The sequence below is a fragment of the Ceratotherium simum genome, chromosome 33, assembly GCF_057802395.1.
Source record: "Ceratotherium simum simum isolate JZ-2026a chromosome 33, ASM5780239v1, whole genome shotgun sequence".
NCBI lineage: Eukaryota > Metazoa > Chordata > Mammalia > Perissodactyla > Rhinocerotidae > Ceratotherium > Ceratotherium simum.
In genome coordinates, this window is record NC_141932.1 from 2343850 (window position 1) to 2404797 (window position 60948).

General features: G+C 43.1%; 2 protein-coding genes across 2 annotated transcripts; both read left to right on the forward strand.

Annotated features, from left to right (window-relative positions):
- Window positions 1–28595: 28595 nt before the first annotated feature.
- LOC101401696 (uncharacterized) lies at window positions 28596–41116 on the forward strand. The gene is made up of 4 exons (XM_004439116.3): window positions 28596–28892; window positions 29465–29503; window positions 31571–31697; window positions 37113–41116. The coding sequence occupies exons 1-4, from the start codon at window positions 28860–28862 to the stop codon at window positions 38687–38689; spliced, it is 1776 nt and encodes a 591-aa protein (XP_004439173.3). The 5' UTR covers window positions 28596–28859; the 3' UTR covers window positions 38690–41116.
- Window positions 41117–49848: 8732 nt separating this feature from the next.
- On the forward strand, window positions 49849–60581 carry ZNF550 (zinc finger protein 550). The gene is made up of 4 exons (XM_014794406.2): window positions 49849–50092; window positions 52487–52613; window positions 54868–54963; window positions 58836–60581. The coding sequence occupies exons 1-4, from the start codon at window positions 50066–50068 to the stop codon at window positions 59849–59851; spliced, it is 1266 nt and encodes a 421-aa protein (XP_014649892.2). The 5' UTR covers window positions 49849–50065; the 3' UTR covers window positions 59852–60581.
- Window positions 60582–60948: the final 367 nt, after the last annotated feature.

Below are 60948 nucleotides of genomic sequence, written 5' to 3' on the forward strand. Positions count from 1 at the left end.
TAACATCCATGGCCATCTTCCGCCACGTTATATGGGATGCGGCCACAGAATGGCTTGACAAGCGGTGCATCGGTGCGCACCTGGGATCTGAACCTGGGCCGCCAGCAGCAGAGCACGTGCACTTAACCACTACGCCACAGGGCCAGCCCCACCAAGTTATTTTTCTTCCTGACAAATTTGTAAGCCTAGGTAAAATAAAAATATTATATTTAATGCTGATAACTCTAAAGACATGTCTGTTTTAATTAAACCAATGAACTTATACTAGCTTTTATATATTAAAGATTATCTTAGATCATGTGAACTTCAAAGAAGATTTGGGTTTGTTTTTATATTCCTGAGAACTTTAGCATGCCCAATCCTTACAAGCACTTGACCTTCAACCCAATTAAATGCAGCTCTTTTACAAACTAGTTTTGGGAATACCATCGATGGAGCTCAGGGCAGGCTGCCCCAAGATGCGCCACTCTGGTATGCAGATTATTTCAAGCTGAAGACAACAAAGGCTCAGAAGGCTCAGGAAGAACATTGGAACTTCCCCCAAACTGCCTGAAAGAATTTAACATAGAAGGCCTGTTCCAGGTAGGAGCCACTGCTATATGATAGCTGTAGTATAAGTGCGATAAGAATAGGCACCAACAAGCCCATCTTATTGATATTCTGTCTCTTGGGCTACATTCTCTATAGGTGGCCCAGTGAAGAGTTCCCTGACAAACATTTACATTTCTATCTTCATGTAAATTGTCCTCTTCCCCTCTGAAATCCCAAAGCACTACCCCCCCACCCTCCTCACCTTTAGCTGAATATACTTAAGTGAGCAGCTTAGTCAGAATGGCTGAGTTGCTCAGTTCTCTTGCTGAGTTTCTCCCATGTATACTGTTATTAAACTTTGTTTTATTTTCTCCTGCTAACCTGCCTTTTTAGTTATTTGGCCAGCCATGAGAACTTTAAATGAAAGGGCGGGGGGATTCTCCCTCTTCCACAACACCAACCAGAGGCAGAAAAACGTAACACATCTTCAAAGACATACACACACAATCATATAGATGGGTGCAGAGACCTTTTAGTTACTAATACCTGTGAAGAGGACACCTAAGATTTTTCATTAGCCCAATTTCTAAACACCTCTTCTCTTTTTTTTCCTTCTGATGAGAAACTTCTCCCTAAAGTTTGCATTTCAAAGAATGACTCTTAGTTCCTAAAGTAATTATTATTTAAATTTACCTCCTTTTTTTGTTAGGTAATTGAATTGCAGTTTCCTAACAAATTGCAGGACAATCCTGTAGCTAATGTCCTGATCTTTTACAATATAATAGGGGAGGTTTTGAGATTGGCAAAAAGGATCAACACATCTATCCACTTATTCTTGGAATGTTTCTTTCTCTCTGGATACATAGTTTCATTTTAACTTAGGGGAGGAGGCCTCAAAAAAGTCCCTATACAGAGAATTGGCAAATCGCGAGTACTCAGGTGAAGGATGGGGTGGGGCGAAGTAGGAGTCACAGTCATAGTCTTATGGATTCTATTGTTTTTTGTTTTAGGTACTTTTTAATCTCTTTCATTTTCCATTAGCCTTTTGTGAAGAGCCTTTCAATGAAGCTATTTTGGAATCTTGAAGCAGGCGTATCCATGGAAGGTGTGAGAAAGCCTCAGAATCCCTAGCAAGGCTGACAGAAGGTATTTCTCTCCTGAAGTCAGTCAGTAAAGACTGCAAGAGGTAGTTGCTCCTTCAAATGAGAAGACAATAATGCGAGACTTCAAGGAACATGAAAATCAAGGACACAAGACACCACCAAAGGAACACAATAATTTTCCAGTAACTGACCCCAAAGGCATGGAGATCTGTGATTTACCCAATAAAAAATTCAAAATAGCTGTTTTAAGGAAGCTCAATTGAGCTATAAGAAAATACTGAAAGAGGGCAGGTGACGTCAGCGTCATGGCAGAGTGAGCTTTCCCGTGAACTCTTCCCCCAATAAGATACAACAAGAGGAACAGTAACAGACCAACAATGGAATCCCAGACAGTGAAAAGCTAGATCAGAAAGATCCACACTGCCACACATCTGAGAGTGGAACATGCTGGGCCCCAGGAGGAAGTGGGGAGAGGTAAGGAGAACTCCTCTCCCTCCCCATCTGATCAGCGATCTCGGGCCCCACAGCTCCCAGAGAGGGGGGAGGGGCGGCGGGGGGAGGGGCGGCCCTCTGCCGGGAAACTGTACCTCTTCAGGCTCTCTCAGCCAGTGGGAAACTCCCGCACAGAGGACTCAGAAGAGCCACAGGGCTACCATCAACATCTGAGCACCCCAGAGAGCAGATAACAAGGGGCGAATGAGAAGCCCCCCATGCCAGGGACCCAGAGGGCAAAAGAGAGAGGCCCCTCCTCCCCACAAAACGGACCCTGCAGCTCAGCCGACCAGACCAGACCAAGCGATCCGCGGCAGACCAGATCAAGAGATCCGACCCGCGGATCGCAGCAGAAAAACCGAGGATCGCATTGGAAAAATTGTGGCAGAGTGCAGGGGGCTTAGATTACACAGCCCTTTACCACCACACAGTGGCGGTGGGTGGAAATTGCAACCAGAGATTTCCAGCATGAGGAAAAACAAAGCCAACACAGGAACCACAATGCAAAGATATATGAAATCACCAGACCAGAAGGAAAATAAGAAGCACCCAGAAACCAACCCTGAAGACACAGAAATCCATAATCTAAACGACAGAGATTTCAAAATAGCTATCATAAAAACACTAAACGAAATACGAGACAACACAGACAAACAATTCAATGAGATTAGGAGTTTCTTCACAAAAGAGATTGAAATCATAAAGAAAAACCAATCAGTGCTGATGGAAATGAAGAACACAATGGAGGAGATAAAGGAGAATCTGGAATCTTTAAAGAACAGAGCTGACAATATGGAGGAAATAATTAGCATTTTAGAGGATAGGAATACAGATATGCTCCAGATGGAAGAGTAGAGAGAACTAAGACTAAAAAGAAATGAAGAAAGTCTCTGAGAAATATCTGACTCTATTAGGAAATGTAACATAAGAATTATAGGTATTCCTGAGGGAGAAGAGAGGGAAAGAGGAACAGAGAGCCTATTCAAGGAAATAATAGTTGAGAATTTCCCAAATCTGGGGAAGGAGCAGGAAATACCAGTAAGCGAAGCCAACAGGTCACCTAAATATATTAACAGACAAAGGCCCTCTCCACGACACCTAGTGGTAAGGCTAACCAGAGTCAATGACAAGGAAACAATATTAAGGGCAGCTAGACAAAAACAAAAAATAACATACAAAGGAACTCCCATCAGGCTCTCAGCAGATTTCTCAACAGAAACTTTACAGGCTAGGAGAGACTGGAATGATATATTCAAAATACTGAAAGACAAAAACTTTCAGCCAAGAATACTCTATCCAGCAAAAATATCCTTCAAATATGATGGAGAAATAGTAACTCTCCCAGATAAACAAAAGCTAAGGGAGTTCATGGCCATGAGACCCCCACTACAAGAAATACTCAAGAAGGCCCTCAGGCCTGAAAAAAAGAAGAGAAAGGGAATACAAAGCTTGGAGCAAGGAGAAAAATAGGTAGATAAACTCAGAAAAATAGTAGATCTTTACCGGAATAGGTTAGCAACCACTTAAATACAAAAATCAAAGATCAAAGGAAGGAATTCACCAAAAATAAATTTAACCTCATAACTGTAAACACACAGCCACAACACAAGATAGAATAAGGTATAACAAGAAAAACTTAGAAGGGGAAGAGGAAAGTGATTGAATTGACTTAGTATAAGGAAATAGGAGGCCATCAGATAATGGACTATCTCATACACAAGATTTTTTACACAAACCTCAAGGTAACCACTAAACAAATAATCAAAACAAAACCACATATGATAAACAAAGAGAAAACTAGAAGAGTCATAAGACAGAACAACCAAACTGAATTGGCAGTCCAAAACAAATGGGACAAGAAACAAAGGAAACGCAAAAGAACCAGAAAATAAGTGACAAAACAGCAACATTAAGCCCTCATATATCAATAATTACCCTAAATGTAAATGGATTGAGCTCTCCAATCAAAAGATACAGAGTGGCAGGATGGATTAAAAAGCAAGACCCAACAATATGCTGCCTCCAAGAAACACATCTCAGCACTAAAGAAAAGCACAGGCTCAGAGTGAAAGGATGGAAGACAATACTCCAAGCTAATGGCAAACAAAAGAAAGCAGGTGTTGCCATACTCATATCAGACAAAGTAGACTTCAAGATAAAACAGGTTAAGAAAGACAAAGAAGGGAAATATGTAATGATAAAAGGGACACTCCACCAAGAAGACATATCACTTATAAATATATACGCACCCAACACAGGAGCACCAATGTACATAAAGCAACTATTAACAAACCTAAAAGGAGACATTAACAACAACACAATAATATTAGGGGATCTTAATACCCCACTTACATCAATGGATAGATCATCCAGACAAAAAATCAATAAAGAAATAGTAGACTTAAATGAAAAACTGGACGAGATGGACCTAGTATACATATACAGAGCACTCCATCCAAAAACAGCTGACTACACATTCTTCTCAAGGGCGCATGGAACATTCTCAAGGATAGACCATATGGTGGGAAACAAAGCAAGCCTCAATAAATTTAAGAAGATTGAAATCATAACAAGCATCTTTTCAGACCATAATGCTATGAAACTGGAAATGAACCATGAAAAAAAAACTGGGAAAGTGACAAAAATGTGGAGATCAAACAACATGCTACTGAACAACCGATGGATCATTCATGAAATTAAAGGAGAAATCAAAAACTATCTGGAAACAAACGAAAATGAAAATATGCCATACCAAACCATATGGGATGCAGCAAAAGCGGTCCTGAGAGGGAAACTCATAGTGATACAAGCCCACCTTAACAAACAAGAAAAAGCCCAAATAGGCAACCTTAAATTACACCTAACAGAACTAGAAAAAGAAGAACAAACAAAGCCCAAAGTCAGCAGAAGGGGAGAAATAATAAAAATCAGAGCAGAAATAAATGAAATTGAGACCAAAAAAACAGTAGAAAAGATTAATTAAACAAAGAGTTGGTTCTTTGAGAAGATAAACAAAATTGACAAACCCTTAGCCAGGCTTACTAAGAAAAAAAGAGAAAAGGCTCAAGTAAATAAAATTAGAAATGAAAGAGGAGAAATTACAACGGATACCATGGAAATACAGAGGACTATAAGAGAATACTATGAGAAATTATATGCCAACAAATTGGACAATCTAGAAGAAATGGATAAATTCTTAGACTCATACAACCTCCCAAAACTGAACCAAGAAGAAATGGAGAATCTGAATAGACCAATCACAAGTAAAGAGATTGAAATAGTAATCAAAAATCTCCCAAAAATAAAAGTCCAGGACCAGATGGCTTCTCAGGTGAATTTTATCAAACATTCAAAGAAGATTTAATACCTATCCTTCTCAAACTATTCCAAAAAATAGAGGAAGATGGAACACTTCCTAAATCATTCTATGAGGCCAACATCACCCTGATACCAAAGACAGATGAAGACAATACAAAGAAAGAAAATTACAGACCAATATCGCTGATGAACATAGATGCAAAAATCCTCAACAAAATATTGGCAAACCGAATACAGCAATACATTAAAAAGATCATACACCATGATCAAGTGGGACTTATACCAGGGACGCAGGGATGGTTCAACATCCGCAAATCAATCAACGTGATACATCACATCAACAAAACAAAGAATAAAAACCACATGGTCATCTCAATAGACACAGAGAAGGCATCTGACAAGATACAACATCCATTATCTCAACATCCATTGTTGAGATAAAAACTCTCAACAAAATGGGAATAGAAGGAAAGTACCTCAACATAATAAAGGCTATTTATGACAAACCCACAGCCAACATCGTAGTCAATGGGGACAGACTGAAAGCCATTCCTCTGAGAACAGGAACGAGGCAGGGCTGCCCACTCTCACCACTCCTGTTCAACATAGTACTGGAGGTTTTGGCCAGAGCAATTAGGCAAGAAAAAGGAATAAAAGGAATCCAAATAGGTAACGAAGAAGTGAAACTCTCACTATTTGCAGATGACATGATTGTATATATAGAAAACCCAAAAGACTCTGTTGGAAAACTATTAGAAACAATCAACAACCACAGCAAAGTTGCAGGGTACAAAATCAATCTACAAAAATCAGTTGCATTTCTGTATGCTAATAATGAACTAACAGAAAGAGAGATCAAAAAGATAATACCATTTACAATTGCATCAAAAAGAATAAAATACCTAGGAATAAATCTTACCAAGGAGGTGAAGGACCTATACAACGAGAACTACAAGACATTATTGAAAGGAATCCATGATGACGTAAAGAAATGGAAAGATTTCCCATGCACGTGGATTGGAAGAATAAACATAGTTAAAATGTCTATATTACCTAAAGCAATCTACAGATTCAATGCAATCCCAATCAGAATCCCAATGACATTCTTCACAGAAATAGAAAAAAGAATACTAAAATTTATATGGGGCAACAAAAGACCCCGAATAGCTAAAGAGATCCTAAGAAAAAAGAACAAAGCAGGAGGCATCACAATCCCTGACTTCAAAACATACTACAAAGCAATAGTAATCAAAACAGCATGGTACTGGTACAAAAACAGACACACAGATCAATGGAACAGAAGTGAAAGCCCGGAAATAAAACCACACATATACGGACAGCTAATTTTTGACAAAGGTGCTAAGAACATACAATGGAGAAAGGAAAGTCTCTTCAATAAATGGTGTTGGGAAAACTGGACAGCCACACACAAAAGAATGAAAGTGGACCAGCTGCTATCGCCATTCACAAAAATTAATTCAAAATGGATCAAAGACCTGAAGGTGAGACCTGAAACTATAAAACTCATAGAAGAAAATATAGGCAACACACTATTTGACATTGGTTTTAAAGGAATCTTTTCGGATGACATGCCTACGCAGACTAGGGAAACTAAAGAACAAATAAACAAGTGGGACTTTATCAGATTAAAGAGCTTCTATAAGACAAACGAAACCAGAATCAAGATGAACAGACAACCCACCAGCTGGGAGAGAATATTTGCAAAACATACATCTGACAAGGGGTTGATCTCCATAATATCACACAACTGAACAACAAAAAAACAAACAACTCGATCAAAAAATGGGCACAGGAAATGAACAGACACTTCTCCAAAGAATATATACAGATGGCCAATAGGCACAAGAAAAGATGTTCAACATCGTTAATCATCAGAGAAATGCAAACAACACTAAGATATCACCTCACGCCCGTTAGAATGGCTATAATCACCAAGACAAAAAACAGCAAGTGTTGGAGAGGATGTGGAGAAACAGGAACCCTCATACACAGCTGGTGGGAATGCAAACTGGTGCAGCCTCTATGGAAAACGGTATGGAGATTCCTCAAAGAATTAAAAATAAAGATGCCCTATGACCCAGCCATCCCACTACTGGGAATCTATCCAACAAACCTGAAATCAACAATCCAAAGAGGCTTATGCACCCCTATGTTCATTGCAGCATTATTCACCATAGCCAAGAAGTGGAAGCAACCTAAGTGTCCCTCGACTGATGATTGGATTAAGAAAATGTGATATATATATATATATATATATATATATATATATATATATATATATATATATACATACAATGGAATACTACTCAGCCATAAAAAAAGACAAAATCGTCCCATTTGCAACAACATGGATGGACCTGGAGGGTATTATGTTAAGTGAAATAAGCCAGAAAGAGAAAGACAAACACTGTATGATCTCACTCATATGTGGAATATAAACCAACACATGGACAGAGAAAACTGTACTGTGGTTACCAGGAGCAATGGGGGTGGGGGTCAGCACAAGGGGTGAAGGGAGTCATATATATGGTGATGGACAAACAGAAATGTACAATCCAAAATTTCACAATGTTAAAAACCATTAAAACATCAATAAAGAAATAAAAATAAATTAAAAAAAGAAAACACTGAAAGACAATTCAACAAAATCAGGAAAACAATACATGAACAAAATGAGAAGTTTAACAAAGAGATGGAAATCCTAAAGAAAGAACCAAACATAAATTCTAGAGCTGAAAAATACAATTAACAAAGTGAAAAATGTAATTGAAACCACCACCAGCAGAATGGGTAAAGCAGAAGTAGGAAAAAGAGAACCCTTATGCACTGTTGGTGGGAAAGGAAATTGGTACAGCCACTATGGAAAACAATATGGAAGTTCCTTAAAAAAATTAAGATAGAACTACCGTAGGATTCAGCAATCCCTTTTCTGGGTATATATCCAAAGGAAATAAAATTAGGAGCTCAAAGAAATGTCTGCACTGTTTTTTTCATTGTAGCATTATTCACAATAGCCAAGAACCTAAGTGTCTGTCTACAGATGAATGGATAAAGAAGATGTGAGATACATATGTATATAATGGAAAACCATTCAGCCATGAGAAAGGAGGAAACCTTGCCATTTGCAACAACATGCACCTTGAGGGCATTATGCTAAGTGAAATAAGTCGGACACAGAAAGAGAAATACTGGGTGATCTCACTTATATGCGGAATCTAAAAGTGCTGAACTCATAGAGACAGAGAGGAGAACAGTGGTTGCCAGGGGTTGAGGAATGGGGAAATGGGGAGATATTGAATGGGGAAATGGGGAGATATTAATCAAAAAGTACAAACTCCCAGTTATAAGGTGAATAATTTGTGGGGATCTAATGTACAGCATGGTGACTCTAGTTAACAACACTGTATTGTATACTTGGATGTTGCTGAGAGAGGAGATCTTAAATGTTCTCACCACACACACACACACAAAAGGTAATTATGTGAGGTGATGGAGATGTTAACTAACCCCATTTTGGTCATTCTTTTACAATATACACGTGTAGCAAATCATCACGTTATGCGTCTTAAACTTACACACTGTTATATGTCAATTAAATCTCAATGAAGTTGGAAAAAAAGGTGAGGGAAGTAAAATGAGAGGGAAGAGCAGGAGTAGGAGGGAGGGAACCTGGTTAGAGAGTATAGAAACTCTCTCTTTCCTTTACCTGCATCTTTTCTGTAAGCTTAAAGTTGCATCACAATAAAAAGTTAGAAATATCAATCCATACATATGGTCACTTTAGCTAAAAGAAATATCATATAAAAATTTCAACAGAGGTTTAAACATAATTTAATATAATTGGACCTCATCATGAAGAAAACCCCTAGGAAAAGACTGTGCAACAATCAATAGCATCTACCAAAACCTACACCAGTATTATACCCACTGCTCCAATATTAGAATAGTTTCCTTGTGTGCAGCAACAAAAGACAGATTCTCATACTTTCTGTTATTGCACAAAGGGCACGATCTGCTCACTGCGAGACAAAAGCCAATCATCAAGAGGCAACATGGTGGAAAAGAAAGGGCAGTTTATTATAGCTTGCTAGCAAGGGGCAAGATGGCCGACTAATGTCTCAAAGAACCATCTTACAAAACAAAGACTACAGGCCAGTTATATAGAGGGGTGGCCTCTGAGTGGGGGAGGCATCTGGTCTCAGGGTGGGGGCATCCATCTGTTCTTAGTTCCTGGCAGTCTTTTGTTTTACTTGATATGCATCAGAGACTGGAGCAACGCCCTCTACCCTGATCTTTCAGTTGTCATTGATGATGGTTATCAGCATAGACTCTCTGTCTGGGGGTCATCACATCACATTCCTAAGTAACTCAAAAGAACAAAGTTATCAATTTATAGCAGCTGGGAGGGGCCATAAAGTCCAGAGTTAGTCAGAGGTCATTCCAAGACACAATATGGTTTCCCCTCTACAATATGGCTTCCCTTATGTCAACCTCGTATTGAGCCGGTATCATTTCCACTACTCTTCATTACTCTCCTCCAGTTGTAGTCCTATCTATTGCATTAATGCAGGAAAAACACGAACATTGAAATATTTTTGTGTGTGTGTGAGGAAGATCAGCCCTGAGCTAACATCCGTGCCAATCCTCCTCTTTTTGCTGAGGAAGACCGGCTCTGAGCTAACATCTATTGCCAATCCTCCTCTTTTTCCCCAAAGCCCCAGTAGATAGTTGTATGTCATAGTTGCACATCCTTCTAGTTCCTGTATGTGGGACGCCGCCTCAGCATGGCCAGATAAGCGGTGCGTCGGTGCTCGCCCAGGATCCAAACCCGGGCTGCCAGTAGCAGACCGCGCGCACTTAACTGCTAAGCCACAAGGCTGGCCCCGAACATTGAAAGATTTAAAAGGAAGAATCAAACATGCCCCTTTACCTCTTTAAAATATTTGCTGCAGTATCATCTTCCCCATGAGTCCTGCTATGAATATTCTACTTAATGTTGCAACCCCTCCTTGTCCGTTGAACTTTTCATTATCCATGCTCTGCTCTTTTTTTCTATTTTCTGTAGAACATAACACCCTCTAATAAACTAAAGAATTTAATAAGTTGGTGTTATTTAATGCTGTCTGTTTCTCTCCATTAGAAGTTAGTTTCCCTGTTTTGTACAATGATGATCCAGTGTAGCTACCAAAGTGCCCAACCATTGTAAGAACTTCAATAAATATCTTGGAGAACACTTAATGAGATGACATCACAGATTTCTGTTCACTTGAACCACCCAGCTGTTCTTTCTATCTCTACTTGTTTGCTGCTCTACTTTCACTGTCAGTACACTCGGTGAACTCAGGAATGGAAGGGCATCATATTCTGAGACAAACTTTCAAAGTGATTAATAACCCCAGATAACGAGATGCTCATTGCATTCTCTCACTTAGTAGATCCCAGTGCTTTCTGGCCAGCTCAGTGTCCCATGAGATTTATTTTTTTAAGTGTTTCACAGGTAAATTGTTCCCCAGATATTTCTGCAATTTCCAGTAGAAAACTTGATAATTCAATATTAATTGCTTTCAGTAATTTATACAATCTGCAAATGTTTTGCAAAGATCATTCCAACTCCCTATGCAGATATTGTCACTGAAATTACAGGTGACATGATAATCACTTCCCAACAAGGAGATGACATCATGGTGTCCCAAACCTTTATCTCAGGTTGAGAGGCCCCTTTCCACACCTGCACAGACATGCCTGGGAACCCAGAACCCTGACTGCAAATGTTACCTGGTAAGTGTCTATTTCTTTTAGATAACTGTCAGAGTCATAGGAGAATTATATCCCAGAAAATCCAGTAAAACACACAAACATAAATCTCTCTCTCTCTGTCTCATATGTTTTCTGGGATTGGAACACAAGTATGTTTTTGTATATAGTGAGAAATGACACTTCCTGAGAACATCAGATGCATACCGCCCCTCTGCCCACCTGCTTCAGGGCTGCCTGCCATCTCTCCTCTTTTTTCTCACAGTTACAGCTTCTCTGAAATCTTCCTTCATTTTTCTCTGACGAAAGATGCTGAACCTCATAGCATCCACTCTAAAGACTCCACACTGCAGACATGTGCCTGGCAAGTCGATAATGACGCTGAGCTTCCAGCTCTGAGTAGTCACCTGAGGTCTGAGTGATAGGCGCTGGCATGTGCATTTGGTTTTGCTCTATTTTCTGTGAGCCTGTTGTGCTAAAGGGTGTCTGTAGTGATATGGGTCTAAAACCTCTGTTATCAGTAGAAGAGCGTTAACATCTATCTTCCGTTTAGAGAATTGAAAGTCTAATCATTCTCCATTTAGGGAAATGAAATGCTTATTTAAAGAACATTATGCCTCATGATTGTTGGGTTTGGAACAAGGAATAATCAGAGACTTTCCTCTTAAGATGTAATGTAACCACCAGATGTTAAAATGGCCTTGCTATTCGCATTCTGTGATTCAGCTCTTGCTCTCTCTACTCTCTAAGATGTGTGTTTATCAATCTAAAAGATAAGAATAAAAACAATAAAATTCTGATTGGAGAACTTGTTTGATGGAGAGGTTCACATCCCTCTTTCTAAGAGCAGGAGTCACTTCATTTAGACCCTCCCTTTGTTGCCCTAAACCCTATGACTAGGGAAATGTCATGATCCTTTACTGCCTGTGTATTTCTAAAGTTTTAAGAGCTGCAATGATCGCTAACGACAGCAATTTCTGGATTTACAGGATCCTGATGCAGGCTTTCTATTTAAACAAATTTTATTAATTCGCTGCATACCGTGTCTTCTTACCTAAGTATTTTGGATTTAAATGAATTTTATGATATCTCTTACAAAGGATTCCTGTCTCTTTCCCTTTCTAGTAGTTTACTTCAGTGTCCTAATGCTTTTACATATTTTTTATTCCATTAGTTATCCCCAAAATCTCTTTTCAATCTTAAGTGGTGCTTTTAAAATTATAAAATTTTACATTTAAATTTAAAAACTATAAATTTCACTGTGAACTTTTAAACAAATCAATGTATGTATAAATTTAAGGCCGACATTCACTCTGACACTGCATACTCTGCCCCTCTCCACCCTCTCACCACAGACAGGTAACCCTGCTTCACTTGGTGAGGATCCTTCTAGGCCACTTTACATGCAGTCACTAAGATCTCTCACCTTCCACATTCTCTTAGGAAACATACCAATCCATGTCCAAGGGCTGTGAGTGGACCTCACTAGTGAGATATTTTCTCCCCCTTCCTACCCCTGGATTTTCAGTCGCCAAGAGTGAGGCGTCTCCCCCACACTTAAATACAAACTGTTCTCTTTGGTTCAGTTACTGAAATATGATTGAAATATATTTTACAAAGGGTTTATTTTACTTAATCCTAAATAGCACAATCATTCTGGAAAACAAGATTAGAAAAGATATTATATAAAATTTTATGTATTCAGCACTCCAACTGGTTTTCAAAAAATTTTAAATTTTCAGATATTTTGTACTCTTCGTGATATGGTCTGTCAGCTGTGGCTACAATAAGGGACACAGGAGAGGCCCAAGAAATAAAGTGTATTATACCCATGGGTCCTAGAGAGACAGAGTCAGCCAAGGCACGAGGGGGCCATTGGAGGTGAGCACTAAGAGAGTGGGCTCAACCAAGCAGGTGGGGAAGAGAGAGAGATTAAAAGAGAGAGAGAGAATCAGTGGCAATGCCATTACTGAGGGTCAGGGTGGAGTACACAAGCAAAGGGTGAAAGGGGATTTCACTGGAACTTTTGAAGGTCACTAGGTCACAGTCAGAGGAGGGCAAGAAGGGGCACTTGTGGCAGGGGCCAGCCTACACACTGCTGCACCTGGTCACCTGGCTGGGATGTTCACACCTTGTTTGTGGAAATGTTGAGGCAGCAGAAAAATATGAAGTTTAAAATTTTACAATATAGCAGGCCAGTTTTTTAAAACTCCTAAAATTAAATCATACTTGACCATTGTTTTCGATAGGAAAGTAAGATGATGCAGTTTTTCTGTTAGAGGAAACTGACCTTAAAATGAAATTGCAGAAACAGTATGTATATATATGAAACATTCAACGTCATCTTTAACATAATTGGGCTTTCTCTGATGTTTATGAGAAAATTATATTTTATAAGGTATGATTTCTAATAGTTGCCTGTTCATATGCATTTCCAAAAGAAGCACTGAGACTGTAATTGCCTCTTGTTATTCCACATCTTTAGGTGTTTTCTTTGAGTTTTATTTTTCTATTTGTTTTAGGAATCTTTCAGTAAAAGATAGCATAAAAGTGAAAAAACTTTAATTTTTATAAATACAAATGTACTAAAAATGTTTTAAGTCCTCAGGTTTGGTACATGCTTAATAATACTTTTTCAGGCAAAATTATGATAATATACTGCAATACTTTTAGCTAAGAGATTAGACATTTCTTATGTTTAGATCTAGTATTTATTTATTGTCTCTAAGGTTAAAGCTGGAAACACACCTCTAATGTCTTCACTAAATCTCCAAATATTTTAATATCGTATATTAAATAAGCCATTTCTCCAAACTAATTCATCATTAACTTTTATCATATATAAATTTCTATAAACTCATCCTATAAATACCTGCAAACACAGGTAATTTTCAAGCTCCCCTGTTCTACTCCATTTTTTTTTTCCAGTAGCAACCTGTAGTCATTATTATACTTTATAACTTTAAGGCAAGTTCTTTTCACTAAACTGATTTTTTTAAAATGTGTGTAGTTTTGATATTAGTAGAGGAACTTCAGGAATTTTCACTGGAATTTTATCTAATAACATACTTCTTAGTGTGAACTGAATTATTATTAGACAAATTTCCATCTAGGACAACTGTTTTCTCTGCTGTTACTTAAAATGAATCCTATGATTTCAATACACTTTTTGGTTTTCATACAATGTTTCTCCCATATTACTTAATTTTATTGTTGTTCTAAAAAATTTCACTTGTCTTTCACTAATGTATTTTTGCTTATACATTTAAGGACCTATTGCCTATATAAAGGAACAATTTCGACTCTCTTTATTAGTGACTATTCTAAATTATATTATTGATCCTAATAACAATTCCTTTATTTCTCAAGTGTATGCCCAACTTCAGTTTTCGATCATGGAAACTGAAATACGTCTCACAGCTATTATTCCTGCCAAATTGAAATGACCACACCAGGAAGATGGTGACTCAACAAGGTGCTGTCCAGAGTGCTGGTTTCGTGTCTTCACATATGAAAATGTCCTCATACTTCATCATCCAATCCTAACATATCAGTGCATCTGGAAGGACTTGTTCTCATGAGGAAGTCTCATCTAAAATGTTGTTGGATGTATTCTTTTATGACTTAATTTTGTATCTCTGTATCTTTTCCTATGATAGAAAATGTTTTTAGGTGAAGTCCACAGGTCTCGTACAAAACAGACCAGTTTTGTGTGCCCACACAAAGATTTCTCAGTGTGAAATACAGTCTGTACCGCTATTGCAGGAGACATGGTTTATATTAATCCTTTATCAGTTTTCAGAATAATGAGCTGTATCCTGAACATCTTCCAGCATTAATCTTTGCAGTTATTTTCTATCACTTATACCATAAGCGTTTAGCTTATGTTTGTCAATCCTTGGGTGTAACTATCATACCAAAATTGTGCAGTGGCAACTTCTTCAGGTGGAATCCTGTGACCTCTTGAAGTAACCTCAGCATTCTGACAGTTTCCTTGATTCCCTTATTTGACAAGATGTTTCAAATTGATACTGGGAAGTTCCTGCCCTAGACTTAGAATAAGATTTCTTTTCCCCCCAAGACACTGTGCTCTCTCCTACTGAGAAACTGTATTAAGAGTCCATAAACTGGGTGCTGGAATTAGGCATTTTTGTAGAGTTGTCCATCATTTCTATATCTTTTTCAGTGGAAAGAGAAATGAAATACACATAAGTTTAAAATCAAATACCATATGAGTGAGTATTGAGTGTTCCTCTCAAATGTAGGTTTTAGACTGGTATTCAAATTCTTTGGTTTTATATTTGAGTTTATTTTGTCTTAATAGAAAGACTCTTTCCAATTTATATTAACATAATTGTTTCCAAAATATCATACCAATACATTATAGCAAAATATAGGCAAAATTGAAGATTTCTTTGCAGGTAGTTTTGCCTTCATATATCTCCTTTAGGAGATATATGTCAAAATTTTGTATTTTCAACTCACTTGAAGTATTTCCATCACATATAGACACCACCAACTGGATATTCAATCAGTTTTTTTTAACTTTTGAATGTAGTGTTTTTAAACCATTTACTTTGCTTTAATATTGTTTAATAATTATATGAAATATGTACATTTGTACAAATAAAACACTATAACAGGAGTTTTTCCTTAAAAGTCTAGCTTTAAATTCTGCCCCATCCCATGTTTATCGTGTGCCTATATTTTCATTCCTCCATTACTTGGGAAAACTCTAGGATACTCTACACGCAGTCTTGTACCTGGCTTCTCATTGCAGAATGCATCCAGTTCATAACTGTAGATCAGTGTAGAGATCCTCCTTACTCACTTTATAGGCTTAGACAACTCTGTTGTACAGATGGGCCATAATGCAGCCACCAAGCTCCTGTAAATAGAATAGACATTTCAATTGTTTCCAAGTACAACCTTCAGGAAGAGCCTCTGCACCCAAAAGCACACATACTGAATGCTCATTTAAATTGAGAAAGTATGTGTTAAGCTTAGAACAGGAGGTTACAGGACATGATGGTGATGGCAGCATACTCCTTTTTGCTTGTTGAACTGACCATTCCTCTGACCTCAACTAAAATCAATGTCCCATAGATATTGATGCAATGGCTTCTGCCAAGTGGGAAATGGAGATTATCTTAGTCATTCAGATGGGAGTGGGAATCTTTGGAAACTGCTCCCTCTTTTGTCTTTATAACTTCACTTTGCTCACTGGACACAAGGTGACATGCACAGACATGATTCTCAGTCAAATGGTCTTAGCCAACTCCTTGGTGCTTTTCTCCAGAGGGATCCCTCATATGGTAGCAGCTTTTGGATCAAAATATTTCCTGAATGAGGCTGGATGCAAATTTTTTTTCTATGTGCACAGAGTGGCCAGAGGGGTTTGCCTCAGCACTACCTCCCTCCTCAGTGGCTTCCAAGCCATTAGGCTTTGCCCCAATTTCTCTAGGTGGATGGAGCTCAGAATGAGATCCCCGAAGTACATTGGCTTCTGTTGTCTCCTCTGCTGGATCTTGCATCTTTTGGTAAATACCTTTACTCCTTTCAGAATTACTGGTCCAATGCACAGTGAAAACTTTAGTGTGCAAGCAAATTATGGATACTGTTCCTCTCTGAAGCCAGACCGATTTATAAAGTTTCTAGTTGTAGTCATATTCTCCACAGTAGACCTCATATTTGTGGGTCTCATGGTCTGGGCTAGTGGCTCCATGGTCCTTGTCTTGCACAGGCACAAGCAGAGAGTCCAACACATTCGCAGCCACAGCCATTCTCCCAGAGCTTCCCCCGAGGCCAAAGCCACACGCACCATCTTGATCCTTGTGAGCTCCTTTTTCTCCACTTACTCACTGTCCTCTTTTTTGTCTCTTTGGATGACTCTATTTGTTATTCCAGGCCAGTGGCTGCTGGATATTTCTATATTCTTGTCTTTATGTTTCCCAACATTCAGCCCCTTTCTGCTCATTTGCAGTGATACTCGTGTCACTGCTAAAACAGTTCTGTTTCATCTGCCAGGCAGGGAAAACACTTTTTGCTAATTTGGTTGAGACCAAATGACTTTATTCTCTGCAGGAAATTCAATCAATCTTTTGCTCATCTGCTAATATTAGGTGACTGGTAATTTTTAGATTCTTGATAGGAAAGTATCATTCTATGTTGACTGGAACAATTAGGTCCTGGAATTCATATTCCTGTAAGATGTCTACCATGAATATTATGTATGTTATTTATACAAATATTACTCAAACTAACTGTTTTAGCTTCATTAATAAAAAAGTTCAAGAATTTTGAAATAATAGAAGAAAATTTTTAAGTTTGGGGATTTGGACAAACTCACTCTGTGGTTGTTTGGTGTGTATATATATATAGTGGTAAATTATATGTGGCATGAAATTTGTCATTTATATCATTTTCAAGTATACAATTCAGTGGCCTTAAATATATTTGCAATGTTTTGCATCTACCACCACTATTGGTTTATAAAACCTTTAAAAAATCAAACAGATAATGTGTACCCATTAAGCAATAATTCCCCATTCTCCCCTCCATCCAATCCCTGATAATCTTTAATCTACTTCCAGTCTCTATGAGCTTGCCTATTCTAGATATCTCTTGTAAGTGGAATCATACAATGTTTAGCCTTTCGTGTCTGGCTTTAATCACTTAGCATAATGTTTTCAAGGTTCATCCATGTTGTGGCATGTAGCAGGACTTTATTCCTTTTTATGACTTTATAATATTCCCTTGTACAAATGTACCACATTTTTTAATCCATTCATGTGTTGATGGGCACTTGGGTTGTTTCCACCTTTTGGCTATTGTGAATAATGCTGCTATGAGCATTGGTGTGTATGAGTATGTGTTTGAGTCCCTGTTTTCAATTCTTTCAGGTGTATACCCAAGAGTGGAATTGCTAGGCCAATGGCATTTCTATGTTATGTTTTTGAGGAGTTGCTAAACTGTTTTTCACACTGTTAAACTGTTTTTCACATTGCAGCATTTTACATTCACATCAGCAATGTACGAGCGTTCCAATTTTTCCACAACTTCATCAATACTTTTGTTTTTTTTCCCCATAGTCATTCTGGTAGATGTAGATTGGTATTTCATTGTGGTTTTGAATAGAATTCCCCTAGTGATCAATGGTGTTGACATCTTAAGTAATTCACCCCTGCTGTTTTCCATGATCCTTTTCCTCATCTATTTTCTCCTCTCTTCTGAGCTCCCATCAGTGGACAATCATGGATGATACTTACTCCATTGAAAGGAAACTCTCTGCCTCCACTACCTCCTCAAAGCTTTATCTATTCCATTTCCTGAGGCTTCCTGGCTCCTGTTCACCATTCTCCATCCCAGTCAGGCTTGCAGCCCACATGTCAAATTCCTTCCTCTGCAGTCTCTCCTCCATTCCCAAGTGAAGTCAGGGAAACACATCTTTCTTCTAATGAGTAAACTGCACATAGCAAAATAGTTCTCCAATGGAAGTAGACACCTCCTATTAGAAATAGAGGTAATGGGGGCCAGCCCAGTGACATAGCCAGTAAGTGCACGGGCTCTGCTGTGCTGGTCAGGGGTTCGCAGTTTCAGATCCTGGGTGCGCACCGACACACTGGTTGTCAAGCCATGCTGTAGCAGTGTCCCATATAAAGTAGAGGAAGTTGGGCATGGATGTTAGCCCAGGGCCGATGTTCCTCAGCAAAAAGAGGATTGGCAATGGATGTTAGCTCAGGGCTAATCTTCCTCACAAAAAAATAAATAAATAAGTAGAGGTAATGTTGGGTACCAGCCCGGTGGCATAGTGGTTAAGTTCAACCACTGCACTTTGGCAGCTAGGGTTCATCAGTCTGGATCCCCAGTGTGGACCTACACCGCTCATCAAGCCTGCTGTGGCAGCAACCCACAGACAAAATAGAGGAAGACTGACACAGATGTTATCTTAGGGACAATCTTCCTCACCAAGAAAAAAAAAATAGAGATAATGTATAACATGGCTTGAGCCCATCATTTTGAGATTTTCTTCCCTGCTTATTCAACTCACAAGATAATTTTCATAACTCAAGTTAAGTCTTTTTCTAGAAGGGGCTCAAACTTCAAATAAAATTTATTCTGACCTTTAAACAGGTTGAAAGTTTCATGCTGTACTCTGTGGATTTTGTGTAGTCAGAGCTCAGAGCTGAGGCGGTGGCTGGAATTCTTGTGTGGACCTGACAGAAAGTGGGATATGGGCATTGAAGAAGCCTCAAAAATCTGCATGGGGTCACCAGGGTGTTTGGCAGGAAAGTAAGCTGTACATGTGCAAGGTGAGACTTTGCAAGGATGGACAGAGAACTGTTGCTGGGGTGGAGAAGTGGCAGGAGGTTGCGTAGGCTGCACAGTGCAGATAATATTAGAATCCTGACCAGCCAGAGGGGAGACATCTCCCTGAACACCCTGGGTGGTCACTGGAGACCCTAGAAAGGCCTCACCTTAGGAGTAACAGGGTGTCCTAATATTTATTTATTTCTTGTATCAGATAATCCTTTAATTTGAATAAAGCGCCGGCCTCTCCCTGCTCCCATTTTCCTAAGGGAACCTGGTTAATTTTTTTCCTCTGAGAACAGAGTTGCTCCAAGGCAGTGAAGCCATATGTGAACCGAGGGTGCATCTGATAGGGGACAATGCCAGCTGGGCACAGTGGGGGTGATACCAGTTCAAGGCAAGTTTGAGGGCCGGCCCCGTGGCACGTGCGCACGCTCCCCTGCTGGCGGCCCGGGTTTGGATCCCAGGCTCGCACCAACGCACCGCTTCTCCGGCCATGCTGAGGCTGCGTCTTACATACAGCAACTAGAAGGATGTGCAACTATGACATACACCTATCTACCGGGCTTTGGGGGAAAAAAAGGAGGATTGGCAATAGATGTTACCGCAGAGCTGGTCTTCCTCAGCAAAAAGAGGAGGATTAGCATGGATGTTAGCTCAGGGCTGATCTTCCTCACACACACACACACAAAAAGACAAGTTTGACATAAGGGATTATTTATTGTATAATAAATAGATATTTTTTTTAATTGTACATCATATTGTAGAAAAGAAACACTATTGTAACTTTGAATGACCTCTGATTAACTAACTCAGCTGGATATGCAGCCTCCAGGAGATCTAACTGCTCTGTAGATTTTACAATCCCTGCTTGTGCGTGTACCTCCCAGCAGCGATAAGACAATAACTTTGTTTTTTTGAGTTCCTTAGGAATGTGATGCCCCACCCCCAACAGAGAGTCTATGCTGATAGCCATCATCAATGAAAACTGAAAAATCTGGTGTGGCAACTCCCAGTCTGTAACACCCAAGGGTCAACATTCCTAACCCCCTCCCCTATAACCCACTGCTATATGACTGCTGTAAGATTTTGTGCCCCTTAAGATGGTTCTTTGAGACATTAGTTGGCCATCTTCCCCCTTGCTAGCAAGCTGTAATAACCTGTTCTTTCTTTTCCACCATCTTGCCTCTTGACGATTGGCTTTTGTCTCATGGAGAGCAGATCATGCCCATTGTGTGGTTAGAGAAATCTGGCAACCCAGATGGGATGTTAAGTCCTGTTCATGGCCAGCCAATCTTGGATGGGCGACCTGTTGGGTAAGTCCCTAGCAGCTGCTGAAGCTGTTTGTCTTGAGGATCTGCCCTTCCTCCTCTCCTGTGCCAACACTGGCTGCCTCCTAATGCTCCCTATGGTGGAAAGAGAAATGGCTACTTCTGGGGGGTCAACAGGCTCACATATGGAGTAGGGTAAGTCACCTCGGTGGTGCACCACCGAGAACTTTCCTTCCCCTCCATCTGGGGTCCCCTCTTTGAAAGGGGGTACCATCTTGTTAATAGGATGCCCTGCCAGAGTGGGAAAAGGTATAGGACTTCACCCGGAATCTGGGAACCAGTTTGTCTGTGTCTGTGTCTGTAAAGAGCTCCAGGATCAGATGTCTTTTGGGGTTGGGTGAGTGACCTCATTAAAATGCGCCTGTACCTAAAATTATCTAATAGCTCATCAGGATAGTGGGTTAGAGGCCCCACTGGTGAGATCTGGTTGCCAGGTTAAAGTCCCAAGGCTAGGATTGTGGGAGACAATATAAAAGTTACAGCCACTGGGGCACACAAAAGGATTCAGTTAGAGTCCCGAGCTCTGAGTTAGAGTCCCAGAGTATTGGATTTTGGTGTCCATTCATCTTTGTCTATGTCTGACTGTTTTATTTGTTAAAATTGGCTGTTTGAGGACCGAGTTTCTCGGTGATCGTAACAAACTCTCTTTTGAAATTACCTTGTTTGTTATGGCCCCCTTGGGAAAAGCCCCCTAAAATGGAGATAACTGTAAACAGCTGGCAAGATAACCCAGGACAATTTAAAATTACATTTTGGGCTCTTTTTGAGCCTCCAGACCAAAGAACATAGAAAAATCTTTAAAGCGTCAAGGGCTCCACCTTTTGACTGAAAGTTTCCAGAAGCTGTAAATGTTTGCAGAGAACAGCAGAATCTTACCAAGCTTGTTTTGTGTCCTGAGGGCTTGACTTAATAATCTTCAGGTTGGGGGGATCCCAAAATACGGTTGGATGAAAATATGGTTGCACCTCATTTTGCGGTCAGAGATAGTCGGACAGAAATGCAGGTTGCACTCCTGTTTGTGGCTAAGAATCCTACCAAACTGCCGTCAGCCTCAGGAGAATTACATCAGCCATTTGAAGAAAGCCTTGGCTGGGCCTTCATTGTAAGGGTCTTGATTTTAGGGATGCTTGAAATTTTTGCAATCTGATTCTAGGTTCAGCATAAATATGTTTTTGACCAGTGATGTCTAAATTCTGAAACAATTGGAAATGATAATTTGATCCCCACCTGAAACCCCTTAGGCTGCATTCTCCTGAATTGGGTGACTTTCAGCTACAAGTAAGCAGTACAAGCTACTGAGTACTAATTCATTTATTGATCCTTCTCCTCCCAGAGATGGTCACTATTTTTACTTGTCTCTGTTTTTTGGGTCATTTGTCATAAAGGAAAACCCATAGAGCAAGATGTAGGCATCTCCATAAGCCTGTCTTCTGGGCTGGCCTGCAGTAGACTTTGCCGAAGGGTCTGCCTATGGAGTATGCACATAAGGTGGAAGCTATTACTAAGGTCATCTTGGAAGCCAAAAGAACCACAACATTGGTGGGCACAGGTCGAGCAGTTAAGAGCCATTAGGGCGCTCACCACTTCAAGAAGTCTCCCATGAAAGGATCAGTTGGTCACGGAATGGGGTAGATGACACAGGTCCCCCATCAACTTCAAGAAAATGTCCGTGCAACAAGGAGGTACTCTGTAAAGCATACACAATCCCCAACCCCGTGGCACCTCCCCCCTAGGTATTAGTCTGGCTCTGAGAGACCCAAAGCATAGCTAAAGCTGTTAATGTGCATATAAGATGAGGTGTTTTTTTCCCTGTTTTTGTCTTATTCTATGTCTTGAGAGCTTGGCTTTGTGACCTCTTTTGTCATGAGGGGTCCCAGTTCATCGGGGGCTTTTGTCATCTCAACCTTTCTTGTTTGTTAGTGCACTACCACCTGCGCAGCAGAAGCCTTTGTTTTCTTGGGCAATTTTTTTGGAGTGAACTTTCTGGAACTTGTGAGGGCTAGTCGTTTTGCACTCTCTTTTGGGGATGCCTCTTGGGTCCATAGTTAAGCCATAAATGCTTGTAGATATTGGGACATTAAAAATTGACAAGGCAAATATCCCCCAGAAACTCCATCTTGGAGAAAACTTGAGTGGTTTCTCTGTGCATTTGTAATGTACTTGGACAGGTAGATCAACCTATATCGTCATTTCAGTTACAACCCAATTTTTGAGAAATTAAGAGCAATTGTCCTTAAAAATAAATCCTTGCAAAACTGGGAATGCAGCTCTAGAGGCAGTTCAGATTCCACTCAGCTCCTTTATCTCAAAAAGGATTATCATCTTGCCTCTCTGGGAATGGTTACCTGGCCCATCACTAATTTCTAGGACTGAAGGGAAAATAAAAAAGTAAAAAGGTCAGAAAAATGGCCATAAAAGCACCCTTGCCAAAAATTTAGCATCTTGAGTGTCTTCTTCAAAAATATTACTAAAAAAAAAGGCTTAAAACAAAATTTGGATTCATAACTAGTACCTGATTCATGGCAGTAACTTTAAAACAATAGATGTGGAGACTATGTGTATGTGTGTCTATATGTATGTTATATATGTGTGATATTTTACCTCTGGATGGTATAATTTCTAATTATCTCTATTGAATTGGCTAAAAGTCAGTGCTTATATAAATTATTTCCAAATATAATCTAAACTAACCCAAATGTCTTTGAGGTTAACCTGATATGAAATAATCTTTGTTAAATAAAAGCTTATTTAAGTTTGTTGGTTTGATTAAAATGTACATGTCCTCAGAGTTATCAGCATTGGATACGATGCAGACATGCAGGGTTTATTCTAGGTTTATTGATCAAGTAAGCTGATGTTATCTCTATTACAAAACTGGTTAACAGAATAATAACTTAAAATAATAGCTGATTTTGTCTAATGTCTCATGAAGTTTTATTGGGTAATCTAAACATAATTGTTGGGAACAAATAATTTAGATGTAAATGAGATAAGAGTTTAAACTTTTAGCAATAATTATATTTTTTGACATGTATTTGATAACTTCCAAAATCTCTTTGATAACAAAACTTTAAAATTTTGCTAGGTTAATTTAAGTGATAAAAATTCATTGAGTATTTAGATCATTTTCAAATAAGACAAAATATTAAACATTAATTACTAAATATAAATTTACCTGCTTTTGTCTTATTGCAGAAAAACTAAAAGGTGTTTTGTGTCTATTAGTAAACATGTGTTTTATTAAAAGATTGTACTATAAAGTAACAAGTTTCCAGAAATTATGAAAAGTGTTTATAAATTTGTCAAGCCACAGAATGCTAATGTAAAAGAAAGTTTATAACTGCTTACTTAGTTTTTACTTAGAAGTCAAAGTCTATAAGGGTTAAAATTCAAATTAACATGTGATTTATTAATTTATATATATAAATATATATATATTCAAATATATATATATTTGAATAAATTCAATTTAATATAAGTTACTAAAAATTAATAAGGGAAACATCTTTGTATTCAAGGAAAGTAAGATGTATATTTTTAGTGAAGAAGGTATAAATAATGGAAATATTTCGTTTGGTTGGTTAAGAAAGATAAATTTGTCCCAAAGTACTAGGAGGAAAAAAGAAAGGCATAGGACAAGTTCTGAATGTAAAAGAAAATTATAAAAGGTTTGTGGAAGAGGAATTCTGGAAAAAGAGTTTTATGCATGGTCAAGTTGGCTGAGATTAAAATAAATCCAATTAAGTAAATGAGTTTTAATGTCAAAAGCTGGTGCATAATTAGAATTTAGTTCTCTCTCTCTTAAAAGGATAATTTTCTTGAATTTCATTCTGCTCTTGGTAGAGAAATCATGAAAGGTTTTGTTTTATCAAAATAAATTTCCTGTATTATTTTTACCAGGTTTTTAATCTCAGGTGCTAAGGTTTTTCCTACAGCTATTTAATCCTGCATTCGCTTAAAAATCTTTAATTGTCACCATGGTTAAATGGATAACTAAGCATTGTTTCATAGGGACCTGTGATATTATGTGGGTAAATGTTATTGATATAGGTATTTTGAAATTGTGTAACATTACTAAAATTCTGATCTGTCCTGGTTATCTGTCATAATTCTAGTTATTATTTTAAAGTGTTGTATGTCACAAAATTAACCAAATTTATTTGTCAATTGCCATTTTGTGGTCTTGTTGTTTACAGACTGTTATTGCTTTGCTCTGATGCTTTTGAAAAATACATTTCATCTTCAGAGAAATTCATGGAAAGAACTCTGACATTTACTCTGGAGTGCAAGTTTCTGATAAACTTTCAGATCATGAAACTGAACTGGGTAAGAAATAACAGAACTCTAACAGAGAAACTGCTGACTTCATGAAACTGCTAACAGAAGATTAAGATCAAGAATTGATTACACAGGACTGAATGAACTGAAGAGGATGATTATAATTTTTATGACTTTTGTTTGAAATATTCCTGATTTTTTAAATGTTTTGTTTTCAGTTTTAAGGAAAACTTTCCCCTTTTCTCTCAAGCTAACTACAACTTATAGCAATTTGGTAAACTATACTTTTGTAAGCAGAATTAAAACATTTATCTTTTCTCTCTACCTGATCCCTCCAGAATTTGGAAACTCTTAGTAAGTGAATATTCTTATTTCATGGCAATATAGTTATTTGCATAAGTTCAATAAGAATCTGCTCTCCTTATAACAGGACACAATTGGAAACATTGGTTACATTACGAAGGCTTTGACTGGAATATTATATTTGAGAAAAACATACAGACTCAGATATAAAAAGAGCTTTTGAGAGACAAAGATTGGACTTTATGAAATAAAGCCAGGTGGAAATACTAGCCTGGTACCTTATGTACAGCATTCCAAGCAACACTTACTGGATAAGTAAGAGATGCCACTTACCTGGCAGGTGCAAGGAACCTCAAAACATTTTGGGGAACCTCGAAAAGAGAGGAATTCTCCCAAATCTGTAGGTATTGCAGGCAAAGTCTGATGACAAAGTCCTTGGCTTGGCTTTCCTGGACTAGAGGCCTTCAAAGTTCAATCTGAGATTCCTTATAAAAAGTTCCAGCCGGGCCGGTCCTGTGGCTTAGCGGTTAAGTGCGCATGCTCCACTACTGGCGGCCTGGGTTCGGATCCTGGGCGCACACTGACACACCGCTTCTCCGGCCATGCTGAGGCCGCATCCCACATACAGCAACTAGAAGGATGTGCAACTATGGCATACAACTATCTACTGTGGCTTTGGGGAAAAAAAAAAGGAGGAGGATTGGCAATAGATGTTAGCTTAGAGCCGGTCTTCCTCAGCAAAAAGAGGAGGATTAGCATGGATGTTAGCTCAGGGCTGATCTTCTTCACACACACACACACACACAAATAAATAAATTGTTAAAAAAAAAAAAGTTCCAGCAAAGCAAATTTAAAACAGCCTATATGATCAGTTGCTATTCTTGCTGTACTTAGGTAAATAATCAGGCCAAATTCATTGAAAACTAGACTTATTTTGCAAACCAGTTAGTCTTATTTTGACTACCTTTGGTAAAAATGAGGGTGATTTTAGAAAGATTATGTTTCAATAGAAACTATAATACACAATTGTGGATGTTAAATTCTGGTTCTGTTAATTGTCTTTGAGGTTTTTGTTATATCTGTTAACTGGACTGGATCCTGAATTCTTCTAGTCTCCTGAAATATCTGGCTTCAAATCTCCAAACTAACATTTTCAATTTTTTTCCCACCATTTTCACTTGGAATCACTGAGAACTGAAGCTGCCCTTTTCCCTAAAGCCTTGCAAACTGAAGCTGGAGGACTTGATATAAACTTAAGAGAGATTCACGTCTGTAGCTATGTAAGCCACTCAGAAAGGTACCTGAATACCCAATGACATTATCAGAGACATTTCAAATTGCAAAAGATGCTTTGACTCGGACATCTAGAAATCTTTTTGGCTGCCCCCCAGACCCAGAAACTGATTTATAATTTGCTCCCACCGTTAACTGTTTTCTTTTTGTCTTATTAATTACCTGGTTACTTGCTTCCACAATATAGGCCTAATTTTGGGAGCCCATCTGCATTACCATACTACTAACAGACTGGTTCAATAAGATGGAACAACAGGATGTCCCTAAAGATTGAGGGATTAAACAACAAAAGGGGGGAATTGATACCGGCTCAAGACAACCTTGACATAAGGAAAGCCATATTGTAAAAAAGAAACACTATTTTAACTTTGAATGACCTCTGACTAACTCACTCAGCCGGATATGCACCCTCCAGGAGATCTAACTGCTCTGTAGATTTTACAACCCTTGCTTGTGTATGTACATCCCTGCTGGGATAAGATGACAACTCTGCTCTTTCCAGTTCCTTAGGAATGTGATGACACCCGAACAGAGAATCTATGCTAATATCCACCATCAATGAAAACTGAAAGATCTGGTGTGGTGACTCCCAGTCTGTAACAACCAAGGGTCAACATTCCTAATCTCCCTCCCCTATAACCCACTGGCCTATATAACTGCTGTAAGATTTTGTGCCCCTTAAGACTGTTGTTTGAGACATTAGTTGGCCATCTTCCCCCTTGCTAGCAAGCTGTAATAAACTGTCCTTTCTTTTCCACCATCTTGCCTCTTGACGATTGGCTTTTGTTCCAGGCGAGCAGATCATGTCCTTTGCCCGGTAACAGGTATGGCAAGAGAAAGGAGCTGGAACTCCAGACCCCACGGTGCCTGGGGCAGACGCTGGTTCAGGTGGGGAGCAGGGGAGCACCAGGTCGGAGACTCCTAGAGTGCAGGCACCTCCGCGGAGGCAGTTAAGGGCACTCCCGTCGGGGCTGAGCCTCCACCCCTGGCCCCAGAATCCGAGTTTCCCCTTTTCACTCAATGGCCGGAATCCCGACTTTCACACGCGGCGCCCGCGGGTCTGGAAGAGTGGCGGGCCGCGAGCTGCCCTGGCGCATTCCCGGTAAGAGCGCGGGAGCTGCGGGCACGCGGAGGAGCCTCCAACCCCACGGAGGTTCCTATGTCTCAGGCTCCTCCCGGCAGGGCTTCCCCAGCCCTCTGGGCTCCCGGCGCCAAGTCCCCGCCGCCGTCCGGGGACGAAGGTCCTCACCCCCGCCCGGAGGTGGGGCGCAGACCCAGGCCGCCAGCGAAGAGTCCACACTGCCCTCCGGAGGCCGAGTCCCCACTTGACGCGCTCGGGGCAGAGTCTCAGCTTATCGCCTCCGAACGCAAATCCTGACCTTTCCAGGCGACCCCAGGAGGTGCTCACAACCCGCCGACCCTGATCTGGTCACGTCTTAAACCCGCCCTCGCGGGGATCAGAGAGCCGAGGGAGCGGCCCCGGGACTGTGGACGGGAAGCAGAACCACCACAGAAGGCGCTTCCGGTGCCCCCACCCACCCCGCGCCCGGGAAGCCCCCTCGCCGCCCGCGACCACCCCGGAGGGCGGAGGGTCCCCGTGTGGGGTTGAGCTTCCACGCGAGCCCCAGACCCCAGCGTGGACCGTCGCCGGCTCCCTCCCGCGCCCCTGCGGGGACAGTCTCGGTGCCCACTGGGCTGAACGCCGCCGCAGCCCCACGGCTCCAAAGCGACCCCCAGCACTCCGCGACCTGGTGCCCAGCGCCCTTCACTGTGGCCTGCGTCGCCGTGGGAACTACGTTACCCATAATGCCCGGGCAGCGCGCCCAAACGTGCAGTCAATGAAGGCCCGGAACGTTTCCGCGTTTGGACCATGGGTCGGGGCGGGAGTTCCGGCGTCGCCATGGTGGCAGTCGCTCTGACTGCTCTCGGGTCAGCCGTGGTCTGACAGCTCCAGGAGCGGGGAGTCGGGCTCGTGGTGACCACATCGAGAAGGCCCTAGGGGCGGGGTAGTCCCCACGGCACAGCGGCTGGTCTGAAGGTCGGCGGCGGCGGTGGATGACCGCCGTGCACGGGTCCCGGTTCTGTCGCCCGCCACTTAGGATCCCCGCTCCGCCCCCAGAGTCCGATGGCGGCGGCCGCGCGGAGGGAGCCGGCTCAGGTCAGTTCGTGCTCCGCGCCCTCCCGCCCTCAGCCCAGCCCAGCCCTAGAGCCCCGAGTGCGGGCGCCGCTCACGGGCCTGCAGCCCAGGCCCCGGTGTCCGGGACGGGGAGGCGCTCGTGGGAGGGGTCGCTATATCTGAAAACCAGTGTGATGAGGTGTAGGAGAGGGTTACAGGCAGAGGGACCATTTTGTGTAAAGTCGTGGAGGGGCGATTGATCCAGAAGCATTCGCGCCTGGAACGGCAAAGTGAGGCGTTTTACCTTCAACCTCTGGTAACCATGGAGGGTTGTGAATAGAAGATGCACATGATCTGAGTTCGACTTTCAGATTTTTCAAAGTTGCTCAGAGTTAGAACACACAGGAAAGGGAATGATAACACTGAGGCACAGGGAGGTTGAGTCCTTGTCGAAGGTCACAGCTGTTAAGAGTCAGCACTGAGGACTGAGGCTCAGAGATAATGTAGTCATCCCAGGTCACCTGGCTCCAGGGTTGGACAGGGGTACAGGGAGGCCTGAGCCCATGGAACCCTTCCCTGGTTACATCCCTCTAATGACCTCTCTCTTCCCACAGATTCCCATGACTACAGAAGCACTTGTGGACTGTACGCAGGTGAGTGACTGGAGGATATTCCAGGCCCTCAGTGGCGCTCACCCCACCCTTTGTCTCTGGGATTGTGTCCTGGGACTCTTCACCTGTCACTCTTCCAGTCCTTGGGCCTGGAGATCCTGAAGAAACCCCAAGCCCAGGGTGGTAAATCCAGGCTGGAGGTTGTATGGAGAGGTTCCTGTTGCTGACAGCCAATACAATGAGGTGTAAAAGGTTGCTTCAGACAGAGGTACCAGAACGTGCTAATGCTGGGAGATGAGACTGAGCTTGTTCAGGGAAGTGCAGTTCTCCTCTCTCCTGTCTCCTCAAAAAGAAAGGAGAACTGAGAACAGGTGGGAAGGTGTCAGGCCTGGAATGGCTCCAGGAGAAGTTGGGTGTCTCTTCTGGAGGTGATGGGAGAAATAGAAGGTTTGGAGCAGGGGTGGCAGTGATCTGACCCAGGTCTCATCAGGCTCTCTGTGGCTGCAGCATGGAGAACAGACTGGGGGTGTGGGGAGGCGATAGGAATAACAGGGAAGAGGTGACGGCAATACTTCAGGTGAGTGTTGGTGGTATACCAGTGTGGTGGTCCTAGAGGTGGGAGAACTGGTTGGATTCTGGATCAGTTTTTTAATTAGGGCTGCCCAGAATTTCAGATTTTGAGGATGAGGGAGAGAAAGGTAGGGGTCAGTGATGACCCCAAAGTTTTGGGGTTCAGCAGCTGGAAGGATGGAAACTCCATTAACCAGGATATTAAAGTTGGTAGTAAGATTAATTTTCATTGAGGATATCAATATTGTTTTGGGCTGTCTTAAGTCTGAGATGTTTCAGAGAACAATTAGTAGATGGCCACACAGGTCTGGAACTCTGAGGAGGAATTCAGTATGGACACATCCAAAAGTGGTCGCCAGTGTCTGCACTGGGGTGTAGCTGTGGGTCACAATTAGGAGGGGGTCATGGTCATCATGGTAATGGTATTAGCAGCGCAGCAATGGGGCAGTGGGGTTAGAGTTAGGGTCTCATCCTTGGGTACCTGGGAGGGGTGGTGGGCATCACGAACACAGCTGAGGGAGAGAAGTGGCTGTGGGGAGGTTGTAGGAGAGTAGATGATCTGTCAGGTGGCCAAGGCTTCCATGGGAAGTGTAGACATGAGAGGAATGCAGAGTAATTGAGACAAGATGACAGTTGAGGGCAGCACTAGTGTTTATTCACTGCTCTGTGGGCTCACCAGGATTTTGTTGTGATCTTGCTGTGTCTTGGGTGTTTCAGTCAGGCTGGCAGTTTAGCACAGGGACACAAGTGACCATTTGGGAGAGTCTCTGGGCCTGGGGTAGAGGACCTCTGGGGCTGGGCTTTGAATGATGATTAGACAGAGAGAGGAAGGCAGTGACTGGTGAGGGGACATCAAGTGAGCACAGGTGGAAGTAAGCCCTGGGTATCTGAGAACTGCAGGTGGTTCTCGGTGGCTGAGATTGAAGCAAGGAGGAGAATTGGGCAGGGAGGCCTGCAGGGCAGGGTTTGTCCCCTCTGGCAGTTCAGATCATCGGAGGTCTGAGTAGTACTGGATCCTGTTTGAATTGACCAGCACCATCTGGATGCCATGTGCTGAGTAACAGATGGGGAGGCCAGGGAGATGCCTGTGGTGTGGACAGGAGGGTAGAAGTGGTTGCTGGCCGAGACTGAGAGAGAGGTGTGGAAGAAAGAGTGCCGTGGAGAGAGAGTGTGAACTGAAGGACCTAGGGCCGTGACGTTGAGGACAGAAGGGTGAAGGGTGAGCCCACATTTGGTTGTGTCTGAGAGGCACAATCTGGGGGACTCCAGAGGAATTGCCTACAAGAGGCCATACGCCCTAGTGCCAGGCCCAGCGTTTAGATGGTTTCTCCCTGCCCACCTGCCTGTTGTTGCTGTGAGCAGGCAGGGTGGTCATGATGCCGTGAGGAGAGGGCAGGAATCTGTGGCACCAGGGCCTGATATTTCCTCTAAGGTGGGGTCATTGGAAGGAAGGTGAGCAGGGGCTGGATGTGTGGGTGGAGGAACTTGGGGACCTAGGAGAGAAGTTGATCATGGAATAATCTGTCCCCATCATGGCAGGGCTGTGTGACCTTTGAGGACGTGGCCATTGACTTCTCCCAGGAGGAGTGGGGGCTCCTAGATGAGTCTCAGAGACGCCTGTACCATGACACAATGCTGGAGAACTTTGCACTTATAGCCTCTCTGGGTAAGGCCCTTCACCCACCCCAGTGACCTGGTTCCTATCTGTCCTCTTTTCACCCAAAGGCAGCTCTCTCCTTTCCACAGCTGGACCATGGGCTCTGCTAACTTCCTCACTTTCTCTGCATGTGTGCTGTGGGTGCCAGCGCTGAGCTGTGTGCACTGCCTTGAGCAGCTGTAAGTCCTTTTGCCCCAAGGTGCACAGGGAAGGGTCTGAGCTTCAGGAGTCTGAAAGTCAGCCTGGTGCATCTTACCTTGTTTGCGCTCTCCTTGGCGGGGTGAAAGTATCCATGGCACTTTGTGTTCCAGGTTCTGATTGAGTCAGTCATGTTAATAATATTGATACTGGGTATTGGGGATGGGACCACAGCATTCAGGTTGTAGTCCATGAGGCACCCTTTAATTTTTCCAGATATCAGAACAGGCACAATTGGGCTGTAGAATGGAGAAGCAGTGAGGATAATCACCCCTTTATTTATTACATTTTATATAATAAGTTTTAATCCTTGAAGGCCCTGTTTTAACTTACATTGGGCCATATTAACTGTTTTAGCTAGGTGGCCTATAGGGTACTATTTTATTAAGCCAGTTTGTGTCAACGACTTAACGTAAATTTAAATTTATTATTCATCATGTTAGAGCATCTGTGCCCAGTATGGGATATTTTCAGGTAACGGATGCTATGACGTTGAGAAAGTTAGGAAAGGCTACAGTTCAAGTGAGGCATATATGTTTTTCTCTGTTTTATATTTAGTTACTTTCCTACGAGTATAGGGGTACAGTGTGTAAAAGTAGTGGGATCCCCAGATATAGTTTGAGCCCCACTAATGATTATGTTTATGAAGTTTGGCCATTGGTGCCTTTTAGTAAATGTTAAAGGTTATTTATTTTTTAATGTTTAAACCACTTTATTGAGGAATGATTGACATGTAAAAAGCTGTACATATTTCATATATACAACTCAGTGGATTTGGGGATAGGTATATACCCTTGAAACCATCATCACGCTCAAGGCCTAAATGTATCCATCACCTCCAAAGTTTCCTCCCATGTCTTTATTATTATTATTATTTTTTGTGTACATGTGATAAGAATACTTAACATAAGATTTACCCTTGTAGCAAACTTTAAGTATACATCACAGTATCGTTAGCTATAGACACTGCTGTATAGCAGATCTCCAGAACTTAGGATCTTGCTAATTGAAACTTTGTACCCTTCAACCATCTCTTTCCCTTTTCCCCTTTCCCCCAGCCTTGGGCAAACACCGTTCTACTCTTTGCTGCTATGAGTTTGACTATTTTAGATTCCACATATAAGTGAGATCATATGGTGTTTGTTTTTCTGTGTCTGGCTTGTTTCACTTAGCATATTGCCCTCAAGGTCCATCCATGTTGTCACAAATGGCAGGATTTCCTTCTTTCTCATGGCTGAGTAGTATTCCATTGTATGTATATATGACATTTTCTTTATCCATTCAGCTATCAGTGAACATTGAGGTTTTTCTGTATCTTGGCTTTATGATAATGCTGCAGTGGCCATGAGAGTGCTGGTATCTCTTGGAGAACTTGATTTAAATTTCTTTGGATAAATACCCCAAAATGGGATTGCTGGATCATATGGTAGTTCTATTTTTATTTTTGAGGAAGCTCCATACTGTTGTCCATAATGGCTGTACCAATTTACATTTCTACCAAAAGTGTACGAAGGTTCCTTTTTCTCCACATCCTTGCCTACATTTGTTATCCTTTGTTTTTTTTCTTTTAATAATAGCCATCCTAACAGGCCTGAGATGATATCTCATTTTGCTTTTGATTTGCATTTCCCTGATGATTAGTAATGTTGAGCACCTTTCCATATACCTGTTGGCCATTTGTATGTCTTTGGAGAAATGTCTATTCAGGTCCTTTGCCCATTTTTTAGTTGGATTATTTGTTTTTTTTGCTATTGAGTTGTACGAGTTCCTTATATATTTTGGCTGTTAACTCCTATCAGATAGATATACAGTTTGCAAATATTTTCTCCCATTCTGTAGCTTGTCTTTTCATTTTGTTGATTATTTCCTTTGCTGTAGAGAAGCTTTTAGTTTGATGTAGCCCCACTTGTTTATTTTTGCTTTTGTTGTCGTATCCAAAAATTCATTGCCAAGACCAATGTCAAGGAGCTTTTCCCCTAGGTTTTCTCTAGGAATTTTATGGTTTCAAGTCTTTTTTTTTTTTTTTTTTTTTTTTTAAAGATTTTATTTATTCATTTTTTCCCCCCAAAGCCCCAGCAGATAGCTGTATGTCGCAGGTTCACATCCTTCTAGTCGCTGTACGCGGAACTCGGCCTCGGGTTGGACGGAGATGTGGTGCCTCGGGGCGCGCCCGGGATCCGAACCTGGGCCGCCAGCATCAGAGCGCGCACACTTAACTGCCAAGCCACGGAGCCGGCCCGGTTTCAAGTCTTATATTTAAATTTTTAATCCACTTTGAGTTGATTTTTGTGTATGGTGTAAGATAAGGGTCAAATTTCATTCTTTTGTGTGTGGATGTCCAGTTTTCCCAGCACCGTTTATTGAACAGGCCACCATTTCCCATTTTGTATTCTTGGCCCCTTGTCAAACATTAATTGACCATATATTCATGGGTTTATTTCTGTGTTTTCTATTCTGTTCCATTGGTCTATGTGTCTGTTTTTATGCCAGTACCACACTGTTTGGACTACTGTAGCTTTGTAACATAATTTGAAATCAAGAAGCGTGATGCCTCTTGCTTTGTTCTTCTTGCTCAAGAATACCTTGGCTACTCAGGGTGTTTGGGGTTCCATATGAATTTTAGGATTATTTTTTATACTTCTGAGAAAAATGCCGTTGGAATTTTGAAAAGGATTGCATTGAATCTGTAGAACGCTTTGGGTAGTATGGACATTTTAAGAATATTAATTCTTCCAATCCATACACAGAGTATATCTTTCCATTTATTTGTGTCTTCTTTAATTTCTTTCATCAATGTTTTATAGTTTTCAGTGTACAGATCTTTCACCTCGTTGGTTAGATTTATTCCTATGTATTTTATTCTTTTTGATGCTATTGTAAAAGAGATTGTTTCTTTTTAAAGATTTTATTTTTTATTTATTTTTTCCCTCCAAAGCCCCAGTAGATAGTTGTATGTCATAGCTGCACATCCTTCTAGTTGCTGTATGTGGGACTCGGCCTCAGGATGGACGGAGAAGTGGTGCCTCAGTGCGCGCCCGGGATCCGAACCCGGGCCACCAGCATCGGAGCGCGCGCACTTAACCACCAAGCCACGGGGCCGGCCCAAAGAGATTGTTTCTTAATTTCTTTTTTGTATAGTTTGTTGTTAGTGTATAAAAATGCAACTGATTTTTGTATGTTGATTTTTGTATCCTGCAACTTCACTGAATTCATTAATTCTGACAAGTTTTGGTATAGTCATTAGAGTTTTCTGTATATAAGATTATGTTATCCACAAACAGAGATAATTTTACTTTTCCCTTTCTGGTTTGGATACCTTTTATGTCTTTTTCTTGCCGAACTACTCTGGTTGGGACTTTCAGTACTATGTTGAATAGAAGTGGGGAGAGTGGTCATCCTTGCATTGTTCCTGATCTTAGTGAAAAAGTTTTCAGCTTTCCCCATTGAGTATGATGTTGGCTGTGGGCTTGTCATATACAGCCTTTATTATATTGAGGTACGTTCCTTCTATATCTATTTGTTGAGAGTTTTTATCATGAAAGGACACTGAATTTTGTCACATGCTTTTTCTGTATCTATTGAGATGATCTTACAATTTTTATCCTTCATTCTTTTAATGTGGTGTATCACATTTATTGATTTGTGTTTGTTGAAATATCTTTGCATTCCAGTGATAAGTCACAGTTGGACATGGGGTATGATCCTTTTATTGTGCTGTTGAATTTGGTTTCATAATGTTTTGTTGAGAATTTTTGCATCTGTGTTCATCACGGATATTCACCTGTAATTTTCTTGTGTTAGGTAGTCTTCTTATCTGGCTTTGGTATGAGAGTAATGCTGCCTTGTAAAATGATTTTGGATGTGTTCCCTCCTTTTCAGTTTTTTGGAGGAGGATTGGTATTGAATGTTCCATAGAATTCACCAGTGAAGCCATCAAATCCTAGGATTTTCTTTTTGGGGAGGTTTTTGATTACTGATTCAAAGTCCTTACTCATTATTGGTCTGTTCAGATTTTCTGTTTCTTCATGATTAAGTCTTGGTAGGTTCATTGTTTCTAGGAATTTATTCATTTCTTCTAGGTTATCCAATTTGTTGGTGTGCAGTTGTTCATAGTAGTCTCTTAGGATCCTTATATTTCTGTGGTATCAGTTGTAATGTCCCCTCTTTCATTTATAATTTTATTTATTTGAGTCTTGTCTCTTTTTTTTGCTTAGTCTAACTAAAGGTTTGTCAATTTTATCTTTTAAAAAAAAATTCTTAGTTTTGATCTTTTCTGTTTTTCTAGTCTCTATTTTATTTATTTCTGCTTTGATCTTTATTATTTCCTTCCTTTTGCTAACATTGGGCTTAATTTGTTCTTCTTCTGGTTCCCTGAGGTGTGAAGGTAGGGTGTTTATTTAAGATTTTTCTTTTTTTCTTAATGTAGATATGTATCTGCTTTAACCTTCCCTCTTAGAACTGCTTTTGCTATATTGTGTTGGTATATTGTGTTTCCATTTTCATTTTTCTCAAGATAGTTTTTGATTTCCCTTTTTTTTTTTTCTTTTTTTGTGAGGAGATCAGCCCTGTGTTAACATCTGCCAATCCTCCTCTTTTTTTGCTGAGGAAGACTGGCCCTGGGCTAAGATCTGTGCCCATCTTCCTCCACTTTATATGGGACGCCGCCACAGCATGGCTAGCCAAGCAGTGCATCATTGCGTGCCTGGGATCCGAACCAGCGAACCCCGGGCCGCCACAGTGGAGCGCGTGCACTTAACTGCTTGCGCCACCGGGCCGGCCCCAGTTTTTGATTTCCCTTTTGAGTTCATCTTTGACTCACTGGTTGTTTAAGAATGTGTTGTTTAATTTCCACATATTTGTGAATTTTCCAGTTCTCCTGTTACTAATTTCTATTTTCATCACATTTTGGTCAGAAAAGATACTTGATATGATTTCAGTTTTCTTAAATATGTTAAGACTTGTTTTGTAGCCTACCGTATGATCTGTCCTTGAGAATTTTCCCTATGCCCTTGAGTAGAGTGTGTATTCTGCTGCTGTTTGATGGAATTTTCTGTATATGTCTGTTAGGTCCATTTGGTCTATAGTGTTGTTCAAGTCCACTGTCTCCCCAGCCATCAAGGTTTTTTAAGATATCAAAATATTATATTATACAGAAAGTTAAAAAAAACACAATTAATACTCTCACACCATAGTCATCATGATTCATCAGGACTTCTCTTCTTTCAGTTTGTTGGCATGGAACAGAGAATGAAGAGACACCTTTTGAGCAGAGTGTTTCTATAGAAGCTTTCTCACAGGTCAGGACTCCAAAAGCAGGTCCAGCCACCCAGAAGACTCACCCCTGTGAGAAGTGTGTCCCAATCTTGAAAGACATTTTGCACTTGGCTGATCTACTTGGGCAGAAACCATACTTGGTTGGGGCATGTGCAGACCTACACCAGCTTCAGAAGCGTTCCAGTGCAGAGAAAAGGGATGTGGATAGAGCATCATTTGTTAAGAGCTGTATATTCCATGTGTCAGGGAATCCCTTCGCCTGTAGGAAGATTAGAAAGGAGTTCCCGGTCATGCTGGGGCTGCTTCAGCACCAGGACATTCCCAACAGTGAGAAGTCAAACAAAATCACCAAGCATGAGGAGGCCTTTCATGGTGGAAAAAATCATTACAAGTTGCGTGAATGTGGGAAAACTTCCAGCCACAAACACAGTCTTGTTTATCACCCAAGAGTCTCCACTAGAAAAAGAGTTTATGAGTCTAGCAAATATGGGAAAGCCTTCTGCTGTAAGTACTCACTTGTTCAGCTCCAGAGACTCCACACTGGGGAAAGACCTTATGAGTGCAGTGAATGTGGGAAATCTTTTAGGCAAAGAGCCACCCTCATTATACACCAGAGAGTTCACACTGGAGAAAGGCCTTATAAGTGTGGTGAATGTGGGAAATCCTTTAGTCAATGCTCCAACCTTATTGAACACTGCAGAATTCACAGTGGAGAAAGGCCTTATAAGTGTGAAGAATGTAAGAAAGCCTTTGGGTGTAAATCCAATCTTGTTCGGCACCAGAGAACTCACACTGGAGAAAAGCCTTATGAGTGCAGCGAATGTGGGAAATTCTTTAGACAAAGCTTCACCCTTGTTCAACACCGGAGAATTCACACCACAGCAAGGCCTTATGTGTGTGTCCAGTGTGGGAAATCCTTTAGTCAAAGAGCCACTCTCATTAGACACCAGAGAGTTCATACTAGTGAAAGGCTTTATGAGTGCAGGGAATGTGGGAAAGCCTTTGGATCTAAATCCAAACTCGATCGGCACAACAGAAGTCACACAGGAGAAAGGCCTTATGAGTGCACTGAATGTGGGAAATCTTTCAGACAAAGCTACAGCCTTGTTGAACACCAGCGAATTCACAGTAGAACAAGGCCTTTTGAGTGTGGCCAGTGTGGGAAGTCCTTTAGCAGAAGAGCCATCTTCACTAAACACCAGAGAATTCACACTGGAGAAAGGCCTTATAAGTGTGGTGAATGTGGGAAATCCTTTAGTCGAAGCACCAGCCTTATTCAGCACTGCAGTATTCACACTGGAGCAAGGCCTTATGAGTGTGGCCAATGTGGGAAATCCTTTAGGCAAAAGTCTGTTCTCATTCAACACCAGGTAGTTCACACTGGAGAAAGGCCTTATGAATGCAGCAGATGTGGCAAATCCTTTAGCCAACGCTCCAGCCTCAATCTCCACCGAAAATTTCACACCATGGAGAAGCCCTATGAGCGCAGGAAATATGGGAAATCCTTCACTCCAACATCTAACAGTTAGCACCAGAAAGTCCACACTTTAGAAAGGCCTTAGACCTGAAGGAAATGTGCTGTCTCCTTGTTCACTGTAATGGCACTAGACAGCTTTTGTGAGGGAGCCACCTGCCTGAAGTTGAACCTCATACTTCCAAACATGCAGAGGGGTGAAATTCCCCATGAGTTCCAGACATGTGTGAAATTCCCCATGAGTTCCAGACATGTATGAGGCTTACAGGAGCTGCATTGCACACTGTAAACTCCCCAGGGCCCTTGCCAGAGTTACATCACTGCCAGTATCTCTGCTAGAAGCCATCTCACCTCTTCCACCTTGCACAGTGTTTCCTTGGTCACCCCAATGTGCTAAGGAAAAGCAGACTTCTGAGCTCTCTCTCCCAGTCCCTGGAGGAAATCTTGAGCAGTGTGTGCCCTTACAGTGATTTCCCTTTTCTGATTGGTTCAGAATGAATCTGACCTAGTTTGGGCCAAGAGTGGACTCTGCTGGAGGCTTGCAGGGAAGGCTTTTCTTCTTCATGGGTATTGTTGGTCACACATGACACTTGATTTTTCCAGCCTCCAAGTCATCATTGGGTAACTCTGCCTCACATTGCTCTGGTTTATGCTGTAATAAAATTCTTAATGTTTAATCTACCTTTAATCTTGGGGGTTACAGTCACTGTTTTGGGTGGGTGGAAAACAGAATTGGGCTCCATTTGTGTGAAGGGGTGGATGGCTTTTGTGGGCCCTCAACTTAATGTGTGCCTCAGCAGGGACAGTATGACAGAGAGTAGTTCTCATTCCAGTTTTGGCCTAATTTGCATTGCTTCCCAAGACCTAGGGACCAGTGCACTGCTTTGTGGTCCTAATTTGTGGCCTGGATGCCTCCATATATTGTGAGACCATAGGCCACCCTGAGGAGGGGTCACTTATTTTGGCAAGCTCCAGTGCCTTTGGGAATGGCATGAATTTCTTCTCTTGTTCCTGGAGAGTATCACATAATGCCCAGTACTGTTGAGGGGAAGCTTTTCACCAAGTTCTACAAAGGAGCCAAGCGTCCTGATGTCCATAATTCTGTAGGCTGGTGTCACTTGTCAGACTACAGGAACCAGGTGTGAACCATGATTGGTACTGAAATCCTGGGTGTGATTAATAGGCAGTGGAAGAGCCTGCAGCAAACCAGATGGAATGTGCCCCTTCTAAAAGTGCATCCAGTGACTATGGCTGTGAGGAGTCACAGGACCTCCAGAGCTGTGTATCTCCTGCAGCTGAAGTCATTGTTAGAGCAAGTAATCTAAAGGTTTTGTGAATTCTGGTTGTCTTTCCAGGCTGTTCACCTCAAGTCCATTGCTGTAAAGGGAGGGACATGAGGACAGAGAATGGAGGTCCTGTTGTCCAGGGATGTGGCTTTTGTGATCTAGCCAGTGGTCCTCTTGTCTCTTGTCCCAGATTGAAACAGCCTCCATTGCTCGCCAGTATTTCCTGCCCTAATTCAGGGCTGCCCTTCTCCAGGAATAAGGAGAACTAGAGTGGAGTAGGTGTAACAGTACAGTGGAGTGGGTTATTAAACCTTCTGGTTTCCAAAAAGAGTGGGAGATCCAGATTTTTTATTTTGAACTAGTTTTTAGAAACTTTATTGAGGCATAATTAACATGCAGTAACCTACACATATTTAAGGTATACAATTGGAAAAATTTTGTCATACATATAAAACCATCATAATCATAGTAATGAGCATATCCATGATTTTCCTCATACCCTTTATAATCTTGTCCTTCCTAGGCCTACAGGAGTCTAGTGATTTCCTTTCTTTAATAACAAATTAGTTTGCATTGTCTAGATTTTACATGAATCAAATCATGAAGTGTTTACTTTTTTCTGATATTTTTCACACTGCATAATTATTTTGAGATTCATCAATGTTGCTTATATGAAGAGATCACTCTTTTTATTGTTGAGTAGTGTTCTCTTTGCATATGCCACTTGTTTATCCCTTCATCTGTTAATGGGCAGCTGCATTGTTTCCAGTTTGTTGCTGTTAGAAATACAGCTGCAGTGAACATGGGCATCCAGTTCTTTCTATAGATATGTGTTTTATTTCTCTTGTGCCAATTCTTCAGAGTATATGAATGTTTCAATATTTAAGAAACTGCCAAACTGTGATCTAAATTGGTTGTACCCATCCGTGTTCCCACCAACAGTATATGAGAGCTCCTGTTCCTCCACATTCTGCCAGTACTTGCTGTTATTAATTTTAGCTGTTTTAATAGGGGTGTAATGGCATCTCACTGTGGTTTTAATTGCAGTTCTCTGATGTTTCATGACCTTGGGCATTTTTTGTGTGTTTGCCACTTGTATATTTTCTTTAATGACTGTTAATGCCATTTGCTTATTTTTCAATGGATGTTGGCTGATATTTCCCTTTTTATTAATAAATAAGAAGACGTATAACAAAGACATTTGTTGGAACTTCACTCATTCTTCAGCAGTGATGTGTCATCTTTGCTAAATGGAAGTATTGTTTTTGAATACTATATTTTCTCAATTTTTCTATGCTAGTCACAGTATAACTCCCACAGAGGCTGTATACTTTTAAGCATAATCTACATTCTCAACATATTCTCCATTACTTTCTTAAGTCTAGCCAGTCAGTAAAATAAACAAGCCCTGTTTCGTAGTGTTTGTCAGTTTCTCTAGTGTATATACTCCCATCCTGGCCAATTTTTTTTTTAAAAACATGATATCATTTATGTAAATAAAAAATACACATTTTGCAAAAATACAAAATTATAAATATCAAACAAAATTATAAATATCAATCAATTTATAATGTGTAGGGCTTGGGAGGGGAATAAGGAAAAAGGGAATAAAAAAATGAAAGGAGGCAGGTCCTTCTATGGATGAGTAAAGATCATGTGTCATGAATTGAAGAGTATGATTAACTCTCCCTTCTGTACCTGAAGTCCCCCAGAAAAATAGTGTTCTATTTTTGTTTTTAGGGTGATTCATACTCTAAGAAACACACTTATTTACTCCTGTCGGTTTCTTTTGTTTTGTTTTGTTTTTCTACTTTTTTTTTTAATTGCGGTAACATTGGTTTATAACATTGTATAAATTTCAGGTGTACATCATTATATTTCTATTTCTGCATAGATTACATCATGTTCCCATGTTCACCACCCAAATACTAATTACAATCCATCACCACACACGTGTGCCTAATGATCCCTTTCACCCTCCTCCCTCCCCTCTTCCCCTCTGGTAACCACCAATCCAATCTGTCTCTATGTGTGTGTTTGTTGTTGTTTTTATCTAGTACTTAATGAGTGAGATCATACGGATTTGATCTTCTCCCTCTGACTTATTTCACTTAGCATAGTACCCTTAATGTCCATCCATGTTGTCACAAATGGCTGGATATCATCGTTTCTTATGTATCCTGGCCAATTTTAAGTTGCCAAAATGATGTCCCTAAACACGGAGTTGGGAAGAGACGTGCAGTAGCACAGCATTGTATTCTGTTCTCACCACACTGATGCAGTGGTCACAGATAACCTCGGGAAGAGATGTAAGAGTAAGACAGAGGAAAATAATTTGGAAGTGACAACTTTTGAGTATTTACTACATTTACTTTAAAATTAGCTTTATGGAAGTATAATTGTTTTATAATAAATTGTGCATAAAGTGTACAATTTGTGTTTTGATACGTCCCTTAATCCCTTAATTAAATCCCTGATACCAAAAGTTTCCTCTGCCCTTTTCAATCCATTCTTCCTGACATAAAGTTGATAGGACATATTCTACCCTTTGTAATGGATATTTTCAAATATATGCATGAAAGGAATGTGTTTTGAAGCCCCATGACCTCATCCCCAGTCCTCCATCATCATTGGTCAATTCATGCCATTCTTGTTTCATCTATTACCACGCACATCACTGAATTGTTTTACTTATATTCCCAACATCTTGTCTTTCAATACCTAATCTCTTCAGAATGCATTTCCAAGATGTAAGGGCTCTCATAATCTTAATACCTTTTCCACACAAAATATTTGAGGTGTCATAAAATATATTGTCAGAGCTCAGGTTTTTTTAGTTTTCCCAAAAATGTGATTGTTCTTTAAGGCATCAGATCCAAAATGGATATATGACTTTTAGTCGATGTATCTGGTCAGTCTCTACTAATTTATAGATATCACTTCATTTTTTAATTCTTGGACCATTCATTTGTTGAAGTTGTTCTGTTGTTTGTCCATCAGAATTTGCCATGTTCTGGATTTGTTTTTTTTGCATCTGTCTGAAGCTGTTTCACATGCTTGACCACCCACATTTCCTGTACACTGGATATTAATGAGATGGATGACTGAGGTCTGCTCCTGGTGGATAAATGTGTGAGAGTGACACACCTGGAAACCCACACAGTGGGACAGTGTGTTTTGCTAGCACACTGTAACTCAGCCTGGAAACAAAAGCATTTCAGTTACCATATGTTGCAGGTGTCCCCAGTAGAGTGGGAGAGTGCGGTTTGGTGCCTGCTAGTGTCACTGCAGCGTAGCCTAGAGACAAACACATATCTCAAACCCTGTGCAACAGGTATGTGAAACTGACACCTCAACACAGCCTGCTTGTGCTATACATGTGTGTATACCACATCCACAACAGACAACAAGTGTGACATACATGGGACACCCAGCCAGCATATGCAAAGCACACGAGGGACCTGTGAGATGGGACACAGGTACCAATATACCACAGGAATGGTGGCCACACAAAAGCACCAATACAGCAGAGATTTGTGAGGCAGGCAGGTGATAAGGATGCCCCAGGGCCTGGTGTGTGGGTTGCACACACATACACAGAGACTGAATATATAAACAGACAATGGTGAAACCATGTATGAAAAGAGAACTTTGACCCACATCCTCTACACCAACCAACCTGCAATGGGGAGGACTTGGTGAATAATTGTTAGCTTCCCTAAAATCTGCCGATTAAGCCACTTCCGACTTAAGACCAACTAGAGAAAGCCAAATATGTTCCCCTAACTAATCACATAGGATGTGTTGCTGCTAGTTAGCCCGCCTCCAGCCTCACCATGCTAACAGCCTCCATCAGGGCATTCCTGAAGCTTTCTCTTTTTTCACCATCAAGTTTTCCCACTTTCCTGTCTGCCTTTGAGTCTCTGCCAAAGCAAGTGCTGGTGACTGACTCTCTTGCTATAGCAAGCTCTGAGTAAATAGCCTATAGCTTTTGCTTGTGCTCATTTGAGATGGTCTTCATTTATTTCCACAACACACACACACATATAGTCACACAGTCTCCATGTTCTGAGTGGGACAATGCAAGGACAGCATGGTTTGCAGAGAACAACCCTTCCCATCATTCTACAGGCTTGATGTGCTGACGGGGGTCAGAATAGGGAACAGGTGCACCCCTTGGCACAACTTGGAGGCTCCCGGGTCAGATGATTGAATGTGAGTGCATGGGGATAAGGGGGGATGGGGTTAGAAACCACCCAGAAGCCCAGTAGCAGAAGACTTGACTCAGAAATTGTTTCCCCAATCGGAGGCTTCTCAGCTGCAATTCCATTATGTCCAGAGGCCACATGGCCCTCCCCCTGCAGGCCGACACAGAAATCCTTCTGGAGGCCTCACTGATCCAGTGGTACCCTCTACAGCTTTCCCAGTGACTGAGCAATAGGTTCTAATCTTATGCAACAACCCAAGGCCTACTGGCGCCCTCTGACTCTCCAGGCATTGGTGACCTTAAAGGACATGACTGTGACCTTCACCTGGGAGAAATAAGGGCATTTGGACCCAGCCCGGAGGACACTGTAGCAGGATATGATGGAGAACTGTGAACTCCTGGTCTTGCTTGGTAAGACCTCACCTCTCTGCCATGTGGGCAACCCAAGGCTTCCTTCCTGATTCCACCTTTTGCTCACGTGTGGGTGGTAAGCACGGCCTCTTCAGCCTTCCCCCCTCTACCCACGGCCCCTGCTGTGTTCTGTGTTCCAGTCTGCCATCCTTTTGCCTAATCTTCCTGTGTCTGGGTCAGGAAACATTAGATAAGAAATATGCCTTCTGAACACAATCTTAACCCCAGCACCCAGCATGCTCTGTCCTCAGTTGGAGGTCCTTATTCCAGAATCCACAAGAGAGAGGCTGATTGGCTCAGCCTGGTTAAGGCAATTATCCCCCAAGCTCAGTTAGCAGGGCCATAGGTGATGGGCTGTTATCAGAAAAGGGGCTGAGTCAGGCAAACTTCCAGGTGGTATTTGCCATCAGTGCCCTCTGGGTATCTTCCTAAACAACACAATCTCAGTAAAAAGGCCCCTGGTGTTTACATGATCTTCCCTGTTTCCTGAAGCCTGGGCTACACCCCTCTGCTCAAGAGTGCCCAGAAACGTCTTTACATGGCATGGATGGACTCCCTGAGGAAAACGATCCTTTTTCCCTGCTCTTTTCCTCCTGAATATTTTCAGGAGGAAGTCTCCATTCAGCGCTTGGTTGTTGATGCCCCACTAGCTGTGGATAATTTTCCTGTTTAATAAGAGAACAGCTTTAGATTCACAGCCTTCAGCAGGCAGCCTGAGCTCGCTGGGACTTAATTTCATTGTTGTGTTTTGAGGGCAGTTTTCCATGTGTGGCCAATCAAACTGATTTTCCAACTTGCCAAGGCAATGAATAATTCCCTTTTAGAATAAATCTATTTAAGGTAAATAAAAAGTGGATCCATTTAAATTGAAACTAGGAATATCAATGGCCACAGCTAATGCTTCCTGACACTGAGCACATGTCAAGCCTGTTCCAAGCACTGTTGATGGCCACTCATTTAAGCCTCATGACATCCCTATCCTCTCAATGTCAGGAAAATACAGCCAATGCAGCGAGTCCCTCACCAAGCTCAACTTACTCACTTTAGAAGCTGTTCCTCCATTGTGAGATGCCATCCTCTGCCTTCTGTGGTGGTAAAAGTCCTTTCTTTTATGAAATGTGGGTGAGAGGAGATCATAGTTGGTGTCTGTGAGATGTTCCTTTTGGACCAAACCTCTGTGTAGGCTTTCTAGTTTTAAAATTTTTTTAGCGGTTCACGAAATGCCATTTGGGAATCACCAAATCATCCCCTCTCATAGGCTCCTCCTCCCCTTAACTTTTCCCACTCATACCCCTTCCTCCGAGGCTGCTAGCCCCACATGGCCCCACACGGCGGCTGCATGTCATTTCCTTCCTTGTGTAGCACCCAGGAGCCCAGCTCCTGAGGCCAACTGATGGTGTCAAATTCCAGCTCTGCTGCTTATGAGCTGTGTGACCCTGCACAAGTTAATGAACCTCTTTGTGTGTCACTTTCCTCCTTGGTAAAATGGGTAATATGGTAGCTACTGCTCAGGACTGTATTAGGGTAAATTGGTTAATGTGTGAAAAGGGCATAGGACAGCACCTGATGCTCCCTAACTATGGGTCTGTTGATGGTTATGATCCCTGCTGCAATCATCATTATCATCGTCATCATCATCATCATTATACCAGGACTTGGCCCCTTCTAGAGCAGTGTTGCGTAGCTTTGTGGTTATACAGCACAGACGCCAGAGATGGCCAACCTGGGTCTCCAACTTGGATCAGCTGCTCATCAGTTCCCTGCCTGTCAGCAAATAAGCTGATCTCCCTGAGCCTTGGTTTCATCCTATGGAAAATGGTGCCTGTCAGCCACCTGCTTCATGAGGAGGCTGTGAGCAAAACTCAAAATAGAATCCTTTAGTGCAAGGCCTACAGGAAGAGACGCCTAACACTTGACCATGAAGACACACACCATGTTTCTTAGTAAAGAGACCAAAGCATGTGCTCACAAGGGCAGCCAGGAGCTGACTAGATGTGTGCCACAGCAGGCTGCAGACTCCAAGGGCACCCCTGCCTCTGGACTTCTGTGGGAAGCTCCTCAGTGCGGCTCCCTTGGGGACCTCATTGCTTCTTGCTCACATCAAGGTCTGGTGTGGGTCAGCGTGGAGCTCTGGACCGTGGTTATTCCAGGCCCCAGCTGCCTTCTAATGTCACCATCTAGCTTTCTGGTTGCTCTGGCATCATCCAGGTTGCATAGGGGAAATGAGAGGGGAGGGCAGAAGTCACACCCACATGGACACAAACATCACTTCCACACACATTCCATTGACAGGAAGTAGGCATTGGGCCTCACCAGGGTGCTCAGGTCTGGGGAATGTGGTTTAGCTGTGTTCCTGAGGAGAGGAGGAAATGGGCTTGCTTTACAATCCCATGGGACATTGGGAATGCGAACTCCTCCTTCCAGAAGGTGTTTTCTAATTAACCTAATTTATTGGATCTGAAATATCCTGTGCACCATCTACTTTTAAAAAAATACCCTGCTCTTGAAAAGTAGAGTGATAATCATTTCTGTGTCATTGGGTTCCTTAAGGATGTAATGAGATAATGCAGAGAAGTGCATAGTGCTGTGCCTTATTCATAAGAAATGGCTCAGCAAAAGTAAACTATTTAGTATTATCTGTGTAGTAATATTAATCATAATGAAAAACAGTAATATACATTTGCTTGTAGACTGTCTTCCTGACTCAGGAAAAAGGGATATTTCTTCCCCTTGAAATCACTATCTCTTTTATACTCTGCATCCCATCCTTTCCCACTTTTCCATTCATTTATTCATCCTCCTCTTTGTCCATCAGACTCTCAGAGGCATTTCCTTGCACTACATCTCCATTGCCTTTGTGTCCTCAAAATACTAACATGATCTTTAGCCTTGTCTATCCCACATCTGACTGCAGAGGCAGCTGGAGCCATCAAACGAATGGATTGGCTTCATTGCCATGTTGTGGCCTCTCCCCTCGAGTCGTCCTTCAGGCTGCTCAGCCAGCCAGTAAGTGTCTGTGTCCAGCCGCAACTCAGATCCTGAGTCTGTTCCAAGTGCTCCACCATCTCAATCCACTGTCTCCACTTGAATGTCTCAGACCCACCGTGAGCCCATCATGAGTAACAGAAATTCATCATCTTGCCTACTACTCCAACATTCCCAATTTCAGTGAATAATCTTGCCATCCAAACAAGTTTGAAATCCAGATTCAGCCTTTGGCCATAATACTCCACACAGTGCTGAGAAATTATGCCTGCATCACATAAGCCTGCTCTGATGTCTGGGTGTCTCTCTTTTGTGATTGGTCCTAATGTTGTTAGTATTTTCTATCATATACCAATTTGCCATGCATCTTTTATCTATTGTGTTAGCATGCAATGATGATCATTGGGTAACTGATTATTTTATAAGCTGTTGAAACATTTGTATCCTACTTCTATTGCTATTTCTGCATTTATTAGCTAGAAATCCTCTATAAAGAAGAATTTTCCATAATCTATTCTGTTACCTCAGAATACAGTCTGTATAGAAAAGAGAAGAAAGAGCTTGATGCCTTCACTCTATTTAGCAATTTTCAGAATAATTATCAAGATCATTAACATCATCCTCAAACAATAACCAAATGTTTACCTCAGGGATAAGATGCCTCCTTTGCACACATGCTCAGACTGTGATCATGGCAGCCACTGTCGTAGTAGGAAAAAGCATTTGGTAAATGGCTCTTCTTTTTGGATAAGTCTAAGATTTTAAAATGAATTCTATCTTTCTTAGTCTTTTCGGGCTGCTATAAGAAAAATACTATAGACCGGGTGGCTTATAAACAACAGAAATTTATTTCTCACGTTTCTGGAGGCTTGACATCCAAGATCAAGGCACCAGCAGATTCAGTGTCTGGTGAGAACCCATTTCCTGGTGAGAACCAGCCTTCTGGACACCATAGACAGCCTTCTCTCTGTGTCCTCACATGGTAGGAGGGGCAAGGGAACTTTCTGGGGCTTCTTTTATAAGGACATTAATTCCATTCATGAGGGCTCTGATCATCTAATCACTTCCCCGGCTCCTATTACCATCATATTAGGCATTAGATTTTCAACATGTGAATTGAGGGGAACACAAGAATTGAGACCATAGCAATATCTATGTCAAGAAATTGAGTGAGAAATATTATATGGAAAAAACAGTTGGGCTTGCTAGGGTTGGAACACAAACACTGAGGTGTATCCATTCAGGGAAGAATTTTTGTGTGTGGGGGAAACAGGCAGAATGCCACGCTGTCTACTTCCTTCCGGGCCTCCTGACATCCCTCATCCATTTCCCCTGTCATGACCCTGGCTGAACTCTTTTCTTCCATGTCCCTTGATTGCACACAGTGAAGCCTACAAAATTCAGTCTGAAGCTTTGATCTACACATAGTTGAAGAGTAATAAGATAATATTTGTTGGTTGAAAATACTATTGAAACTACAGACTTTTGAAAGCATGTACGTCATGATGGAGCGACATTGCAGTGTGTGCATTCAGGTTTTTCTTTGGGTTCCTGTTCTGCTGAATGGAGTCTATAATATATTGTCTCCCTTTTACGGAATATATTTTTTAAAAATAGAAGGGCAGAATAAATACAAAGATACTTGGATGATGACATAAGCTTAAAATTATAATTTATGTTGAACTTTTCTCATTTTATGTAAATTAAATCTACTCTATATATTCCACACAGAATTTTGAAGAACTTCACACATTTATTTAAAAATTTATAGAAGACAAAGTTTTCACTATTGTTCACCTGTTTCAGGGACATCCAACATCTTCCTCCCCAACATCACAGTAATAGCCCTGTGTAACATCTTTTCTCTCTTGACCCTGAGCCAACATACCGAAACTCACAAAATTAACTCTAAAGCTCCAGTCGGCGTATATTTGAAGAGCAACAAGATGTTTATTATTTCGCAGCTATGATACCTACTTTGTATCTGAATGACATTATATCGTGTGTTACTCCCATATCTTGAATGGCACTTGCTCCATTGGGAGCATCTGAAATAACAAGATGCAGAAAAAACTACTGGGAAATTTAAATGCGTGCCCTTTAGGAATATCAGATGGCTCTTCTCCTTCATTGGAGCCTCAGCAACGCCCCTCTCCAGGCCTCTGTGGCCTTGGCTCCTAGAAGGAGCAGAGCATCCCTTGCTCGGCGGGATGCAGGATAAAAACTACATTACCCAGAAGGCTGTGCTCCGCGGGACAGCGGTATGCGCCGGACTAGTGATGAAACCGGGAAGGGGCGTTGCTGGCCCGCAGTGGCAAAGGCGGGACTTCCGGGGGCGCCGGCGTGGACGCCTGCTTGTGGCGGGGTGGGTCTGTCCACGCCCGCTGTGAGACCCCGCGCGGCTCGTCGGGACGGAGCAGGGAAAGACAGCAAGGAGGAGCCACCTCCGCGCCTTTGTAGGACCTGGGGGAGGGTCGGCTGAGTCCGCGGGACACCCCCGTCCCCCGGCGCCCTCGCGCGGCCCTGCTCTCCCCACGGTCCGATGGCGGCGCCCCTGGACCCGGCGCAGGTGAGTGGACAGTGCCCCAGGCCTCTCGCCCGCTGGGATGTCACCCACGTGGCCGCGGCGCACTGACGTGCGGGATGGCGGTGTCCTGTGACCCTTCGCTTTGCCGTCTCCCGGCCGTTGTTTTCTGTGAGCCCCGGGATGGGGTTCCTCGGCTCCGGGTCCCGAATCCAGGTCAGGGGCTACCGGGGGACGGTCCCATCTCTGAAGCCACTGGGGATGCTGTGTGTAAGGGAGAGATGTGGTTTCTAGAACCGCCCCCCTGCCCCCGCCCCCAAGCCGTGGGCGTGGAATGGCCCGCAGGGAGGAGCGCGGGCTACAGAATCCGGAGACCTCTCTGTGGGTTCCGCCCACGCCCCTTCCCGAGACTGTGAGCTGCAGCAAGTCCCCCTGCTGCCCTTGGCTTCTATTTTTTTTTGTATAAAATAGGAATATTAACAGTTTCTTGAGTTGAGGGAACTAGAAACTGGCCATGGGTGATTTGTGTCCCCCAGTGTCCAGCACGGTCCAGGGAGCATCGCTCTGGCCCTGTTTCCAGAGATGGCTCCTGGGTCTGTGTTGATCTTACAGGCTCACCCCAGCGGGAGTCTGACCCTTGGGCCTCCCTGGCCTCTGGCCTCTACAAAGCTGAGGGCTGGGGTGGGGGAAGAGACAGGAGCAGCGTTTTGGGATTGCCGCTATGCCAGGGCTGAAATGGTGGCAGGGCAGGCTTGGAGCCATAAAGGACAAGGAATTTGTCTTTCGGTTTACAGCAGGTAGAACTGGCTTCCCACTGACAGTAGTGAATCTATTTTCCTTTTTAAGACGTTCAGTTATATTAGAAAAGTGAGTCCATTCAAGTGGTCAGTGATGATTGTGTGCAGGAGTGTGGTGTCCCTCTAGACACAAGTGCACAAGAGGCCCCCGGTGAGTACCCTCATCATAGCCTCTATCATTCTCAGGCCTTGTCGTATTGGTTAATTTCCCATCCAGGTGAGGCTCCCTCCCTCACTTTATTGCAGACCCACTCCAGCGTCCCCTCCTTAAAGAGGCCTCCGTTGCCCCATCTAAAGTGGACTGTTGTCTCCTCGCTCTTTTCTTCTCTTTGCAATGTTTAGGTCCCTCTGACAAGGTCTTGCTCATTTATTTAATTGTTTGTGTAGGATCCCTTTCCAGCCCAGGAACATGAGTGCCTGTTGCTGCTCTATGCCAAGACCTCAAACGGCCTGGGCTTGTAAAAGGTACTCAATAAATGGTTGAATGAGTGAATGGGTCTCCCCTTCAGGGGCTTCCATCACACTCCATAATAGATACTAACTCCCTCCCCCACGGCCCACAGGGCTCCCCCGGATGTGCCCCTGACTCTGCCTCCATGTTCCTCCCTCTGTTCTTCCCTTGCTCACAGCACCCAGCCAGGCTTCCAGAACTCACCAAACTCCTTCCCATTTTGCAGGCTTTGCCCTTGCACTTCTGCCTGGGGCCCTGTCCTCAGGTCTCTGCAGGGCTGTCTCCCCGCCCCCTTCCTGTGTGTCCAGTCACCTTTTAGGATAGTCTTTTCTGGCTGTTTCAGTTCCAGCTAACGTACCGTTGCCCCCACCTGCCCATCTTTTGGCAACTGTGTGCCGTCTTTTGCTGGACATCCAAATCCGGCCTCTGCTCCTTAAATGTGAGATTGTGGGCGACTTTCTAGAGCTGCCCGAGCCCCAGGCTGCTGGCTGTGACATGGAGGTGATGATGGCATCTACCTCATGGGCTATGGCAGGATTTTTAGTAAAAGTCACAAACGACATTGAACACTTACTGGGGCCAGGCACCCCAGTGCTTGCGGCGGGAACATTTTCTCTTTAGTTCTCAGAACTGCCCAGGTAAGTGGGAATGATCACTGTATTGATGTGGAATTGAGACACAGAGAAATGACGTGATGTCCTCCCCATGGCACACAGCTGGCAAGAGTCAGTCAGGAGTCTTGATTCAAACCTTGGGAGTCTGGCTCCAGAGCAAGATCTTTATCACTTTACCTCAGCGTGCGAAGCCCTCAGCCCGGGGCAGGCACACGGCAAGGACCAGGGAGGCTCAGCTGCTGCTGTTTTCATTGTTGGAATTGTCATCATGATCATTTTCCCTGTTCCTCTGATGTCCCAGAGCACTTGCCGTCTGCTCGCACAGTGCTCACAGGAAGGACTGTTCTCTCATCTCCAGTGGCTTCCCCCTTGGGAGGTTTTTCTCTCAGCCACAATTGGATTATGTCCAAAGGCTGCATCCACCTCTCCCTTGAGCCCAAACCTGAGCTCACCCCTCAGGAGGCCTTGGTGATTTCGGGCCTGGGTCTCTCTGCACCTTCACCAGCAACTAAGTGACAGGCTCTTATCTCATCCAACAGCACAAGGCCAGCACCACTACCTCTGTTTCACTTTCCAGGTGTTGGTGACCTTCAAGGATGTGGCAGTGACCTTTACCTGGGAAGAGTGGGGACAGCTTGACCTGGACCAGAGGACCCTGTACCGGGAGGTGATGCTAGAGACCTGCAGGCTCCTGGTCTCACTGGGTAAGGGCTCACCTGTCACTCCTGCGGGGGACCCCAGCCTCCTTGACTCCTGGCTGGTCAAGGAGGTCACAGGAGCCACCTTCCCTCCTCCCCACAGCCCCTGCAGTTTTCTGGTCCCAGCTCCTGCCTCTGGTCCCCTTCTCTGGTCTGCCTGTGTCTGTATCAGGGATCACTGGGACAGGAACAACATCCTTCTGAACACAAACCCGCACCCCGGCGCGCAGCACACTGGGGCCTCAGTCTGAGCTCCTTATTCCAGATTCCACAGAAGGAGCTGACTGGCCCAGCCAGGTTGGGTCAAGTGTCCCCACAGCCCAGTTGGCAGGGCCGTGGGTGAGGGGCTGTTCTCAGAAGAGAGGGTGAATCAGGCAGACCTCTAGGTGGCATTGGTCAGCAGTGCCCCTCAGGGAGCTTTCTGAACAATCTCGGTAAAAAGGCCCCTGGTGTCTATATGATCCTCACATGTTTTCTGTGGCCTGGGCCACGATCCCCCACTGGTATAGATGATTTTAGAGGGTGTACAGGGGTGTCATCTAATGCCATGGGTGGACACCCTGAGAAAGCTGATCCCTTTCCCCTCTCTGTCCGGCATGCTGATTACTGTCAAGAGAAAGTCTCAGATTCGTGCTGAGTCCTTCATGTCCCCCAGTTATGGCTAATTTTTCTCTTCAACAGGGAGCAGCCTCCAGCTCACAGCCCTGAGCAGGCCGAGTGAGCTCACTGGGACTTTAATGGCATTATTTTGATTTCGCTGTTGTGTTTTGATGGTAACCTTCTATTTGTGGGAAATGACGTTGACTTTCTCATTTACCAGAGCAAAACGGGGTTCCCTTTTAGAATAAAATATTTAGGAAAAATAAAAAGCGGGTCAGTTTACAATGGCACCCTATGTGTGCTCTGCAGAGCCATCACTCTGAGTTCAGTTGGGAAGGTAGACATCAATTCTTAGATGAATTGTGATGAGTTGTAGAAAGAAAAAATAAGATTATTTAGGAGTATATAACCAGGGGTCATAACTTATCATGGGTGCTTCGAAAAAGGCTCCTTAAGAAGTGACACTGGAGCTGAGACTTGAAGGCTGAGCAAGAGCAAGCTGGGAGGGGTGGTGGAGGAGGAGATCCAGATGGAGGAACCAGCAGGAGAAGAGGCCCTGAGGTGACAGGGAGCTCACCTCCTGGCAGAGCCAAAGGAATGTTTGAGTCACGTTTTCTCCTGCCCTCCTGGTGAACCTAGTGCCAGGCACATAGTACACATGGGGAACATTCCTGAGACATGTCTGCATGAATCCTGGGCTGTGGATCAGAATCTGTCAGTTGGGACTTCTGTGGGTCCTGGTATCTCAGTCACTGGACTTCTATACAGAACTCTCCTATCTTTTACTCCCCACATCCACTGAGATGTATTCAGCCGCCTGTAACAGAAGACCAGCTCAAACTGGCTTCCCCCGAAGGAACTTGACCACCTCACCTAATGAGAAGCCCCAAGGTGGTGGTGGATGCAGCAGTGCGGTTACATCATCAGTGATGTGAAGGTTCTCTCTGCTCTCCGTGGACTAGGCATCTGCCTTTTTCTCAGGCTGGCTCCCTCACGGGGACATACGATGCTGCAGCACTGACAGAGGCAGTAGGCCCCCTTGTTCAGCCCTCCCCTCCCACATGGGAATAAAAGCTTTCTCTTCAGAACAAGAATCCAGCTCAGGTTACCTGCCTACGTCAGATTACCAATGATCAAGGATGCCATTCGCCAGTTTATTTCCACCAATAGTTTTTGCTAGTAGTTTCTCTCTGGGCATCAGAATTCCCTGAGGAGATTTCAGAAATACTGATGCCGAGGCCTCACCCCAAGAAATTTTGTTTATTTTGGTTTAAGGTTGTGATCAGGAATCCCTAGGTGGTTCTGAAGCACACGGTGTTGAGAACCAGTGACTTAGATTAATTACAAAATGCCTGGAAGGAGGGCCTCCCCCTCCTGGTGTCCCATGGCTGTATGTGAAGTGGTGTGCACCTGAATAGTGTTGGCTTCCACTGATGAAGTTCAAGGGCAATGGTGGTGTGCAGACAGCACCACCCTCTGCAGCTGTTGCAGCCCAAGTGGGATTTGTGCTCTTGGTTTCCAGGTCACAAATCAGCATTTTCTTTACTTTGGGAGCAGATTTATTCATAGTCTTGTCCCTGTCATGAAACCCCAAATGGGATGGAAAGGTTTTATTCTTCTTATCAAAACACCTGTGTCCTGTTTCTTTCTCCATCGACAGGGCATCCAGTTCCCACACCAGAGTTGATCCACCTGCTGGAGCACAAGCAGGAGCTATGTACGGTGAGGAGAGGCCTCTCACATAGGCCCTGCCCAGGTAGGAGCCTTCAGACCCTGAGGGGACCACTGCTTCAGAACTCAGGAACCTCTTCATTGTGACCTCCTGGGGGTCTGGATGTTTCACTCTCCTATCAAGAGTGTGCACCAGCAGGTCAGCTCTGAACCAGGACCCAGGTGCCTTCTAATGTCAACAGGTAGCTTTAAGATTGCTCTGGCGTAACACAGCTGGCAGAGGGGAGATGAGACAGGAAGGGACAGAGTCACACTGGGTGCACACATACTCACTTCCACATAGTCCACTGACATGAACTAGGCGTTTGGCCCCACCTGGGAGCTCAAGACTGGGGATGTGGTTTAGCCGTGTACCCAAGAAGAAGGGCCGGTGGGCTTGGTTTATATCATCTCAGTCCTGCTGTACTCAGCCTACTCTCAGATAATCAGAGCAATAATAGTTTCTGTGATTGTTGTTTGAGGATGTAATGAGATAATGCAGCAGGCTGCTCAGTACAGTGCCTGGCTTATAGTAAGGATCGACAAAACTCAGCTTAGTGGTATCCAGGTAATTAATTATAATGAATGATAGTAATATCACACATTTCCTTCTGGACTGAGGAAAGGGCATCTTTCCTCCCCTTGAAGTTACTATCTGCACTGTACTCTCTATCCCTCTTTCCCGCCTTCTCCATCCGTTTCTCCATCCTCCTGTTTGTCCATCAGACACTCAAGGGTAGCCCCTTGCACTGTATCTTCTTGCCCCTGCTGCCCTGAAAAACGCCAAGGTAACATTTGGCCTTTTCTGCCCACGTCCATGCTGCTGAGTGTAGCTGGAGCCAACCACCTAGTGGATTGGATCACCAGAGTCCCAGGCTCTCCTCTCTGCAGGTCCTTCTCACTTCTCAGCCAGCCTGGGAGTGTCTTTGGGCAGCCCCACTGCCAACCCTCTGTTCCAAATGCCACCCCCCTACCCCCAATCTCTTGGCTCCACTTAAATGCCTTAGAGGAACCTTGAGCTCATCAGGCCTTAGAAGACACTTGTGATGCCCACTCCTCCCATCCTCAGTTCAGAGAATGTCCTGCCATCCAAGCAGGTTAGAAGACTGGAAACCGCTCAGACAGCACCTCAGCACCTGTGCTTCCATCAAACCCAACATCCATCCATCTCAAGCCCTCTCATTTGACATTCTCTGTGTCTCCTGAAACCATCACCTCCCCCACTTTCATTGGCTCATCACCAACACTCTAGTCCAAGCTCTCATCAAAGGATGAGATGAGGGGCCAGCCCTGTGGCGTAGTAGTTAAGTCTGGTGCGCTCCACTTTGGTGGCCTGGGTACACAGGTTCACGGACATACACTCATCAAGCCATGCTGTGGTGGCAACCCACATATAAAATAGAGGAAGACTGGCATGGATGTTAGCTCAGGGCGAATCTTCCTCAAGGGAAAAAAAGAAGAGAAGATTGGCAACAGATGTTAGCTCAGAGTGAATCCCTCTCACAAAAAAAAAACGGTGAGATGATGCCAGAGACTCCCACCAGGTCTTTCCACATCTCTTCCGTGCCTCTGGTCAGCTCTTTTTTATGAACCAGCTTCTGCAGCCACTCAGACATGTTTCAGATTGTCACCACTTCCTCAGTCACTGTATCTCAGCATGTAATCAGCTTCACATTAAAAATAGTCTACGGGGGCTGGGCCTGTGGCATAGCGGTTAAGTGCTCACGCTCCGCTGCTGGCGGCCCGGGTTCAGACCTCAGGTGCGCACCGATGCACCAGTTGTCAGGCCACACTGTGGCGGCATCCCACATAAAGTAGAGGAAGATGGGCACGGATGTTAGCTCAGGGCCAGTCTTCCTCAGCAAAAAGAGGAGGATTGGCGTGAATGTTAGCTCAGGGCTGATCTTCCTCACACACAAAAAAAATAAAGTCTACATACTTTTGCTTCTTGCTCCTGAACCCTTCAAGACTCATCCACGTCTGTCCCACACCTCTGGCTTCCCTTCTTGTCCTCTGTGGAAGATATCTTACCTCTCATCATGGCCAGTGCCTCCACCAGGGCCTACTTCATAGCTTCTGCCCTATCAGGGAACTTGCTTCCTCACTTATTTTCTGCGTATCTTCATCTTTTCTCTACTCAACCTAAAAATGGGCTCCAGTTGCTTACACTTGGGAAAAATAACAAAACCACAAATGCTTTTAGATCTGTCATAGCCCATGACTAGTGTAGACTCTACTTATAAAACTGAGTTCCTTGAAGGAGTTGTCTCATTTTGGGAAAAGATGCATACACCCGAATTCCATACCTATTGTTTAAAATCTCCTTAATTCTTTTTTATATCAGAAATATACAATGATATGGACAAATCTTAAGGGTTCAGCTTAAATATTTACATATGTATAAACTGAAATATCCTCCACCCCAGTCAAGATTTAGAATATTTCCAGGACCTGGGGCCAGCCTCGTGGGATAGTGGTTAAATTTGGCACACTCTGCTTCGGCAGCCTGTGTTCAGTTCTTGGGCGCTGACCTACACCACTTGTCGGTGGCCATGCTGTGACGACAACCCACGTACAAAATAGAGGAAGACTGGCACAGATGTTAGCTCAGGGTGAATCTTCCTCAGCAAAAAATAAAAAAAGAATATTTCCAGGACCTTGGCAGGCTCCTGGTGCCCCATCCTTTTTCGAGAGTGAGGTGTGCCTTGAACAACAGAATTTATTTTCTCACTCTTCTGGAAGCTGGAAGTCCAAGATCAAGGTGCTAGAAGAACTGGTTTCTACCAAGGCCTCTCTGCTTGGCTTGTAGAACAAGATGGCAGCTTCTTACTGATGTCATTGCTGTCATCCTAATAGCCCAGTGCAACAATGAGAATAATAACATATTAGTCAGGGGTCACCAGAGAATCAGAACCAACAGGATATATTTGTACATATTTATTTATTTTAAGGAAGTGGCTCATGCGATTGTGAGGGCAGTGATTTCAACATCTGCAAGGCCAGCCAGTAAGCTAGAGGAGTTGATGTTACAGCCTTGAGTTTGAAGACAGTCTGGAGGCAGAATTCCTTCCATTCCAGGGATGTCAGTCTTTGACCCACAATTTAGTAAACACGCTGCATCAAGAACCCTGCCGAATGCTTTACAGGCATTTTCTCTTTTAACCCTCATGACACCCTGAGAAACTGAGCATCTCCTAGTCTCTCAGATGAGGAAGTTACGACTTGAAGAAGGTAATCCACCCAAGATCAGCTCACCTGACAGAGGCAGAGATGGAACCAAGGCATTCTGGCTCCAGACCCTAAGTCTGAACCACCATGCTGATGCCTCTCCACAGAGCAGAACCTTGTCTTGTGCTGTTGGGCCCTGTGTCCCTCTGTCCCTCCTCCTCTGTGATCTTCATCCCCTTCCTCTACTGCAAACACCTCTTCAATGTGGGCTTCACCAGGCATCGGCTGTTTCTTCCTTTAGCTCTTAAGCGCTCTCCAAGGGTGAATCCGCCCATACTTACTCCTTATATTTCAAGCCAGCCCTATTCTCTCTCTTCCTGTTTCTGGCAAATCTGACTTCTCCATTAGGACCCAGCTCATGGGACACCTCCTCCTCTGGGAACATGACCTCTTTTTCTTCCCAGTCTTGTCAGGTGCTCTTCCTTATACTCTCATAGCACCAAGACATCAGTTCTTGGAGCAAATGACCCACAGACAGTGTAATTAAAAATGCCCTCTCTCCCCTACTCTGGACTGTGAGGAGAGCTCTCCACTCTACATCCATGTCCCCTGGTTTTCCCTCCAGGTTTTCCCTTTAATGGTATCAAGGGTACAAGGACCATAAAAAGTAATTGGAAACTAAGTGTTGCTTTTGTTTCTCCTATATTTACATCACTGAAAGTCCCCCTTTGTGTATTGGATTCTCTTCAGGTGACAGAGCAAAACTTCAGACCAGAGAGCCAAGCTCTTCTCAGTCCATTTTGTCTGAGGGAGCCTTGCTCCAGAGAAGCCTGACTCAGGGATCTTCAAGGGACTCCAGCTTGGGACAAGCCAGGGACCAGGAAGGGCTTCTGGAAATGCAGAGAGATCAATGGAGGCCAGAGACAGACCCCCACAAGGAGACCCATCCTGGGGAAACACGCCTTGAAGATGATGGTTTGGGAACACATGATAGTCTGTGCTCCAGGGTGTTACAGGAGAAAGTTCCTCAGGGAGATGTCCTCCATGAATGTGACGCACAGGGACCAGAAAAAGGCCCCATGATTCATGCTGGAAGTAACCTCTACAAATGCAAGCAATGCGGGAAAGGTTTTAACAGGAAGTGGTACCTTGTTCGACATCAGCGAGTTCACACTGGCATGAAGCCCTATGAATGCAATGCATGTGGGAAAGCCTTTAGCCAGAGCTCAACCCTCATTCGGCATTACCTCATTCACACGGGGGAGACACCATACAAGTGCATGGAGTGTGGGAAGGCCTTCAAACGCAGGTCCTACCTCCTGCAGCACCATCCGATTCACACTGGGGAGAAGCCCTACGAGTGCAGTCAGTGTGGAAGGGCCTTCACCCACCGCTCTACTTTCATTCGCCACAGTAGGACCCACACTGGAGAAAAACCCTTTGAGTGCAAAGAATGTGAGAAATCATTTAGCAATAGAGCACACCTAATTCAACACTCCATCATCCACACTGGAGTGAAGCCCTATGAGTGCAGTGAGTGTAGAAAGGCCTTCAGATGCAGCTCAGAACTCGTGCAGCATCAGCGGATTCACACTGGGGAGAAGCCCTATGAGTGCACTCAGTGTGGGAAAGCCTTTCACCGGAGCACGTACCTCCTTCAGCACTCTGTCATCCACACTGGGGAGACACCATACAAATGCCTCGCGTGTGGGAAGGCCTTCAAACGTAGGTCACACCTCCTGCAGCACCAGCGGGTTCACACTTGAGAGACCCAGTGAGTGCCCTGAATGTGGAAAGGCCTTCACCCACTGATCCTCTTGTCTTTCAGAAGGGGATCCACACTAGAGGAAAAAATACGTTCTGTGCAAAGAATGTTGGAAAGTGTTTTTTCTCAGCTCTTCAGACACCTGAGTAGTCACATTGGAGAGAAGCCCTGTGAATGCAGTGAATGTAAGGAAGCCTTCAGCCACTGCTCGGCCCTCATCGCAGGGTTTGTACCAGAAAGAAATGCGAGAAGCTGTGTCACCAGTGGGTCCACCTCCGTCAACGTCAGAGAACATACTGGGGAAAGACATTCTGAATATAACTATTGAGGACAGTCTGTAGCCAGAAGAAAAAAATCTTACCTGCCGTCTGAGAATTCATAATGAAGAGGAACACAATTGTCATGGCTGTGAGAAAAACATTCTGTCACAGGTCACCTCTTGTCATGTAGAGCCATATCAGGATTCAAAATAGCTTGGACTTTCCCATACCTGTGAGAAAGCATGCAGGAGGCAGGTCTTCCCCTTGGTTTACACTTAGAAAACCATCTCAGCATTATTTCAAAAAGAAAAAGATAAAGGAGGAGTAGAGGATGGAGATGGAGACTATAAAAGGAAAAGACAAACGCCTTCACAAACCCTTTTAGACTCCCTGCCAGGCCTCTTGCAGTTTTTCATCAGTTTTATTTTTTGGTGTGGAATGTTTGAGAGATAAAGGATCTCAGCCCTTTTACTTGTTTTTTGTATGTGTTCACTGCTGTCCTGTCAGGGAAGCTGGACAGTGAGGGCTGCTCTACAGACGTTTGTGGGGAGCTGTTGTTCCAGATGTCTCCACCCATGAGGAGCATAATTCTTTGTGGGAAATGAGAACACTTGAGTCATGAGATACTTCAACTTATTAGAAGTTAGAAAACTGAAATAACATCACATGACACTTATTTCCTATTTTATGTCTAAGGAGACAAGGATCCACATGCGGATCACCCTGGTAAAATAGGCACCCACTACGACAGTTTAAGGCTTTGAATTTTAGACATAGACTCTGTTCGTGTAGTATTAAATGCCCAACACTCTCTCACTTTTTCTGGATTCCATTCTAC

Excerpts from the sequence above, each read along its gene's own strand:
- LOC101401696 (XM_004439116.3), top strand. The coding sequence starts at position 28,860 with ATGGCGGCGGCCGCGCGGAGGGAGCCGGCTCAG. Across the intron at positions 28,893-29,464 it reads CGCGGAGGGAGCCGGCTCAG|ATTCCCATGACTACAGAAGC; the intron begins GTCAGTTCGTGC and ends CTCTTCCCACAG. Across the intron at positions 29,504-31,570 it reads CACTTGTGGACTGTACGCAG|GGCTGTGTGACCTTTGAGGA; the intron begins GTGAGTGACTGG and ends CCATCATGGCAG.
- ZNF550 (XM_014794406.2), top strand. The coding sequence starts at position 50,066 with ATGGCGGCGCCCCTGGACCCGGCGCAG. Across the intron at positions 50,093-52,486 it reads CGCCCCTGGACCCGGCGCAG|GTGTTGGTGACCTTCAAGGA; the intron begins GTGAGTGGACAG and ends TTCACTTTCCAG. Across the intron at positions 52,614-54,867 it reads CAGGCTCCTGGTCTCACTGG|GGCATCCAGTTCCCACACCA; the intron begins GTAAGGGCTCAC and ends CTCCATCGACAG.